This window comes from Physcomitrium patens, chromosome 25, assembly GCF_059467195.1.
Source record: "Physcomitrium patens ecotype Gransden chromosome 25, ASM5946719v1, whole genome shotgun sequence".
Lineage (NCBI taxonomy): Eukaryota > Viridiplantae > Streptophyta > Bryopsida > Funariales > Funariaceae > Physcomitrium > Physcomitrium patens.
The window spans coordinates 5,142,474-5,214,562 of record NC_143434.1 but is presented as its reverse complement, the minus strand read 5'-3'; the positions used below and the strand labels follow the sequence as shown (position 1 = coordinate 5,214,562).

Here is a 72,089-nt window from a genome sequence, read left to right as displayed (position 1 = left end):
CCATCATTTGTTAAGTTATCAAATGAGATATTTTGATTATCAGAGCCTTCAAGATGATGTAATAGAGTAAAGACTTTCAAGAACAAGATATTCTTCTTTGATTAGATGGTGAAATACAACGTATTTAATATCACAACTTGGGAAAAGACTATCAATGTTTGGTGATTTTATTAGAGGTAGGCACGACTCTTAATGGTTTTACAAATGTTTTGTTTGAAGGAAGTTACGAAAGTTTCAACAATGATTAAATTATAGGGTGGTCTTCTTGTCCTAAAATAAGACATTATCTAGGACTGAGAGGACCTATCAACTACCTTCAAAGGGAATAAAGATTAGAGTATGTGATAAATATAATTTGCCACATCTTAAACTTCCTCAAAATATAATCACATCTTCTTGTGGAACTCATCTTTAGAAATGAAGGTAATGTCATGGATAAAAAACCTACTATAATTGTTACCTAGGTAGATAGAATTAGGTAAAACTACATTAATTTCATAATACCTTCTAGACATTGTTTTGACTTTACATATGTTTGTAGTTGGTTGGTAGGTTAGAAACTTGATCAACAAATTATCTATGTGCCACATGTATTAATAGCTTGTGAAACAAGCTAACTATGTCGTGGTGTTAGGAACATAGTATTTAGAACCGTCTAGAGACAAGTTTCTAGAACCTTCTAGAAGTAAGTCTTTGGAACCTTCTAGAAGCTTCCTAGTTGATGGAAGTTACTTGAGAAGCTTCTTAGTTGGTGGAAGTTACTTGAGAAGCTTCTTAGTTGATAGAAGTTACTTGAGAAGCATCTTAGTTGGTGGAAGTTGCTTGAAAAGCTTCCTAGTTGGTGGAAGTTGCTTGAAAAGCTTCTTAGTTGGTGGAAGTTGCTTGAGAAGCTTCATAATTGGTGGAAGTTGCTTGAAAAGCTTCCTAGTTGGTGGAAGTTGCTTGAGAAGCTTCTTAATTGGTGGAAGTTGCTTGAAAAGCTTCCTAATTGGTGAAAGTTACTTGAGAAGCTTCCTAAATAGGAATATATATTAGAATCGAGGCTGAAGAGTTCTTCAGTCTCGACAACACATCTCTTGGAGCTCTAGTTCACCTCTCTGGTATTGTTCTTGTATTCATCTGATTAATCTAGTTTTTATCAGTTCTTCTTGAACTTCTTGTTAAATCTCGAGCCTATATTTCTGTGTCCATGACAATTTGTCGAGATTGAACTCACTTCTGATATTAGAGCTAATTTCTTCCTCGTTAGAGTGTGGATTACTCCTCTGCTTGAAGGAGTACTAGCGTTTTAGAGGTTGCGGATTACCCTCCTCTAAACTGATACTTCTTTTGTTACAATATTGGAATCTTATTCTTCTTGGAGAAAGTGGATTACCCCTTTTTTTGAAGCTCTTAAGGCGTTTTAGAGGTTGCGGAGTACCCTCTTCTAAACCAATATTGTCTTTTAGTAGAGTCATTTCTGTCCTTCTCTTAGAATGGCCGGAGGCCAAGACATTAGTATGACAGAAAGTTTGGAGTCCAAGTTGGATGCTATCATGAATGCCCTCGCTACGTTATCGCAAAGAACTACAGAGATTGAAGGAGTCGTGGCAAGGCTTCATAATGATGGAACATCTGAGATGGCACAATCTAGGTTGCACCAGCCTCAAACTTCTACACTTGGAGAAACAACTTTGCCTCAGGTTCGACAAGCACCGCTGTCACGTTGTAACACGAGTATACTGTGAAAATATAAAGAAAGAGGACTTTTAATAATGTTCAGTTACCTCGAATATTGGGAGCAACGACCAATTCCAATACAAATACTGAGTGGCTAGGTTCAGTCACCCCGTTACAGTCAGCCGGGACATACTGAAATGTTCCATTCGATTCCAATAACGGGAGTCAGCAAGAAGAGAAAGGACCAATTCACACGACGGGTGAGCCTGGTTCGAAGAGCCAATTGGATCCAATTTCAAGAATCCAATCCGGGTCCTCTTACCCAATATGAGACCTGAATTGGTCGGGCAACCCAATGCAGTCCAATTATGGGAACATCCGGGTCTCACTACTGGACTTTTATCCAATGTGAGACCTAAATTGGTCGAGCGACTCAATGTGGTCCCGATTACGGGGTTTCGATTCTGTTTCAGGCTGTCCTGTTCTCTGTGCCATTTCAGGGAACATTGTTTTCGGTAAAAGGATCTCTTAAAGGTAAAAACGGAGGAGAAAGCTCTAACGGCGAGAGCCAATTCCGGATCCAAGATGGAAGGAGCCAATTCCGGATCCAAGACGGAAGATTGAAGAAATTCAGAGGCTAGGATTTGAAAGAGGGGAGAATTAGGGTTAAAAAGGAGGAAGGTTAAGAAATGAGGGGGGGTTTTTTTTTCAGATCGGGTTTTTTTTGCATCGAAGAGCTAGCTTCAAGCTCTTTTCAAGGTCACTAATTTGGTTTTATTAGGGTTTGTGAGGGGAGAGCAATCGCTGCTCAAAGTCAGTGTTTATTTTGGTGTTTCGGATTTTATATAAAACATTGATGGTTTGCATTCTCAATCGGTTTGTGCAAGTCGTGTAGCATCTATGGATCAAAATTTGGTATTGTCTGGATAGTTGAGTGTGCTAAGTGTATACAAAAATTTGTATTAATCTAACAATGCCATCAAGAGATATCTGGGTTTTAGTACAAAGGGTTGTCGGAAGTTGGCAGTCTAGGGTTGAATAGGGTTTCTGTGATATCTGAAGATCTACTAGTTGGATTGACGTAATTTTTGGCTTGGTAATAGAAGATTTAGAGATCAAGCGGCTATTCAATTTTGAGCTGGAGTTAACAATTGACAAAGGAGAAATCACTTCTAGAGTTTCTACATCAAATTTCAAGGTTGCGGCCGAGTGTCATTAGTGCGGTTTTTGGGCGTTTTCTTGCAATCTGTAAGTTGGGTTGGACTGAAATTTTTTGAGCATATAGAAGGCTTATACTGATATTTGGGTGCAAAATTTCACACTAAGTGGACGGTTGGATCAAAAGTTACAGCTTGTCAAAGCTCACTGGCTAGGATTAGGGCTTGTTAAGAAAAACAAAAATAACTTAATTATAAAAGAAATAAAGCAATTGGAATATTGTATGGTTAAAATGACTATGAGGAGTGTTTTTAAATACTTAGAAATTGATATTTCAATTATATTCTTCATACATGGATAAAATCTATTAGGGTTTCTTTGTTATTTACAAAAACAACTATACCTTCCACAGCCAGATACCCAGTATATTCCCAAACAAGACAACACGTAATACGACACGGCTAGTTCTACAACATAAAGAGCCTCGAGTTAGCCTTCCGGACAAGTTTGATGCTACACATTCGAAGTTTCGAGGATTTGTCAATCAAATCAGGTTGATAACAGTTTTACAGCCCGAATGCTATCCAACGGAGGAGTCACGTGTTGGGCTTGTTGGAACCTTACTTACAGGGCAAGCTCTATCATGGTTTGCTCCTTTGTTTGGGAAACGATTATCCATACTAAACAACTTTGAAACCTTTTTGGAGGCGTTTGTGGAAGCATTTGGTGAACACGACAAGGTTCGATGGACTACAACAAAGATCCGGTCACTACGACAAGGGATGCGTTGTCGTGTTGTAACACGAGTATATCGTGAAAATATAAAGAAAGGGGACTTTTATTAATGTTCAGTTACCTCGAATATTGGGAGCAACGACCAACTCCAGTGTAAATACTGAGTGGCCAAGTTCAATCACCCCATTACAGTTAGCCGAGGCATACTGAAATGCTCCGTTCGATTCCAATAACGGAAGTCAGCAGGAAGGGAAAGGACCAATTCACACGACGGGTGAGCCTGGTTTGAAGAGCCAATTAGATCCAATTTCAAGAATCCAATCCAGGTCTTCTTACCCAATATGAGACCTGAATTAGTCGGGCAACCCAATGTAATCTAATTATGAGAAAATCCAGGTCTTACTACGGGCCTCAGCCAATCTGACGCGAAGGACCAATTTGATCCAATTACGGGAACATCCGGGTCTTACTACTAGACTCTTAGCCAATACGAGACCTGAATTGGTCGGGCGACTCAATGTTGTTCCGATTACGGGGCTTCGATTCCGTTTCAAGCTGTTCCGTCCTTTGTGCTGTTCTGGGGACGTCCTTTCAGTAAAAAGATCTCCTAAAGGTAAATACGGAGGAGAAAGCTCTGACCAGGGAGCCAATTCCGGATCCAAGACGGAAGGAAGCAATTCGAGATCTAAGACGGAAGGAGCCAATTCCGGATCCAAGACGGAAGATTGAAGAAATTCAGAGGCTAGGGTTTGAAAGAGGGGAGAATTAGGGTTAAAAAGGAGGAAGGTTAAGAAATGAGGGGGGATTTTTTTTCAGATCGGGTTTTTTTTTCATCGAAGAGCTAGCTTCAAGCTCTTTTCAAGGTCACTAATTTGGTTTCATTAGGGTTTGTGAGGGGAGAGCAATCGCTGCTCAAAGTCAGTGTTTATTTTGGTGTTTCGGATTTTATATAAAACATTGATGGTTTGCATTCTCAATCGGTTTGTGCAAGTCGTGTAGCATCTATGAATCAAAATTTGGTATTGTCTGGATAGTTGAGTGTGCTAAGTGTATACAAAAATTTGTATTAATCTAACAATGCCATCAAGAGATATCTGGGTTTTAGTACAAAGGGTTGTCGGAAGTTGGCAGTCTAGGGTTGGATAGGGTTTCTGTGATATCTGAAGATCTACTAGTTGGATTGACATAATTTTTGGCTTGGTAATAGAAGATTTAGAGATCAAGCGGCTATTCAATTTTGAGCTCGAATTAACAATTGACAAAGAAGAAATCACTTCTGGAGTTTCTACATCAAATTTCAAGGTTGCAGCCGAGTGTCATTAGTGCGGTTTTTGGACGTTTTCTTGCAATCTGTAAGTTGGGTTGGACTGAAATTTTTTGAGCATATAGAAGGCTTATACTGATATTTGGGTGCAAAATTTCACACTAAGTGGACGGTTGGATCAAAAGTTACAGCTTGTCAAAGCTCACTGGCTAGGATTAGGGCTTGTTAAGAAAAACAAAAACAACTTAATTATAAAAGAAATAAAGCAATTGGAATATTGTATGGTTAAAATGACTATGAATAGTGTTTTTAAATACTTAGAAATTGATATTTCAATTATATTCTTCATACATGGATAAAATCTATTAGGGTTTCTTTGTTATTTGCAAAAACAACTATACCTTCCACAGCTAGTTACCCAGTGTATTCCGAAGAAGACAACACGTAATACGACAGCGCTCTACATCAATCTATGCATCGAATTTCAGGCAACTAGCATGTAACATCAATTGGGATGATGAAGCATTGATGAGTCAATTCTATTGGGGTTTAAGGGACGATGTGAAGGATTTGCTGCTAACTCTTCCTGATCCACGAACGCTCAACGAAGCTATTAGCCAAGCTGTGAAGTATGATAATCACCTATTCCAACGTCACCAAGACCAACGCTCAAGACAACATGTGGTTCGCCACACCCCAACTATGTCGGCAAGTAGCAGGATGTCACATTCAGAGATAGAAGACATGCAAATTGATGTGGTACGTATCAAATCCTTTACTCTAGAAGAAAAAAAGCGGCGTATGGACGAAGGTCTATGCTTATATTGGGGTGAAGAAGGCCACAAAGTTGAAAATTGTCCCAAGAAGCAAAATCGATGCATTATCAAGACTAGGGGCGCGTTTGTTCAGGAAAACGAGGATGCCCAGCCACAATAAGAACCGTGCGGCTGGACAGTGAAATATCACAACAACAACCTGGTTCCTTTCTTTTCGCTCAACAAGTCCTTTGCTTTACAATTTCTTTATTTATTGGCCCTCAAAAACTGAGAACCTTAGCATTATTAGATTCAGGATCATCTGCTTGTTTCTTAGACGAAGAATTTGTGAAGCGTCATAAGATCCCTTTAGTACAAAAATCCAAACTTGTTCACATTGAGGTCATAGATGGGCACCTTTATTGTCTAGTAGTGTCATCCATGAATCAAAACCTATAGAAGTGACATTTAAGGGCCATAGTAGCCATATTATTTTTAATATTATTAGAATCCCATCAAATCCTATTATTTTTGGTCTTTTCTAGTTGGAAAAGCATAACCCATCCATAGATTGGAGGTTGCAGAAGATGACCTTTCCCACAAAACCATCCAAGAGCAAGCCTAGTAGAAAACCCCGAATAGAGAAATCTTTATTCATTGGAGCAAGAGCGTTTGTAAGATCATCCAAGGAAGATACACCGTTTGTCATTTATGCAGCTTCAACTACCGAGGAGAAGATCTCGACAGCAAGTATACCTGAGCAACATAAGGATTTTAAAGACGTGTTTCAAAAGAAGAATGCCGACATGCTATCGAAACACCAACCATATGATTGTGCCATAGACTTGCAGGAAGGAGCACAACCGTCTTTTGGCCCAATCTATAATATATCACAGACGGAGTTGCAAAAGAACATCGATGAGAATCTAGCGAAGAACTTCATCCCTCATTCAAAATCATCAGCTGGGGCACCTATCTTATTTGTGAAGAAGAAAGATGGCTCGTTATAGATGTGCGTGGACTATCGAGGCCTCAAGAAGATAACAAAGAAGAATCGTTACCCGTTACCCTTGATTTCTGGTCTCTTAGAACAACTTGGACGTGCAAAGATCTTTACAAAAATTGATCTAAGGGGAGCTTATAACCTCGTATGAATCAAGGAAGGAGATGAGTGGAAGACAGCATTCCGTACAAGGTATGGCCATTTTGAGTGTAATGTCATGCCCTTTGGTCTTACCAATGCTCCAGCAGTCTTCCAACATATGATGAATGATATTTTTCGGGAGCACCTTGACGATTTTGTTGTCATTTACTTGGATGATATTCTGATATTCTCCAAAAACGAAGAAGAGCATGAAAAGCACGTTCGTTTGGTCTTGGAGAAACTACGCAAGCAAGGACTACATGCCAAGTTAGAGAAGTGTTTATTTCACCAAATGGAGATGAAGTTTTTGGGATTCGTTGCGACTACGGAAGGCTTGAAGATGGACCCTAAGAAGGTAGAAGCAATCGTGTCCTGGGAGGTTCCAAAGACGGTTAGAGACGTATAATGCTTTCTTGGTTTTGCTAACTTCTATCAAATCTTCATCAAGAATTATTCTCAAGTTGCTGCTCCTTTCACTTGATTGACATGCAAGGATAAGCTGGAATGGGGACCTCTAGTGGAGAATGCGTTTCAAGACCTGAAGACGGCATTTACTACGGCTCCAATCTTGGTACATCCAGACTTTACAAAGGCTTTCTATTTAGAAACTGATACTTCGGATTTTGCTTTGGGAGCTATACTTTCACAAATGGGAGACGACAAGAAGCTCCATCCAGTTACATTTTATTCTCGAAAGTTCTCTGCTGCTGAAATCAATTATGAGATCCACGATAAGGAACTTCTTGCTATAGTGGATTTTTTCCAAGAATGGTGTCACTTTCTTGAAGGAGCTACACACCTAGTGACCGTATACACGGATCACAAGAATTTGGAGTATTTCATGTCGGCTCGAGTTTTAAATTGACGTTAAGCTTGGTGGAGTATGTTGCTATGTAGATTCGATTTTATTATCACTTATTGACGTGGAAAGCAGCAAGGACTATTTGATGCCTTATCGAGGAGATTTTATCTTGTATCAAAGGCTGCAGAAGCTGCATTTGATGAACAATATACTACGTTGTTGAAGCCAGAGCAATTTTGGCTTTGTGCTACTATTGTGCCAATTGATGCTGACTTCCTGAACCAAGTACGTGCCGTGACCATTGAAGATCCAGTAGCCATTGATATCAAGCAACATACCAATGACAACAAGTTTAAGATGGAGGGAGATCTTTTATACTTTGAGGAGCGGTTGTATATTCCAGAAGGACTAGCACGACTTCGAGTTCTTCAATCTCGCCATGATTTTCCAGCTGCGGGACATTTTGGATTCAACAAGACCTTGGAGCTTATTTCTCAAGATTTCTGGTGGCTCCAAATGTGAAAGGATGTGAAAGATTTTGTCCTCTACTGCGATATTTGTTCAAGATCCAAGAATCCTCGGCATTGCCCTTATGGACTTCTACAGCCATTGCAGATTCCACGTCGACCATGGTCTTCAGTTTCCATGGACTTCATCACGGACCTGCCATCATCGAATTCATTTGATAGCATCTTTGTCGTAGTAGATCAGCTTACAAAGATGGCGCATTTTGTCTCTTGCAAGAAGACATCGTTCAGTGAAGTCACAGCAAGGCTCTTCTCGATAATGTGTATGGATATCATGGACTACGAGATGATATTGTATCAGATCGAGGAACCCAGTTTGTATCAAAGTTTTGGAGATCTCTTTTTGAGATACTGAAGGTGGATATCAAGCTTTCTTCGGCTTTTCATCCTCAAACTGACGGCCAAACGAAACGGGTGAACCAAGTCTTGGAACAATACTTACGATGCAGTATCAACTATCAGCAAGACGATTGGACTGCATATCTGCCACTAGCTGAGTTTGCATATAACAACACCCTCCATGCGTCGACTCAATACACACCATTCTTTTCCAACTATGGGTATCATCCGAAGCTTGATTTATTGAGTCCGTCAACAAATAACAATCCAGCAGCTGAAGGCTTTGCGAAGCAACTATTAGAGCTTCAAACTACATTGAAGTTTCAATTACAATCTGCTCAAGAATCCTACAAGGCGTCTGTAGAAAGATTTCAAAATCAAGCACCTACTTTCAAAATTGGAGATAAAGCATGGCTTCTTCGACGGAATATCAAGACCAAGCTACCATATGATAAATTGGACTATCGAAGATTGGGACCATTTATCATCTAGAAGTAAATCAATCCAGTGGCATACCGTCTGGAATTACCAGCTTCTATGAAAGTACATCCAGTCTTTCATATTTCTCTGTTGGAGCCTTATCGAGAGTCATCTTTTCCTGGAAGAGTGCAATGTCTGCGACCTAGTATTGAAATCGAGAACCACGAGGAATACGAGGTTGAAAAGGTGTTGGATTCACAATGAAGGTGGGACAAGTTGCAGTATCTTGTTCATTAGTGTGGCTACGATATTAATGAGCGAACGTGGGAACCAGCTAAAAATCTTGCTAATGCGCTGCAAAAGGTACAAAAGTTTCATCAACAACATCCTCATAAACCTAAGCCGGTTCGACGATAGCTTCCTTCTGAAGCTTGCTCACCCAAGAATATAAGAAAAGAGGAGAGCACCACCAAAATTCGTAGTTGATGTAGTTATTTTCTCCAAGATAAAGTAGATTTTTTTGAGTAGCCATAGTTTGGTCTTCTGATATGGATAGCCAAGAGATAGATACTATGCTAGTCAGATTATCTCAACCAACTAGCTCACGAAGGTGACCCCGAGATGAAGAACTGCCTACACCACAACGACGACGGAGGATACCGAATAACCGATCATTGGTGATTGTATTTGAGTTCGAGCCTGCTTACGATGGTCAGCCGGAAGGCATGTTTGTAGGACAATTTCACAATGAGGACACGGAAGTTTATGCTTGGTCAGAAGTCGAAGGTATGGACCACTACTGTTGGCTTCAAGGGTCGATGAACCACTTGCCTCGTGAACAACAGTTGGAGTTCATAGTAGACGTTATGCAACAGATCTTCATTTTTTTGCATTGGTATTGATTAACAATAATATTGCTTCTCAGAGACCTCGAAGCTAAAGGAAGGGGTGATGTTAGGGACATAGTACTTAGAACCTTCTAGAGATAAGTTTCTAGAACCTTCTAGAAGTAAGTCTCTGGAACCTTCTAGAAGCTTCTTAGTTGATGGAAGTTACTTAAGAAGCTTCTTAGTTGGTGGAAGTTACTTGAGAAGCTTCCTAGTTGATGGAAGTTACTTGAGAAGCTTCCTAATTGGTAGAAGTTGCTTGAGAAGCTTCCTAGTTGGTGGAAGTTGCTTGAAAAGCTTCTTAGTTGGTGGAAGTTGCTTGAAAAGCTTCCTAATTGGTGGAAGTTGCTTGAGAAGCTTCCTAATTGATGGAAGTTACTTGAGAAGCTTCCTAATTGGTAGAAGTTGCTTGAGAAGCTTCCTAGTTGGTGGAAGTTGCTTAAGAAGCTTCTTAGTTGGTGGAAGTTGCTTGAAAAGCTTCCTAATTGGTAGAAGTTGCTTGAGAAGCTTCCTAGTTGGTGGAAGTTGCTTGAAAAGCTTCTTAGTTGGTAGAAGTTGCTTGAGAAGCTTCCTAATTGGTGGAAGTTGCTTGAGAAGCTTCCTAGTTAGTGGAAGTCGCTTAAGAAGCTTCCTAAATAGGAGTATTTATTAGAATCAAGGCTGAAGAGTTCTTCAGTCTTGACAACACATCTCTTGGAGCTCTAGTTCACTTCTCTGGTATTGTTCTTGTATTTATCTGATTAATCTAGTTCTTGTCAGTTCTTCTTGAACTTCTTGTTAGATCTCGAGCCTATATTTTTGTATCCGTGACATGTGGCCATATAGAAAACTTGCCTTGCAAGTCAAGATATGTGTCATGCAAAATCAACATGTTTTTGGAGGTCCTATAGAACGTCGCCTTATACATCTTATATAGAAAATATATAGAGAGACAAGAAAGAGGTCTTCTTTACTCTTATCAATTCCTTTCTTACTTTTAGTCTAGATTCAAGAGTCTTGAGTTTCTTTGTCTTTTGGCAATAGCCATTCTAATTTCTTTTTAATATACATACTTCTTTATTTCCATTTTATTATACTTGTTTATTTACTTTCATCAAGTTCTTATCCTTGACAATATATTGACAACTTGCCTTTCAAATTTAAGATGTTTTTTGTAAGTTGAATATATAACAGATAACTTATAGAATATTTTATATAGCTCTTTAGTTAAATTATATATATATATATATATAAGTAAGAATGAAGACTTCTTTATTCTTGTCAATGTCTTTTTTGTTCTTTTTTTTATTGAAGAATCTCTAATATCATTATATTTGGTATATCATTTCTTTTAAATTATATCATTTCTTTAAAATCATATTACAAATCATATCTTTTATAAGAAAAAAATCTCTAATTATTTTTATTTAGCAATAAAGTTATAACCTATCCTTAGCAATCTCCAACTATTCTTTATACTACCAAACTCCAAAGTTCTAATATCACATATAATTTCTTAGCACATATAATTCTAATCTACAATATTTATTTATGCTAGCTATACAACTTGGTTTTTTTGTTCATAATTCCAAGTCAATATCATGTGACAAGTATGAGCCGCTGTTTGCAACTTGATTTAATTTGTTACAACACCATGCTATTTTATAATTTCTCCCTTCCCCGCTTTGTCCGCACTACTCACTCCCGCTGCGGCCGGAGTGAGCGAGTGAGTGAATGTGATGCGACCTGACCTGACCCCGGCTCCTGACACTGAACGTTCTGGCCGAGCATTGCAGCCACCGACGCCGTCTCGTGACCGCGCATGTCCACACAACATCACCCCACTCCACTGCGAGAGACACACGAAGAAGAAGAAGAGCTCAGCTGTTGGGTCCAGCAAGCCCCCCCCCCCCCCCCCCCCCCCGCCCGCAGCTTGTCTCCGCTGGCAGGTAAGTAAGTACCCTTCCATCTCCTCCTCCTCTACCTGGCGATCCATGCTCCTTCTGGTTGCAGCAGCAGCAGCATCAGCAGGCTCCTAGCTCCCTCCCTCCCATCTGTGCGGGTGCATGCACCCCAGACGTGCATCCGATCATCCCTCCCTCGTGATTCCGTCTTAACTCAAAGTTGACGACGTCTATGATCCCCGCTGCTGAGCATCAGAGACAGGTTCGCCATCGCTGCAACGAAGTGGGTTGAATCTCCTCGAAGAGTCTTTCCAGTCCTTCGGAAGAGTTCCCACCCCTCTTGTTCCTATTGAGGGATATGTTACGATGTGACACAGCAAACCCAACTTGAGCTCTCTCTCAGGGACTCACGCCGTGCTCGAGCAATTCGCAATTGGGGACAAGCAGCGTGGAGGTTTCAGACAAGAGGCGCCGTCACACGTCGACGACGACAGAAAACGTAAACGAAGATAAATAATTCGTTGAACGGACGTCCTATTGTCCACGTCCAAAAGAATGGGGGATTTGGTTCTGGGTAAACAAGTTCCATCAGAACACATTTGAACTCTTTTTGACACAAAAATACATATAATTGGAAAAAATTGTAAACTAATTTTATATAAAATTAGCTTTAATTTTTTTTACTTCATATGTTAATAACAATAAATCAAAGTGTATATATATATATATATATATATATATATTTGATTTTGTGAAATTCAAAATGTGTTAATTGGTGAGATTTATACAACTTGTGTACCGTTTATTAATCTGCTTAATGTAAATAATTAGTAAAATTGAAGAAACATGTGAAAATTCTTCATATGTTAAATAATTTTGGAAATTTCAAAATAAATCAGTCCCATTTATTTTTTTAAAATATGAAAAATTCATGTAATTGAAAATATATATATATATATATATATATATATATAATGTTAAATTATTAGTTATATGTGATGTAAAAACAATAAAATATGTAGAAATTTAATTATTTGGATTAATGTGTCATTTGAATTCAATTTTAAAAAATATTAATGTTTTCAAACTAAAATGGAATATTCTATGAATCTTCATAAACATGTACCTTTTATAGATTTAGATTTATAGTTAAATGTTACTATAATAATAACACATAAATTATAATTATTTTAATAAAAGATCTAAAAAAATTCAAATTTAAGAATTCTGAATATAAATAATTTTGTTATATAATATAAACTTAATTGTTAAAATAAAAATAATCTTCAAAGTATCAAGAAATAAAACTAAATAAATAATAACGAATTATCCCATAGGTGTCAAGATATGAAATTAAGTATATGGTATGTTACTAAAAAAAATTAATAAAATTAAATATATTTTATTACTTAATAAATAATAAATGAATCTATAGAGATAAAAAATTAGTTGTTAATTTTTATGTAATTGCAGCTTTAATGATTTGTTAGAATATGACATGTTGAGAAATATTTAGTACATTCAAATTTACTTGTTTATACAAGTTTTACAAAGTATTAAGGTTAGTTTTATATAAAAATAGTGTTTTAAAATAATTATATATATATGCATATATTAAATAAATTTTTATCTTTATACTTTATATTAAAGATAAAAATTTATATAATTATAAACTAAAAAAAATTAAATAGTAAAGACTTGCTGTAGCAACTAAAACCTTAGAGAGCTTTCAAAAAAGATCAAATATACAAAAGATGTGTTAACAAGCGTATCTTTAGGCTATCTTTGGCCTATCTTATTTTCTAATATGTTGGTTAATGTTAAAATTCATGCAGAAGTTTTCCAAGTATCACAAGACTTGCAAAAAAAAGTGTATAAAGGTATAAGATATTTCCTTAACTACTTCATAGTTTTACATCTCTTCTAAGAGAAGTTTTAATAAACTATGGTACCCTTAAAGATTCTTATTAATCTAACTTGGATCTACGAAGTGATAATAATAATATATATATATATATATATATATATATATATGTATGTGTGTGTGTGTGTATAGATACCTAATTTTATTTACACGCATATTACAGATGTTTGTTATAATGTATCTAAGTAGCATTATAAAAGTGAATTCAATTTTCAAGATATTATATATATAATATGTATTCAAAACTATTAAAAAATTTGGACATAAAAAAAAATAGAGAAATGTACAAGAATGTTTTATTTATAATAAAATGTAAATGCCTAACTCATTTTTAAATACTTGTGATGTAAAAATATAATTGCATGTAATAAACTTTGTATTCTAGTACTCTTTTTATTATTGTATTACATATAAAATAAAAAAAACATATGTTTATTTGTAATTTCATATGAATATTTTTTTAAAATCAAAAAATATGTAAAAATATATAATATAAATTAGTAATTATAATTTAAAATATAAACATTTAAGAAAACATTTATATAATTTATTTTATGTAATAAATTAATTTTTTGTGCTCAATGTTATCTACACATATTTGTAGATTACTTTTTATATATAAAGCTCAATGATAATAACCATAATATTTTATTTTATCTTTTATTTTATTTTTTGTGATAAAAATTAATGATTATTATCTTCTAAAATTTTATCAACCAATTCAAACTTTATTAATTTATATGGTGTGTAATAACTATTGAAAATCATCATCAACTAAATTACATTGTGCTTCTATAATCAACCATTATGAATTTGTGTTATTGTAAAAAAAAGTTAGGAATCCTTAAACTACCAAAATCTTTTTTTCACATTTTATCTCCAAAACAAAGCAATGATCCTTCAAGTTTAGTTTACTTTTAACTAAAATAAAAGATGTTTGTTTGTATAAACATCATCCATCCGAATATTCATACATTGATCCATGTATCCATCTAGATTGTAGTGCTCTTTATTGCAATGAGTTGCATTAATATGTTATTTTGAAAGGAAGAGCCCCAATGCTACTACATAATAGTTTGATTTCAATTTCTTATGGTGGTATTATAGTAAAGTCAAAAAATCAAAAAATCAATTTTTATCTGATGAATTTTCATTTATAGTCAGTATAATTTCCAAATCTAACTTTCATATGTAAGGACTATTCTAAATCAAAAAATTATTTTAAATTTAATCACTATGTCCTGTAAATTTGAAGTCAAATACAACTTGTGTAAGATGTCTTTTTGTGAATTATGCATTTATCAGCTTTTCATTTTGTACAAAGTTTTTGAATCAGCAGGCGTGGATGCTATTATTTTTCATATATATATATGCATTAATCACTTAAATGTTACATGATATTGCCAGCAAGTCATTTCATTTGAAATCTAATCATGAAAAAAATCAATTAATTGATGTTTTATGTTTTATGTTTTTTCTCTTCTTTTCTTTCTTCAATATGTTTTTTAAAAATCAAATTTGTTGTAAAACATGGTCATATAGTACTTAAAAAATAAATCGGATAACATTAACAGTATGTTTTTCAAAAATAGATAATTAAAACCTACTTAGTTTTTATTTTTAGATATATATGTACTTTAAATGGATTATTAAACATTTCCAATCATTGAAAAGCCATCCAATCACAAAAAAGGTAAATTTTTCACATACATTTTACAAAACTAAAAGACCACAAATAAAATCCTAAGATTTTGGTGAGCCGAAGACAAGACATGTAAATTGGTATTTGAAGAAAAAAGAATTGAATTGACAAGTTATTTTCTTATAATAAAACTTATACAAATATAAAGGTCAATTATGTATACTAAATGTTTACTTTAAATGGAATATTGTAATAAGTATTTTACATCAATAGAAATGTGATTCTTCTTTTGAATTATTACAACCCATCTATAATCAAAACTAATTTACATTAATTTTTCCATCAAAGGCACAAGTTTTCGCCAAAATGAAACAAGATGAGCCTGTGCTCCATTCTAAGACAACAAATAAAATAGTCGATGAAATGCAGTAGCCTTTCTCTACATACAGGGCTCACTCCTTTTTAACGATTTCAATACTTTTTCGCTTCACAATGACTTTTTCTTTTTTGGGGGGTTGGTTGCTTTATTAGGATTCGTCTTCTTCGTCTTCATCGTCGTCGTCGTCGGCTTCGCGACCTCCGAGCGATAAGCCTGAAGCTGTTTTTAGCAGACGAGAAATTAGAGCGCAGTCGAATTGCGAGTGTGTTTGTACGAAGACTGGGCGTTGTGACTGCGATTGAGCGGCACGGAATGGAATGGGACGGAACGGAGTGAGATGCGCAGAAGCATTAAGCCAGCAAAAGCCAGATCCGAAGCCTAAAACGGAGCAAAAGGGGTGTGATGAAAGACGGCACACCGTGGCCCCTCGGTTGCAACGCAGGGTTCGCAAAATTGGAGTCTGCTGCATCCCAAGGGCGACGCGCAGTCACGGATTTTGCAAATGGGATCAGGCGAAGTGCAAAGGCGGCACACAAAAAGGAAGAATCCAGCATGGACAACGGAAATATTTGGTGGCGTCTCAGGAATGGAAGGGGGGGAGGCAGAGTTATGGCCAGCTTCGCGATTTCTGCTGAAGGACAAAATCTAATCGCCATTCCTGCTGATACCCAAACCTCAGAAACAGCTCAGAAAAAGGGGGTTGCGGCTAGTGGGCTGGTTTGGTTGAAGGTTTTTGGAGATTCCCCAGGGTGGAATTTAGAAGCTGCGGAGATGGATGAGAAGCAGAGAGGGGGCGTGCTTCGACGGGATGGGACAAACAATCTGGTGGTCATGCCGATTTTTGGAAACGGGATGCAGGGTGAACTTAATTAATGGCCGCGTGTTGCGCCTCGTTTCCATCCGCCGATCTTAGCAGTGGACCAACCAACGCGTGCGTCCCTCTGTCTCGTTGACGACCAAACGTAGTGTCCCCAAGCGCCACATTGCCCTCCTCTGCAACTGGATATCCATCAAGAGGATCTGGCAACTTGGACGGGAATTGGATCGGTGTCTGCTTGTTTATCGCGTCCCCTCCGGACCCCCCCTACTTCCGCGGCACAGGATTGCAGTCAACTTTGAGCAGTTTTCATTCAAGGTGGGGCTGTGCGCGGTCGTCCGGATTCGACTCATTTCTGTTACGCTCCGAAAGGTGCAAATCAACCACGGATCAGGAGAATTGTTCGATTCCGTAGTCAAGCGTCTAATGAACATGGAGTGATTGTGATGCGAAGTGGGAACCAGCTCGAAAGTTAATGAATCGAGAAGTGCAGGAGGCTAGGCGCGTCTAGCTGCTGGAGATCGGAACTCACTCGGCCTCCAAGGTAACTGATCACATGATTCCGCTGCGTTAGAGTGCCAGTAGTAATGCGTTGTGTGTCTACGTGTAAATGTCCACATGCTCTCGTCTCGTAATTGCTCACCTTGTCTGTAATGGAAGGGAGCTGTGACCAGCCGTCTTCCATTTAAGTGGGTGAGACGAGAAGCGTGTCTGTGCGAGAGAGAACTGTACTGTGTTCGTCCTGGCAAGAACATTATGAGCAGAGACTCCGTGCAGGAAAAGCAGGGGTGGAATCAATCCAGCACCCTGAGCCTGGACTTAATTTGCATAAGTGTCAATATGGGTCAAAGTAGCTCAATAACAGTGTACCATGTTTTGTTTTTTGTTGTTTGTTGTTTTTGTTTTTTTGTTTTTTTGTTTTTTTTTTTGTCCTTTATTTTATTTTTTGTGTTTAGTTTGATGTCTGTCTCAAATCGAGCAGGCATTGTGCACTCGAGAAGCCATTTCCCTCGCAACTCCTTTGAGTAATTGCGCAGCGCTTGTCGTACAGCGCACACACTCATGTACGAAGAAAACTGTCATCATTTAGTCCTGCCGTCCCATCACCTCTTCGAAGCAGATGATTCTATTCCTGCCTCTGACTAGTCAGCATTTCACCTCTTTTTTTTCAGTTGCCAGCCCCCCACAGGTCCGCAGCAACATTTTCTCACCTTTAGATTGTTCCCCATCACTATAGTTACTGTCGCGGAAACATTGTAACCTTTGTCAGTGAAACTTCAATACTTGCGCCTCAGGCCTTGGCGGACGCGTCGACGTCGGTACCAGACACGCCTGGCATGCTAACGTCGACAGCCTGATCGCTGTTGCCATTACCTCGTTCCTTAGATTGCACTGATCGCACTCCTTGTAAGGTCGGAACTACTGCTTTGACAGGCGCCCTCCATCTCCCTCGCGCCCTTCGATTGCCCTGTGTCGAGCAGTGTTCCACAACTGCAGGTGCACTGATTGCGGTGCTTGATTCGATCTGCATTGCCCTTTCCTGGGGATTATGTTACCAACGGTGGGTGGAAGGTTTTTACGCAGTCCAGATTCCAGCCAGTCATCGTTTGAGATCAAGTCTTTGCAAAGTACTTGGGCTACACTCTTTTAGCTGCACTTGTTTTGAGCCACTGGAATTGCTCCAGTCTGTAACACTTCACCTCGCTTTCACTTTCTCAATCACATGGATATTTAGTTGCATTGCGCAACTGCGCGAATGCCTGCTCTTAAAATTAAAGGAAACCTTTGATATCAAGAGTGCAAAGTGTGGTTCTAGGTTCTGTAAGGCATACGCATCCTTCCGAGTGAAGTGCAGCGTCTTTGATCGACCCCAGAAGTTAGGGAAGGAACCTTGTGCAGCTGGTCCTCTTTTGGGCATGTACGCCATGGACAAGCTCCGGGCTGCAATGAGCTATCCTCACGATCTTGGACGCACCACGGATCTCACGAAAGAAGGTTTAGCTCTACAGGAAGGGAGTACTCAGCACTCTCTGCAACAATTGTCTCATGATCCCAGCTTCGCCGAACGCGCAGCCAAGTACTCCACATTCGGCGCCTCGAACTTTCCCCAAGCGCCCATATACTCATCAGTATTCGTCACTGGAGAATTGCGCAGCGTGTTGGAGAAGGAGAGCAAGATCTCTCGAAGCGCCAACATTTCAACCGCACTTGGCGCCCTGAGCAACGGAGATGCTCAGCCTCTACCCGAGGCAAACTTCAGGGACGCTGGTGATGGTGGCGCCAATGTTGCCCTGTCCTCGGAGGAAACGAAACTGAAATTCCACCGAAATCAGCTCAATTCTGGAGTCGGAGGCATTGAGGGAGCCAAAGCGTCCACCAACCAGTCAAACGAGGGAATAATCTTCCAAGAGAATTCTGTCTGCTCACAGCAAGCTCCCACATTAGCAACGGCTCACCGAAAGCGCAAAGGCAACTCATCAGCGGAGGGGAAAGACAAGTCCTCAGAGGGTAGTAAGCTTATGGAAGCATCCACCGACAACTCCGCACCACTAAAACGACACAAGTCCGATGGTGAGGATGTGAGGGCCGTAAAGGCAGAGCAAGCTAGTGCAAGTGAGAATTCTGGAGACTCGATTAGCCCTCGGTCGACGTTGAAAGGCGCCACATCCAAGCGTCCCCAAGACTTCCCCAAGCAAGACTACATCCATGTGCGCGCCCGGCGAGGCCAAGCCACTGACAGCCACAGCCTCGCCGAAAGGGTTTTGTTTCGCACGCCCTTCAAATGTTCACGCATATTTCCTTTCTATTGCCGCTTTCTGTTGCTGTGGATTTCGGAGTTTCTTCACCCACTTTTTGTAATTGCCATCTGCAACAGGTTCGCCGGGAAAAGATAAGCGAGCGCATGAAATTTTTGCAGGATCTTGTTCCTGGATGCAGCAAGGTACAAAACAGCTTTAGATAGATTCGCTCCGATCTACAGCAGTGTACCCAAAATCCCTTACCCTCCAAAGTGTACTTCAATGGATTTTGTTCTCTAGTTCTTCTTTTGACTTCATTCGTGTGATGGTTTCGATCAATAGGTGACAGGGAAGGCCGTCATGTTGGACGAGATTATCAACTACGTGCAATCCCTCCAGCGCCAGGTCGAGTTTTTGTCCATGAAGCTGGCTACTGTAAACGTTCCTCGCCTCGATTACAGCTACGACCTCCTCAGCAAAGAAATGCCGATGCAGTCACGGTCTCCTGAGACTACTTTGTTAGGCCCCGACCCGCTTGCGGCACCATTCGGAGATCACTCGCAATGCTCCCCAATGCAGAGCATTTCCACTCCCAGTTGCCATTTTGAGGCTCTGTACTTGCGACGGTCAATGAGTGTTCCAACAATGATGTCGAGGTTTGATTCCGCTGGTCATTTCAGTGATCTTTTCTCCCAGGTATGAAGAAGAAACATCCACCTTGTTGGTTTCAATGGGGAACTAATTGTGAATCTTGGTGAGGGATTCAGTAGATTGTATTCTTCCATTTTATGAGCAACAAGAATTTGAATGCGTATTTGGTTGGTGCATTGTTGTGACAGGGTGGGAGTAGGTTATGTGACGGGGATTTACAAAGTGTGGTGAAGATGGGATTTACTCAAGGAAGACATGGTGAACTGGATTCGAGATCGCAATTCAGCAATGGTAATCTCCTCTTTCATCACAACCTCGATCATGTTGCAACTTCTTCCATTTGAGTTGTGAGTACACTTGAAGCAGTGAGAACACTCTTAGCATTACATGTATAAAACAAGGCGAGGGAATATCGGGAAATCGCTCTGGATTTGCAGTTGCATGTGGGTGAAATCAATTGTTCGAGGTCTAACATAGTAATCGCGTTAACTATTGCAGGTTAAATTTGTTCTCGGCAGGCAAATTGAAGGTGGAGCTGTAGTTAATTACTGAGGTTGGGAATTCTGTTGTGACATTCATCAAGTGACAAGACGTGGTGAATGCCAATGAATTATGAACTCTAAAATTTTCTTTCTGCACCGATTGTATAATACTCTCGAAAGCCCCAAGAGGAAATTTTTCTAACATCGATGACTACATTTACCACGGGGACTACGTTGTTCTCGAAAGAATGAGTTGCTGCGACGTTCCCTGCACGGCTCGGAGTGCGAGGATCAATACAGTGGAAAGATGTCAAAACTACATGGAATCTCTAAGTTGTGGAGTATATCATCGCCTGCTTATTCAATGTAGCGACGACACTAACCAGTAGAGGAAAATTAACATCAATCGTAGGAACTAGCTATTCTTTGACTCACTGCATGTTAAAAGATGAGTCATTTAGACCTTTGTAGGAGCAGCATATAATTTTTGGACCCTGATTATGCTGTTACCGCGCTTATATTTTACATTCCACATAAGTTGAGAGTGCCGCGCAGACTGCTCAGATAATAACGTGTGGCAGGCCCTCTTCTTATACTATTATGCATCCATACTTCATTCAATAAGACTTCTTTCGATGAGTTAGCTTCCTAGCATTCCAAATTACCTCTTGAAACTACTAGATGAAGCTTTTCATTGTTGCTCGCCTGGAGATATCTTCATGGAAGAAATGCTTGTCTATTTGCATTGTATTAGTGGGACATTTTTACTGCAAATTTTAGTTATCTTAAACTTGCTTACTTTGGTAGTACAATGTGTCAGCGTAGAAACACATCCAACTAACAATGTAAGTCTCTTGCTTGTAAACTTACGTTGTCAAACTGTCATTGCCTAGGAATTCATGGTTGACAGATGGATGGCTTCTTACTGACCTAAGTCTCCTAATCCGCTGTTTGTGTGGTAGGCAAATCTATCAGAACCTAAAGCATACACGTGCACCGAATGCAAATTGAGTTCCCATAAAGCAACGTCCGTTCCACCAGCATAACCAGAATTCAAGAATTAACAGTGACAGTTATCAGAATGGCACTTGAACACAAAGCTGCAATGCGCTTCTTAATCAGCAGATATCAAATCAATAAAAGCACATTCTGAAAGTAAAAACTTCCAGTATCCTATCCATGCTAACACATCACCATGATCCAATTCGAAGTTAATGCTTCGGAAAAGACATAAGCATATTGCGCGTTAACCCAAATAACTTAACCCTTCCCATTCCTTCTGAGCAGGATTCTACTGCGATAGGTCAGTTGCCAGAACCGCTAGTGGAGAACTTGTAGCCACCATAAAAAATAAATAAATAATAAAAAAAAAAACAACAACAACAACAGCTCCCCATCCTGCTAGTGAGGCAAACACAAACTGTAAGTCGCTACACATCGTTGATGATTACAGCAGTTGCAATGTATGTTCACAATAAGTGAAAGCAGATCCTGGATCTTCGTAGACTTACGTTTTAAAATGAATGAATGCTTTAAATTCAAGCATAGTGGGGTGGGTTCAAGAACACAATTGCATGTACTCACTCCATAGAGCATTGGAGCTCTAGATTCGAAGAGTTGAAGCGGATCATGAACGCTATTTTGCAAAACTGGCGAACACTTTCCTGTACAAAAACACCACGTGATAGTCACTGAGATATGCTTGAGCGATGAATTTCATATGCAACAGAAAAAAGAAAAAAAGAAAAGATATCCTTTTCGGAATCAGAGAGAAGCAATACAGTTCACAATGAACAGTTTTTATATTTCTAACATTTAATTTTCTTTTTAATGTTGATGGTGTGAAAGGGCATATCTACTTTAGTTTCAAAAAGAAAAAGATTAGGATCATGAATTGCAAAGTTACGCTTAGAAACTTACGTGCTCTTCCTTCCATTTGGACGGGCTCGATGGGTTGCTTCACATTGGCACGTCACCCGTTCTATGAGCATCAACTATTCAAAAACATGAGATGCGACGAGTCATGCGGAGCAAATGAAGGGATGTGGAGCTTTATAACACCCCTTGACATAGAGCGAATAATCACGACTAATTAGAGACATAATTAATGCGGTTGTACAGGTGTTAGAAAACACCATCGTGCCACCCTTCATACAGAAATCATAACTCCCAAACTATTAAGAACTCAATTTTGGCATGAGACGAGACCAGGTAACTGCATACTGATCATTGAATTCTCGTAGAATTTAGTGGATTAAGAAATTCGAACTTCACTTGCAAAGTTACCTGTCTGAGTCAGCTGGGTTGGGGCATTGCGAAGCAGACGGCTAGATGCACCCAGCTTTTGCAACACGCCATTGTTATTTAATCTGATTATTCTTAAGGTACTTGTTGATTACCACTTGAAGCCGTCCAAAGCTTAACACATCAACATGAGATGCATACCAACTGCTGGATGCTAAGCTTGACAGTTACTAGAAACATAAATACAAGTCCAAAGAAACGAAAAATAAACAAATAAATAAAATCTAATGGCACTGACATACATGACTACACTACGTGAAAAAAGTGTGATCATGCAGATCTCTGGGAAATGAGAAGCTTATTTAGACACTCTTGTAGAGGACTGGGGTTGGGGCACTCCGAACCAGACGGCTGGAGGCGACCTTGAAGATGAATTTCTCTACAAGAATATGCAACATCATACCAATGCCCTAATGTGAAGAAAAACACCCCGCACGTCAAAAAACGGAGAGAAGTCTAGACCTCGCAAGAGAAACTCTGCTCACTGAGAAGGAGCACTAAATCAGGATCAAGCATCTTCATATCACAACCACACCTAGTTCCTTGCTAACAAAACCATCGACAACTTCATGTGGGTCCGAGCTGAGCAACGGCAACATCCAACATGTCTGCATCAACTCTCGACCCAAACGCGAGCTCACTGTAGCTTCAGAACCCCAGAAAAGCATACTCTTTGATCATCCAAAAAGTGGGCGAAAGCAATAAAAAAAACAAAACCACCCATATACCAAAAACTCCACAGCTAGCCAGTAGCAGAGGTAGCAACTGATCTTGTCATGCACAAAACATGGACTCAGCTAACTTACACAAGCTTAACATGGCGAAAATGCACCCAATATTGTAACGTGGTAGCAATTTAGTTGGCAAAAGGCAATCAACCGCAACATGCACCAAGAGGTCGCCTTTCCCAACTCTTCCACCCACTGTTTTTAATATCAAAAATGTGGGTGACTTCTTATCATTCCTATAGTTTGCCATTTTTCTTTCTTGTGGATCAATGAATGAGGAGTCTCTTATTTAATTGCATACATTTGGAATTAAGTGGCTTTGTCTTTGGAGTTGTTGTTGGCACCCAACTACTTCTGAGCACTTGACATGGTGGGTTTAAATCTCATGATTTGAAATGGCTCTTAATACTTTGGATATATATATATATATATATATATATATAAGAGTGAAAGCTTTTTAAAGTTGATTTAACTTCATCCACTTCCTAGAATTAATATTATCATTTATTTTCTTTTTTTGTTAATTTTCTTTTTTCTTTTTTCTTTTCTTTTTATTAATTCTTTCAACAACTTAAAATATTGTTACTTTTTGTCTTATCTGTAGTTGCTTCCATGAGATTTTAGGTAATATTATACTAATTGATCTTAGATAAAATATAATCCTACTTAAGTGCTTCATTCCAACTTAAAATAAAATTTAAAAGCCATTTAGTTATCATTTTTTATAGATTATAATACTAAATTAAAGAACTTAGAAATGCTACTAGATATTTATGTCAATTTTTTTCTATTATATTATTGACCACCCACAAATTTTTCTATATTTTCAATATGGCATTTCAATTATCTAATTTATGACCTTTTTTTTTAGATCATTCTATATTAATTTTCCATCTTCTAATAAGTTATATATATATATATATATATATATATATTTAAATCTTGCTTTGTGAGTTGTCTCAAACCATTTTTTTAAAAAATAAAAATATTGTGTTGAATCCAAATTGTGAAAATATAAATTTTCAAAAAAAAATGCCATATTGTACCAAATCTGTTAAACTTGGGTAGTATCTTGCATGTAAATATATCTTGTTCCTATGTAAAAGGTCCATAGAGTCTTGGGCTTAGTATTGGTTTATATAATGGTGGTATAGTCTAGTCCTAAATTTGTTTTGTTTGGAAATCTTTCGAAGACCTATATTTAGTTGATTCTGTGTATTTGAGGCATTAACAAAGTAACAAGTAGGAAATGTGCTTGAAATGGTTTTTGCTCTCTAAACATTTATTGCAATTCTTTGGTGCCAAATTAGGCACATGAGCATTGCTTCTTTTCCACCTCTTGATTTAAACTCTGCATCCTTCTAATTAAACAAGAAGTCTTGTAATAAAACATTGTTCTATTTTAAATCCTTCAAATTCCACTTAATTTTTCAGACTAAAGAAAATTTTAAAAAAATAATCATTGCAAAATAAAAATAAATAAATAAAAAGATCTAAAGTCCTAAATTATTGCAACAAATCAAAGCAAAGTTTAACTATAGATTTTTTATTTTTTTATTCTTTTTAAGTGGTTCTTTTAGAGAGCTAAGCTTTACTTGAGATTTTGAGACCACCTCAAAAATATTTACATAGCCTTCAATTGATTAGGTTGTATATAGATCACCAACATGAGTTATCCTTGCTAAAACTTTTGTAAGCAATGAATCATAATGAAGTACATCAGAAAATTTTCTAATTTATTTATTTATTTTTTAATTTTATAGAGTTGGAAGAGAGTATGTCAGTCATTTTCATTGTTACCTTTATGAAAGCTTTGGAATTTAAAATTCAATTGAATCAGTATGATACTTTGAAAATTTCTTTTTTATTATTAATTCTTTTTTAATACCTTACTATGCTTATCAAAGAGACTTCTAATTATCACATATGGTGTCAGTTTTTTTTAGCTTTTTAATAGTTTGTCTCCATTTTAGGACCAAATTAATGACTTCTTTTTAAATAGTTTGTCATACATATCCTACTCTAGAGGTGTTGGATGTCTTAAGCCATAAAATTATTCTTTCTTACTTATGAAACATTTTTCTTTTGTTGCAATTCTATAATTCAATTATCAATCATTTAATCAGAAACTTAAAGTAAATCACCTCTATGAATATATATTTATTGTAACTCTTGTTTTATGATCATTCTTTTTCCATATATAACACTTATTTTTTCTATTTTTTTATAATGCATTCTTTTATTATATGGTTTTTGAATTTCGAATTTTATAAAAGAATATTTTATCTTTTATAAAATTCTTTAAGATTAAGACAAGAAATATAAGACGTCATGTTGACTTTTGTAGAATATCTAAGATATCACATTTTTATTCAGAATCCCTTTTATGTCATAAATAAATTTTACATCTATTTAGCAATTTTTTTTACAAATAGCATAAATTTAATTTAGATTAATTTTATTTTTATATAAGAAATTTATCACCTTGTTTATATCCCACAACAATTTTAAGTATTTTTTCTGGTATTTATATTCAAGTTAGACACTTTGAAAACATGTCTTAGTTGTTTCAAGGATAAGTTCTTTTTTAGTAATTTATTTTGTCTCTTTGAAAAAGAAGAATTTCAATCTGGATTGTATTTTAATTTAGATTAGCCATTGGAAGCTAGCTAATATAATTTTTATAATTGTCTATTACATAGTGTCTTACACACTGATTATGAATACTATTTATTCTTTTAGTTTAACCAATACTATCATAATTTCAAGCCATAGTAAATATAACCTTTATTTTTAAATATTTTATATATATATATATATATATATATATATATGCAGCCAAAATATTGTATAAAATTTTAGATCCTGAAGACTTATTATTTTTTTAGGATAATTCATAAAGAATGACTTGTTTTTAACAAGAAGTAGTATTGTAGTTATCTTTGTTGTAGTTTGAGTTATTATTGGAATAAATCTTGATGTTTTGTTGATACTTTAATTACAACTATAATTGCATCATAACCTCCATAGTTTGATAATCTTATCTAAACTTCTAAAAATAATACATCTAAATGGTACTTTTGATATTACAACAATCATGACTTAGGTTGGTAGGTATGGTAATTTACTTAGTGTACCACATATCTTTAGATTGATTTCAAAGTTTTAATTCATACTTAGTTAATAGTATAATTATACCAAATCATTTATAATTTTCTTAACTCATCTATAGCTTGAAATAGATATATTATAACACTCAAATGCCATCTTTTTTTATACTTTCTTTTTGGAATGCAGATTCTTGTTTAATTGGAGGAAGAAATTATATTATATTATATTATTTATTTATTTATTGTTTTTTTTGTTTCTTTTTCTAATAATAATTTTATTCTCTATTTCATATATCATATTTATAATAATAAATATAATAAAAAGAATATAGTGACTTATTACTCAAGCTGAAATAATCATTTTAAAACAAACTTTTAAATAAGTTGGTGGCCTAAACTATTATATTATTTTGATGATATTTGTTTCTTCGAATTTCTATAAAAAATTTAGAAGAAATTTTACAATATTTAATTTTTTTAGAAATACCTCAAAATAAAAATCAATTTATTATCTTATATATTAGAAACAGATTTTAAATCTTTCAAAAATAATAAATCAATAAAACGTTGCAACTTAAATTTCTTTTTTGTTTAAGTAGTCTATAATTTTTATTTACAATTTTAATGTAAGGTGAACTTTATTATCATAGAATAAAAAGAATGAAAAGTATTTCATGTTAATATATTTACCATTTATAATTTTAATTAATAATTTTTAATCCATATGCTAACTTTGACTTTTTAAATTTATAGTATTTTTAAAAGTGTAACATCATTTTTTGAAATTCTAAAGAAACATGATAAAATCTTTGATAAATTTTAAAAGAATAAAAACTTATTGATATACTAAAGATAAAAAATATAATTTTTTCTTACGAATTTCATTAGTATTAATATAGATAATATATCTAGCTTTCAATGGTATTATTTCTACCAAGATTGATTATTTTCATAATTATAGAAAAGAAGACATGTTTTTGTGTTAACTGATAATAATCTAAACCTTTTTTATTCTAAGATTTTGATATATTAAAAACATCTTATGTATTTCTATAGAAAAAATTAATTATGTTTTTATGGTTGCAAACATATTTTTTGTTATTATTATTTTGGATCTTATATTAACTGACAGTTGATTTTTTTTGACAGAGACACATCTTATTTCAAATAATGACTATAATCAATATTTGTGTAAAAGACAATTATTATCGACTGAAAAATAATCCACATCTTGAAATTTGTAAATCCATTAATTTTTTTTAAAATGCATAAAATTAATTATTATCAAAATAAAAATAAAAAAATGCATATACATATATATATATATATATATATACACACACACAATATAATCAATCTTTTATTGATTATAAGATATTCATTTTTCTTTTGATGTAAAATACATATATGAGTGTAATATATTAATCAAACCTTTTTGTATTTTTGATATGTTTGATATCAAAAATTTAAGCAATTGATAAAATGTTCAAGCTTTAGGACAATTTGAAGTTTGTGGTAACATAAAATATCTAAGATTTATATAGTGTAAATGAACAACTCATTCATATAAAACATCATAATAATATTATTTTTAATTATAAAAATTTAATTACAAAGTAATATCATGAATTTTGTATAATTGATTTAAAAAGTATAGATAATAAAAATTTGAAATGCAATAAACTATAGTTGTGTTTAATTTTTAAATTAAATTATTATAATAAATTTAGGCATCATTCTTTATAAAAGACTAGGTATTAATGAGATATAATATGTATAGATGCACCTAGATCTTGGTTTATTTTAGAAGAAAGTTGTGCATGCCTGTAAATTCTTGGTATATGATTGTAAACAAATTTATACCTCTTGAAATGAACTTAAAATTAGAGTTAAAGAAAATAAAACTACTATTATTTTAATTTTTATAAATACTTATCTTGCATTATACTAATTTTTTATGATATTTTAATTCAAATATCTTGACATAATCTTATAATACCTTCCATAATTTAAGTTATAGTAACTCTATCAAATATTAAATAAATTATTCTCTATGATTTATTTCTATTTTTATTTTAAAACAAATCTACATGTAATATTATATTTTTTATATGAACTATTTAAAATTTTAAGTCTTATTATGTTTAAAATAGAATAAAAATAGAATGTAAATAGCTCAATATACTCAATTATACTCAAATATGTATTGTGAGACATCCTATGATTAAAAGTTGATACACAATTTCAATTGCTATAAGAAAATATATCTAATAATTTATCTATAAATATTTATCACTAAACACAAAAAAAATCATATTATCACACAATATTTAAGTTACATAACCAAAATTAGTATTATACCAATTTATCATTTTTTTACAAAAAATAATAATCAAATAATAAAAAAATTCTTTCAATAATAAAACTCTATACCTTTTATTTAATGTAAGGGGATGTTAATGATTATAAAATAAGGCTAGAGGTTGTAATTTTAAAGCTTGTAATTGGTTGGAATTAAGAGATCTTTTTTTTGTTGAGTTTATGCTTAAGAAAATTAACCAAGAGGTCATAAGAAGAAAAATTGAAGTGAATTATATTTTGTCCATGGCATAAACAATAGCATAAATAGCATAAACAATGTTGTCATTCAGAATTTATATTAAGTCCACCTCAAAATAAATTATGCAATCATGGTAGAAATGGCTAGTTATATCCATAATTTTTCTTTTATAATTTTATAAAAATAAATCATTTGACACAATTATTAAAATCAAGATATGAGCTGCTATGAGTATAAAACAATAGTGACTATAAATAATTCGGTAAATGTCATGACCCTTCTCACTACAAACTATTTCTAAAATCAAGGCTTTGCAATAAATAAGTATATATATATATATATATATATATATAAAATACTAATCAAGAAATTTTCACAAAGCTTTTGACCACGGCCTTTCAAAGTGGACTTCAGAATGAAAAGACCTTCAAAGCTTGTTTCATGTACATTCCACAAAAGTAGTCTATACCATGAGCAAATTTGTGAAAACAGAACATTTATTCACACACCAGAACAAGTGACGTTACATATTGAAAAAATGAATGTATACACCAGGTTAGAATGCATCTTTCGTGACATAGAAACCACAAAAGAACCGACAAATTGAGAACCAAAAAGCAGCGTCAATGGAAAGCGGTGAAGCAAAGCCTAACGAGACGTGGAATGGAAAAATTCAGGCTCCTCCCCTACAACAAAAAAACGTGGTTGTTTGTTTGCGTGTTTGCTGGGCTGGACTTTGTTTTGCAATGGCAGTGCTGGTGGTGTTGCCCCTTTTGCAGCTGCAGTGTGGCGGAGATGGTGCGATGTTCGGACAGTGAGGATTGAAGGTTGCCGTGCACGGGTCTCTCTCTCTCTGCTTTGATTGATTCATTCCTCTTCCCGGTAACACTTCCACTCTGCCCTTCCCATTCTACGTTTCGAGTTTTGGGGTTTTGGGTTTCGGTATTTGGGTTGTGTTGTCTGCCACATCTTTTGCGTGGATTTCATCACCTTGTCCGTGAGTTTGGAGAGTTGGGTTATTTAGCATTTTCCCGTTTTGGTACTACCTGGCGATTTGCCGCAGCCGTGGTATTGTAGTTGAAGACCTGTGATAGGAACTATGTGAATTGTTTGCTTTGTGTTGTCGATTTAGGGTTTTGTGGGTCGTATTGTGTGTTTTGTTGGGGTTGCTGTAGCGCGGGTTCAGAGTTGAAAGGGGGCTGGTGGGTAAAAGACAGGGTTGTTTGGTGTGCATTTTGGTGTAGTTTTGTTGCTGTTGTTCTAGTCGAAGATATGGGGCATCGGAATGATAAGAAGAAGAGGAAGGAAAGGAGTCGTCATGGACGGAAACGACGAGACTCTGAGTCGGAAGAGAGTGGCTCTGGGAGTGATGAGTCGGATAGAAGTGATTCACCTAAGTTCACGGAAGAGGAGCTTCGTGAATATTTGGCTAAGAAAGCTCAGAAGAAGGCTCTGAAAGTTGCGAAAAGGTTGAAGACTTCGAGCGTCTCAGGGTATTCGAACGATAGCAACCCGTTTGGAGATTCTAACCTTACGGAAAGGTTTGTATGGAGGAAGAAGATAGAGCGGGACTTGACGCAAGGTTTGACGCCTTCTGAGATGAGTTTGAAATCGGAGAAGAAGAGACAGAGGGACAGGATGGCAGAGATTGAGAAGGTGAAGAAGCGAAGAGAGGAACGAGCTATTGAGAAAGCGCAGCATGAGGAGGAGATGGCATTGCTTGCACGAGAGAGGGCAAGAGCTGAGTATCAGGATTGGCAGAAAAAGGAGGAGGAATTCCATTTTGAACAGAGTAAAGTGCGGTCCGATATTCGTCTACGGGAGGGCCGAGCTAAACCTATTGACATACTGTCCAAAAACCTGAATCTCTCTGAGGATTTTGATGTCGACGTTAGTGAGCCGTATAAGATTTACAGGGGTTTGACAGTGAAGGAGATGGAAGAGCTGCGTCAAGATATCAAGATGCACCTGGAGTTGGACCGGGCTACCAATACTCACATTGAATTCTGGGAGTCCATGATGGTTGTTTGCGACTGGGAAATTGCACAAACTCGGAAACGAGATGCGCTTGACAGGGCCAGGCTTCGTGGAGAAGAACCTCCGCATGAACTTCTTGCAGAAGACTTAGGTCTTCACGGAGTGGATGACGAAGTAGATGATATGTTGAAGGGCCTGAGTGTCAAAGAACTGAACGATTTACAAGAGAAAACGGAGTCCAAGATGCAGACAGGTACTGCGCAGGTGGTCGAGTACTGGGAAGCAGTTCTCAAGCGCCTTCATATTTACAAGGCCAAGGCTCGCTTGAGAGAAATACATCAAGAACTACTGCGAAAGCACTTAAAGCGTATTAAATACGTTGATGAGACTCGACTTCCCAGTCTCGACCGTGATGAAATCGAGATTGAGGAGGAAAAACCTACCAGTGACTGGGAACCAGAGGTGCTTGCACCCTCATCAGAACCAGTGCATGATCCGCAGACGGAAGACGAAGAAGACGCTGGAAACTATTCTCCAGAGCCTGTGAACGAAGTTGATGGAGCTGAGATATTGGACCCTGAAGCAGACAAAGCTGAATTGGAGAGGAAAAGGGCCGAGGTTTTGGACGAGCAGCAACGTAGGTTACAGGAGGCAGCTGCTAGGCCCGCTGCTGCTGAAGAGGATCCTCTTGAGCTTACACCTCTCGAGCGTGCTTCTGTGATGAAATCCATGGGAGGCATGGAGGACGGTGACACCATGCTTGGTCCAGGTTCCGAAGTTAGCCTTGAGTCTCAAGTTTACTGGTGGCATGATAAATACAGGCCTCGCAAGCCTAAGTATTTCAATAGGGTGCACACAGGGTATGAGTGGAACAAGTACAATCAGACTCACTACGACCACGACAACCCTCCCCCAAAGATTGTGCAAGGGTATAAGTTCAACATTTTTTATCCCGATCTCGTGGACAAAACCAAGGCACCGACCTACTTCATCGAGAGAGATGGCAGCAATGGGGAAACTTGTCTTATTCGCTTTCATGCTGGCCCTCCTTACGAGGACATTGCCTTCCGGATTGTTAATAAAGAGTGGGAATACTCTCACAAGAAGGGATTTAAGTGCACGTTTGAGCGGGGAATCCTGCACGTGTATTTCAACTTCAAGAGATACAGGTACCGGCGGTAGAGGGATGTTGAAATAGAGGACAGCGTTTTTCTTCAGTCTGTTGCATGAACCAAACAGCTCTTCCCATGGCAGATGCTGAGATGAACTTACAGCCGGTGGTGAGTAAGGTAGACATCAGATTATAGGGAGTTAAACTTTTAGTAACTGGGGCTTAAATACATCGACAAGATTCTTGGTTAGGTTAAATAGTTCTGTAAGACTGTTGGACGTGTACGAAGTTTTCACCAAATTCTGACTTCATTCCATGATCTTGATTTATTCCTCTTCTAATATTGTTGTTTCGTGAATACTTGTTCTTGTCAAACTGGGTTTTATGTCACCATGTATTTTTAACAATCAATGGTTGATCGTCTATGCCTTCAACTGTCTTGGGTTTCTACAACTTCCTCACCCTTTATCGTTACAGATATTATACTCTCTTCCAGGTGATAGTTAATCCGTGTAGTAGTATATTATGGTAGAGCACTTCCCTCCCTCCTGGAAATAAGTGGTATGTTGTGGAGTTGCATTTGTTATGTACACTGGCCTTGCTAGTTGTGTTGTAAAGTCGTAATTTGGAACACAAATTACATCCAATGTCGTGGTCAGGTTATCATTGGAAGGATGCTAGTTCATGATTGACCACCTTTGGATTGCAAGGTATCATTCTTTTGATGCATGTGATAATTCTGGAGCGTCCCCTTGTAAAGCATACTCTTGTTCTCCTTTACTTTGGTTAGGCTGGGTGGAGGAACCGCATATTCGTGAAGGGCTCTTCTTCGTTCCTTCTGGCCCAGTGGGTGAGTATCCTAATTCAGTAGATTGTATCATGTAAAGACGTGTGCACAAATTTAATCCTCGCTACTTGTTCGATTCCCCCTAGCTAAAATGTTGGGCGACGTTTGAGTCTTGGAACTGAGGCAACTTGGTTGTATTCTCTTCATTGGTTGACGGCTTTTTGAAAGATGTCTTCCCTGTTGGTGGCGGGAGGTTGAACTTTGTTCTGGACAAGATAGGCTGCAAACAATAATATCTAGTTTCAGTTTTCAATGAGCAACTGGCCATCCGTTGCTACCGTGTGGCCCCACCGAAGCCTGGTGGCCATCAACCTTTGGAGGAGCTTCATAGATTTGAATTCCAATGCTCTGGCTGAATTCTCAAGCAGTTCGTCCATACTTGCCTCTCGCGTTGTGACTAAGCTGCTCTCTAGGGTCTTCTCCGCCGATACCTTCTGATGGCAGGATTCTCTGAGTTGGGACGTTACATGCTCCAGCCGTGCGGATGACTCGAGCAAACTGCCATGCAGCAATGATGTTTGATATTCCATGTCATCTTTCTCCATGCGTGCGCGCGTCTGCTCCTGTGTCAGCTGCTGGGCAATGACAGCTCGGTCTCTTTCTGCTGTCTCGAGCATCTTGAGGCGCTCCCTCGATTCCAATTCCGTGTTTGCAAGTTTTTCTTCTATTTCATGTTGCGTTTGAATCTGCTTCCGCAACTCTTCTCTTAGTGACACAATGATGTGATCGTTGTGTTGTTCATCACTGTTTTTTATTATACTGTTTGTCTCTGTTTTGCAGACTGCACAATGATGGTGCTCTTTCTCCACAATGCGGTGACAATGAGGCGTTTCACACATGCTAGTCGTGAAGCTCTTCGTTCGTCGGAGCTTCTCACGAAGACCGTTCACCTTTGTTTGCTTGTGATTGAACTCCATCTTGGCCGCATGGAGAGCGGATACCAACAGTGCTTTCTCAAATTTCCACAATTTTCCTTCCTGGGTAAGTTTTGCCACCTTTTCCTGCAACTCATTCGCCTCGTTCTGCCATGAATCCATACATTGCTTGGGACCTGAAACTGCACAGGATGCATTGGACTTAGAAACTTTCTGTTGAGAAGCTTAGTCTAAGGAAGGAATTGGCATGTATTCTTCACAGTATTGCCTCACTCCTTATATCGAAGTGTTTCAAATCTGTCGCAGAAGAAAGGAACTCCACTATTGTCTGGGTTTGACGACCCCACTTGGAAGCGTGGTTGGACTTATTCTTTTCAGTCGTTAATCAGTATTAGGTTTACCTGCCTGTATCGGTTGCCAAAGAGAGGGGTTCCATACTTTGGCTTTTGGATGGTGACTTCTCAAATTTGATCCTCTGAGACTTTGAATTATGTTGTGCTTTCTTTAGGTCTTCTTCAAGGGTCTTCACCCTGTCATCTCTGAGCAGCAATTCGTCCTTGCAGTACAAGAGAACGGATTTCATTTTCTGCAAGTCCCTAGCGAGAATTTGAATTATTTCCTGTTGCGAGTCCAAATCAACTCTGGATTTCTCTAAGGCGCTCATAAGTAACATCAAATCCTCAGTGTGCTTCCGCTCGGTGTCATCAACTTCCTGCTGCTTGTACACCTGGCTCTTGGTCAAGAGCTCTACATGGTCCTCGAGGTTCAGTCCATTGTGTAGGTCGTTGCGATGTTTGTTCACCTTGAAAATAAGAGCATACCTGTGCTTCAATTCCTGAAGGTTTTCTTTCTTATGAAGCAACTTTTTCTCGAGCCTCTTCTCTACAGACGACGAATTTGTCGATCCCATGGGGTTGCTAGTCTTACCGGGCTGGTCTTCATTGCCATTGGGTAATGCTGTGAGAGGGTACGAAGTGGACCTTTTGACCCTTATTTTTCCCTGCGTTTCTTTGACTGGGTTTCTCATTGTCATTCGTTGATCATCAGTCGATTAGGTGTAAGAAGTCTTCGCTAAGTCTTGCTGTCGTCGTGAATTCAGCTCACCGAAGCAAATATTGCATCATTTTCATTTTCAAATATGGGTACCGTTGGAAGCGCTGCTTTTGAACGGAATTGCTGTACACGCTCAGACATAAAATTGATGTTCTTTACATGTGTTTTATGCAGAAGTGACTAATGCAGTTCGCAGTTCAAACTCAAGTCCCTCTTTCAGAAAGCCGCATTCTTTGAGCAACAGGAAGAAACTGGGCAGGTACTTTTCAATGCAATATATTAGTAGCATACAGTAAGAACCCATTTGTTTTTTGTCTATACAACTTTAACTGTGTATTGCAGCCCGTTTGCACCAATCCATCTGTGAAACGAGTTGCAATTCAGAAAGACACTGGCACACTCAAACCCTGTCAGAAACTTCTTGCTTATCACACCTCAACACATTATTATAATGGAAACGAATGCAGCTCTCCAGATAAGTGTCCTGCAACTAAATCTGCATCATGAATTGATTTTGAATGCGAGACACCTCACGATATTCTGCAGCCTGAGACTGTTGACGTAAGCTTCTTCATGCGGAGAGTCCGTTAGTTTCGGAGGATTCCATGCATGTGAATCTGGTGAAATTCTCCTTTTATGCGACATACCAGCTCTTGTGGTGGCAGTTGACACTAACGACCTACTATTGTGGGTGAGCTACTGACTCAAACGTAGCTCTGTTCACTTTGCAGGATCAAGTTTGTCTCCTTTTCATTGTTGAATGATCTGTTTTTAATTTTTAGTTTTTAGAGTATTTCTTGCGGATCTCCGTTGGAGGTTAGAAGAGGATTGTATCGACTTTGCAGACTTCGCCATCAAAAAACGGTCAATGTATTCAGAAAAACAGGGGATCTGCTTGAGTGGTGAGGCTTTACATATTTAATCCACAAAACGCTCCAACAAAACTCAAATGAGCAGTAATACCTCAGTACTTTGGAGTTGCCATAGTTTTAAGGAACAGTGTTTTGATTGTTAGCCTTGTCAGTCATAAATCATGTCTACGAATTCACCTAACCTACAGAATTCTCACGTTTTTGTATATATGTTTTATTTTATTTTTTTTCTCCTCTTGTAAATTGGATTGTACAATCAAATTTCCAATAATTTGAGTGGAGGTGAACCTAGTATAGAATAGTTTACACCTTGTATGTATTCTACATTAAAAACAACTTCAATTTATACCCTGTTCTCTTATTTTTATGAGCCAACTCTTTCATTTAATTCACTGAAGAACTAATTATATGAGAATAATGATGTCTTTAACTACATAAACTCATATCAAAGTTTTTACGTTCCCAAAGTTGGTTAATTTTGTTGTGTACTTGTAAAATGTTGGCTTCATTTCATTGACTGATTTACTTATTTACTCAATTATTGCTTTTGAGGGCATAGACCAGTATGACAAAGATTTTATTCTCTTAGAAAAGAAAAAAAAAAGAAAAAAAAGAAAAAAAAGAAACTTAATTGTTTATGAAACCAAAAATTAGAATTCAGACTGAATTTTAGGGCAAATGATGCACAGAAAATTTGATGCATGATATATAAATTTTCACTTTTCACATCCCTTACAAAAGCTACATTCATTTGAGCTTCAATGAAAACACATGAATTTGACATATTCATAAAAAGATGTGTTTGTTTGTGTATTTTCAATGAATTGTATGAGGTTTTGCAAGCAGTGATTTATGTTTTATAACCCTCTAGTTACAAAGATTCCCAGAATAGCTATGGCTGAGAAACTAGGGTTTTGAATTGCTTGCACTTATGAGTACATAGTGAGTTTATTTTCATGAGTGGTAGATTGATGCTCAAATCTATTGATCAGATTCTGAAAAACGCTTATGGTTTTTTTGTTTTGTTTTGTTTTGTCTTTTTCTTATGAAGAAATGAATAAAAGGATTGAAGTTTTTTACCTTGTGTAGGATTGTTACTACCATTATGTGTTGAAAAAATCACTTCTGGTGAAAAAAAACTTAATTGAAAGGAAAGAGAGCTAATTTATTCATGCAACATTCACACTTAAATATGTACGTATGCAAGCACGCATGTATATTATGTTTATAGCATAATTTTTTATAATGTAAGGCCTTCGTAAAAATTTAAGCTCAAACCAGCTAAGACATTTATAAAAAGTATTCAAATTATTGGTTTTTTATTTTAAAATTTTATTGGATTAATTGAATTAAAATGATCAATATCAATTTTACTTTTAAAATATAGTAGTATTTTTCATATATGTAAATCAAATAATTTTACAACCAAATTAAAATTAATTATACTATTTAATTGCAATGATTGATTTGATAAAGAAAAGTGCTAATAAGATTGAAAAATAAATTTTGTTTTGTTATTATGCATATTATGCATATAATCTTTAGTTATATATTCATATTTATTTTTTCCAAACTTAGTGAAATCTTGTTAAAAAAATTACAAGAATGTTGTACATATAAGTAGATTCTTATATATATAGTGTATTTGAAAATAAGTTCTTGATGTTTATTAATCAACAATACTTATTTACTTAGGATTTTAAGATATGTAGTGATAAACGAGAAGAAATTAAGCATGCATATCAATTTGATCTACAAACCAAGACATAACGAAGTAATTTTTAGAACATTAAAACATTCAAAATCCAAATATTTTTATGTGATGAACAGAACCAAAATATTATCCAAAATTTAAATTATTCTTGTGACTTACCTTATAGATACATATCCATGTTTGTGGTGACTAAGAACATAAAAATTTGATTTGCATCTACTTTGACCTTGTGTAGCAACACCTACAGTACTACATGTTGTGCTGCATGGTACAGACTACATTCACAAAGCAAGCATTCCAATTAAATTTGACGTAAAAGATAAACCAAACGTGAAATGCATTTAACCAATTTGAAACCCTCAACCAGTCAATTATTTAAGATTATCTGACGCCTCTGATTAGAGATGTGGGGTGAACTAGGGAGCACTCCATGCTAAGCAACCACAACCAGCTTGTGCAGGGCATTCCATATAATCAAGTAGGAACAGGTTTTATTCCGTGCACTACCACCTGTACTGGGTTCAAGTAAACATAGCAAAGCCGATTTGCCTAGATTGTGATTATGGTACATGTCAAAAGGTCTTCAGGAGTAAGAAGTCATTCTCTAACCTCAATTCTTCTCTAAGTAAGCTAATATATAATACCGCTTATCATCTCGATGGCAGACTAACGATGTCGAATATTAAATAAGCTGAACACCGAGGCACATATACGTCTATCAAGGTTGCAACGCTACCATGTGAACCTGATTACAAATCAAGCCTTCGTCAATGGTGTGCTTTGTTGGCCATTTGGAGCCGTTTCCGTTGGAAGTAGGATATTGCCAATGCCGTCGCCACCCGAAAGAAAACACAGTACAGGAAAAGAACTAGCATATCAATCGGGACGCGACTGTGGTCCAGGGTTCGGTTGACCTTGAGAGTGGTCCAGAGGAAGGCATTGCGAGCGTCGTCTAAGCGCTTGCAGTCGCATTGTGGACAGGCAGTTGGGTCATTCAGGCATGCCAAGTTGCGACCTGAATCCAAGCAGGCTGGTTTGTTGGTGTCACAGAAAAAAGCGATGCTGGTGAGGGCATTGAGCGCCCACTGGAGCGGGTTTGTCCAGAATATCCAGATAACAGTCTTTAGGATCATCATTTTTGGAACCACAGAGCCTGCCGTTGCAGTCCAAAAACCAATGACTATGGGAACGAGAGTGGCAGCGACCTGCACATGCACGAAAGCTAATTAACTGATAATTAAATGAGTGGCATTTTTTTCATGTACGTTTAGAGTACTTGAGCAAACCTAGTTCTTTAAAATATGAGTGATCGTAGATGACATTTTTTTTGTGGTCACATACATCTAACAGATTCGACAACGAACATGAAATCAACTCCATCATGCAAAATGGAATCACTATACATGCTAACAAAAATTTGATCACCCCTAGTACCAGCTCCTGATGCCCAATTATTATGGAACAAGTTAGTGTACAATAAAGGCTGTGAATAGACGCAAAGTGAGAAAGATGAAGATTCATTCACATAAAAACATTGAGATATAAAAACATACCTGCGGTATTGGACTAATAACACATATAAATATCCCCAAGAACGTGATGGCCAGGCAGAATTCAAAGAGCACGAAGTAAAATCGAAAGAAGTGAGCGGCTGAATCTACTGCGATTTGAGCCATGAGGCAAAATACGAAACAGACAATCATAGTTGACACTGCCAAATATGGTACCTGCCAATCATGCACAAAGATCATCATCAAGAAGCGTCAATAAAACTATACGCTTCACTATAAATTGAATTCAGATAGACTCTGAATTTGCTTAGTCAGGATTAGTAAGAGACAAGCAGCACGAAAGAGACCGTAGAGGATAATTAGACGCACAACAGTGCAACAGACACAAGCTGCCCAGTTTCATGAAATGCACATTACCTCCCCCAAAGTCCATCCCGCATTATACATTAGAACATTGAACTGATTTGTCAACTGTTCTCTTTCCACCGTGACTGTCATCCTCAATATCTGAGGTATGACGTTCTGTGCATTGCTGATGCCCAACAATATACACAAAATAAAGAGACTTTGACTCTTCACGTTCATGTTGACTGTTGTATGAGGATTGATGTTAAAATAAATTGTACCCAAAATAAGGGCCAATGCCAGAGCGCCCGTCATTCTCCCAAAGTTATAGCTCGTGTTGCGCCAGTACATTCGCTGTATCTTCAGCATGATTTCCCAGGCCATCACCAAATAAGGGGCACGATAACCAGATTCCAGCAATTCAGGCCCGTTGTCACCTTTGGATCGGCGAAGGATTTGCAGCTGAATATGATTACGAAGGGCTAATTCACTTACTCGATATTCGAAAGCATAATCCCTTGGAGTCTTGTGATCGGCAGCTCGATCACCGATTACATCAATGGCATAAGTAATAGGGCTCTTATTTAGTGAGCATCGTGGAGTGCCTGGAATGGCCTCAAAGTATTTCTGCAAAAATTCAGGCAAAGGTTAGAAGTATAGACTCATAAAACATAATCACCGAGTTCGGCATAGCATTTTCAGCGAAGGGGCAGATAACTTACAAGAAGCGACTCTCCATTTGCTCCGGGTGAGCCAAAATATACAGTTTCGCCACCTCTTTTCAAAAGTTGGATGCTGTTGAAGACTGATAACTGCCACGGATTCAGCAGTTGTATGCTTACAATCACTAGCCTTCCAGTGTCCGCAATTGTCTGCAAGCATTTACCCAGATACTTCATAAAATACACGACACTTTTATTTATGAATCCAACAGAGTTAAATTTACCGTGCACAACTACAAGTTATTTGAAATTCAGAAACAAGTACACCATATGGCGTAACAAACAGCTTAGGTTTGTGCCTGTTGAATTGAATACCCTTGCAAAGTTCGGAATCTGAAGAAACTGATCCATTTGTGACCGATATAAAATGAACATTGTACCAATTATTAAAAACGAAAATTCTGCAGTTTCCAAAACAATGCTTGAAACGATTCTATTTCAAAGTAACCCTACGTCGAGATGCGAATGAAGAAAAACAGAGAGGGGAACCTTGAGGCACTCAATAATATGACGTGAAGCATGGCTGTCAAGTCCACTTGTAGGTCCATCTAGAAATAGAACACTTGGATTTCCAGCGAGTTCAATAGCAATTGCGAGTCTCACAGCCTGCTCTTTGGAAACCTCCTCGTTGCCCGCTAACGTAAGTATCATGTTCGAAATGTGGTCGATCTTCATTAGTTTCATCACCTGCATCCAGAACCTCCATACATCAAGCTACTTTCCTATTACAGACAAAAGGCACTGGTTATCAAACTTTCCTGGACCACAATACCCTGACCAGTTCATAAAACGACGATTCCATAAAACTGTAGATTACCGAATAGTGGAAAACACGCGGTAAAGAAACTTTTGAAGATAAGCCTGTGCCAATGGATGTCTTACAATTCGAAATCGGATGATGAGCGCAAGTCTGTTGCGAATTTCAGATAACTAAGGGCATTGACAACTACGAAACAACCTCGCACCTGCTACGTTAAAAAGAAAAAAAAAAAAAAAAAAAAAAAAAAAGAAGCAGAAGAAGAAGAAGAAGAAAAAGAAAAAGAACAAGAAGCTTGCGCTTCACAACTTTTTGGATACTTACATCTTGAAAGTATCAAAATATATGGAATATTCTCCATGTGTTCCCCAGGAAAAACACTTAGTGTAAAATCATTTTCTGTGGGTATCAATCGGGTATGATGCCTACCTCGTCGGTTAACAATTTCCGTTCTTTAGCTTGTACTTTTTTGCTCAGTCGCATGGCGGCACTGAACTCTATTCCTTCTCGGACAGTCATATATGGAGCATATGCCATGATATCTTCTACATAACCCTCCACATGCGCAAAAGTCTTCCGAACTCTTGTATACCCATTCACCAAAATTTGACCTCCAAGGCGTGCAGGAGATATCTTTCGGCCTGAACCACATCCAATTTATCACATCCAACCTGGAAACAAAAAAAGGACGAATTGTGCACGAACACATAGCAATCAACATGTCTTATACGATCTTATACATGTATCAACTTAAATTAAAGCTTCTGGTAACTACAAATTCCAAAACCCAAATGCTCAGTGCTTTAACATACAATATAATACAAAAGGTTCTAGAGCTGTTTTGATCGTGGGCCCTTAGATATTTTCGACGTACCTGCCAGGCAATTTAATAACGTTGTTTTACCAGCACCAGATCCTCCTGCTAGTGCAACCATCTCTCCAGGCTTTCCCCAACCGGAAACGTAGTTGAGGACGGTTTGAGTTCGACCAATGGCAGGAATCATGATTTCATAACTTAACTCGTGCCAGGATAATGTGATGGGAATAGACTCAAGACAAAGCTTAGACTCTCCTTGTCCCCACTCCTCGTCTCTAGTTTTGACTTGATGTTGTTCCCTCCAAGAGAGTCTCTTCTAAACAATCACAAATGTTCAATGAAATGTCGATAAGCTACTTAGTCAATAAGTCCATCATTCGAGTCAATAAAAACATTTGAGAAGAGAAAGGAACCAAGATGTCCTTCGAGAAGAACCATGTTTGAACAGAATTTACATATGGTCTATAAGCAGACTTAAAAAACAGAATCAAAGAGTTTAGGGTCCACCTCCATGTATGGTGAAAGGGCTTGCGAAAGATGCCGCTTTTTAGCCATGGCGAAATAAGCTCCGATATTCCATAGCACAATCCACCCTAGTAGTACAGCAACAGCAACAGCTATCCAACTATTGCTTGTGTAGAATTGTCCCCGAGCTAAATAGGCATGACCTACTGTATCTGTTGGTCTACCAATGCATTGGGGAATATTTGCAAGATTCGGTACTTCATTACACAACAAGCTATAACTTTTTGAGTTATATTCATTGAGGACTAAGGCCAAGGTGGCCCATTGTAGCGGGTCGATGTAGTATGCCCAGAGCCAGTATTTAGGAACTAAGAAACGAGGAACCAAGAATCCAGCAAAAACAATGAATAATGCTACGAGGATACCTGAAACATCATGAATGATAGTGTTAGTTTAGAATAGCAAGATTCGATCCATAGCACTCATATTAGAAAGTTATCAAGAGACAAGGTCCTAGCTACCATGTGAAACCAGCTGCTTTGAAGTGTCAGCAAACCTGAAATATCTGATATGTTACACCATAACCATGAAAAACTTCAAGAGAAATACATACTTTAAAGCCGTACATACCAATAATGGCGTTTGCAGCATCACGATCAGGAGCAAAATATGCCATAAAACGAACCAAGGAAGCTCCGTTGATAGCAGTCAAACTTAAAATCACATAGTACACCCAAAAGTGCCAACCTCCGTCTTTGACAGACAGATCAGTCATGAAGTATACTACGAGTGTCCACAAGGTTGCCTGAAATAAAACAAAGTTTACGATTGAAGTCTTTGCAAGGTGATGGTTGATGACAAACTGAGAACTTACTAGAACTGAGAATTGTTACCATAATACTGAGATAACTCTAACCCATCCATCAACTTACATAGAGAAAATATTGCTAACAGCACAATGTGATTATCATGCCTCAAAAAAGTGCCCGAGTAATGACACAGTTGAGAGCATGCGAAAAAAGGGTATGAAAAATATTGGCCTTGCAAAAATTGTTTTCATGTCACATCTACATATACATATATTTGCAACAATCCTATCAAGACTTGGAACAATCAAAGAAATTTGAAGAAACAGGGTCAAAAGGAATGAGAAAATGAAAATTTTCAAGAGCTTAAACCTCTAGCATAGAAATAGGCAGAGCCCCAAGTATTTTTGAAAAAAGGAAAGACTGGGGGCGAAAGAAACGCGCTCCTTGTTGTTTGTAGTAAATTGCCCGCTCTTCCATCAGTGCTGGAAGCTGTCCTAAGTTAATGAGAGTGATATTCAATAAGGAGATGAAAAAAACACTTCTCTTCAAATTCATCACGAGTTGGTTAGGATCATCTTGTACTCGGAAAAAAACGACTCCAGTGTATATACTCATGATCAGAACCTGCCACCACATAAAATCACGTCTGCGCAAGTTAACGTTGTTCTGGTGAAACAAGAGAAACTTATGAAATAGAAGGGCACTATCACACACTATCCTGGTATTTTTTGTTCTCCTGGACTTCTTTTTGTCACCAAGTAATGTGTATGAGCAACTACACATCAAGCTACAACGGCACAACTCTCATTCTAGTTATGAAAAGGAAAAGTTTCAGAATAAACCAGACTAAATAATTAGATAAATAAAATCACTGGACACCGAGCTATGCAAGAACATGACGTAATATTCAGAAAAATTCAAAGTGTCTCCCTTTACCGTACAAATCACCACACACTTTTTGTGCTTCAAGCGCTTATCCATTTTCTTTACAATTTTTCAAATTTCAATTCTAGCTACTCACACTTTAAGTAGTTTCGGATGCGATTATCGAAAAGAGAGGAACCTCCTGAACATGATATGAAGACAACAGTACCTGTCCCACCCGTAGTCGAAGCCCGATTCTGTTACGCATTAATACTTTCATCTCCCTTTTAAGAAGAAGATTGACTTCTGGTACAAAATTTAAGAGGTACTCATTCTGAAATTGATAGGGACAATTCTTTGCCTCCTACAATATCCAAACAACGTTGCATTACGTAATAGCGTAAGTTGTGTAAGAAAAAGTCACTTAACAACAGACATCTAGCAGCTGGGATGCCTATACAGGATAACCCTTACATGAGGCTCATTACAGAGTGAGAATTTTCAATGAACCTGAAAACGAATGTGTAGCTTAGCTAGGTTTACACCGAATAAACCAAAGTGACATATAACCGTACAGGTTTGTGTCCTCGAGAAGAATTCAATAAGGGAAATAGCATGAAGAAAGTTTTTGAACAAAATTAAAAATAAAAAGAACATGAAATAAATTTTAAAAAGAAAAATTACGAAGAAAATGTAGTACCTTCGCAAGATCCAAAGGTCTCTCGAGCTGCAACCGAACTGGCTCTGCAACCTCATCAATAGCCTCAGCGAGACCCCCTTCTAAAGAGCTGTTAGCTCTACGATCGTTAGACTTGAAGTACTTGAGCAATCCCCCCGCGCCCCCAACGGCAACAACTTCATCTCCAGGAGCCACACTGGACGTGTGATCCATTGTAATCTCTGCAAGACTTCCCCCTTTCTCAATTACTCCTGCCACCAGAGTAGAGATGGCTGTCGTTGAGCCACTGGTATTGTTTGACCGCCTTTCAGTAAATCCAAGTCCCAAAGGCTTGTGACCCTACACGTTCATGTTATGTTGTAGATCAAACATTAATGACGAGTTCCAACAAAATTGAAATTCCCAACCATATCTACTTACTGGTAAAAACCCTTCTTCTCTTCTGAAATCCAATTAAATAATCAGAAAAGAACATAAAACTCATGGCTTGGTGTAGAAAAATTAATTTGAATCCTAGCAAAAAATTTACTCTCTGAGAAAGTCAATGCAAGTCCTCACTAATCGCTGGTCTAACTAGCATATTGAAGGTTGTTCACTTGGCTCTACTGTATACAGTTTTTGTATCTTACAGATTTCTGAACTGACCACAGAACAATGACGTCACGTATGATACTAAAAATTTGGGCCTGTCAGAAGCTGAGAGAACTACGGAGACGACATAACACGTGAACAAGATGAAGAGAAAACATAAGAAATTGTGATTATCTGATACCTGTACCCAATGCTCCTGAACCGAATCACCACTGTGAACAACTCGTCGAATGTCCCTGAATGTTGGAGATAAGAGGAAGCTGGCCACAAAGTCTTCACGGTTCAAGCGTGTAAATCCAGGCTGTAGATAACGAACACCCTCTGGAGTAGTGACATCCGATAAAAATTCGCTCGTACTAAGATGCTTAGGCTTGAGATACCTAACGCATGAGAGCGATATCTTGATTAGATTATAAGAAGGCACACCAACGAATAATGTAACATAAGCTAAACGACCAGGCTCGAATGTAAGCTGTACATGTTCGAATGTCAGCTTACCCAAGACTCTCAAAGTAAGGTAGAGCGTCCTGACGCGGTCCTTGGAACATGACTTGACCGCCATCCAGAAGAATAATTCGATCGAAAAGGTCAAAAATCTCCTGGGATGGTTGTAGAGTAGACGCTAATACAGAACATTGACGTACTCTTGTAAAGATGCGAACACTTGAAACCAAGTCGAAGGTCATACCTTCCGAAACTATTCAAAATGAAGCCAACAGTAGAAACGAATCAGAATCATCAGCAAATTTCACCAGTGCACTAAAAAAGTAAAAGCGCGCGAAGGAAAAAAAATTCCATTAACATGATAAGCTGAAGTTAGTTAGGAAGCTCTGTTCAGATACAACCTCCACCAGCGTTCAACTGATCAAAAACATAGACAGGATAAATCCCAGCAATCATCTCAGCAGTTGTCAGATGATGTTGTTCTGACGCCGTCAGAGAGGGCATCATTGGACTTCCAACAGGTCGATCAGCAACTCGTTTTAAACTTAAGATGCTTAAATTCATCTCCAGCTTAGGGTCTTGTCCGTGCTTGAGAGCTTCACCCATAATCACTTTGAGTTCCTCACTGTAATGTTTAGTCTTGAAGGAGGCAGTGCAATCCCGTGCAAACTCAAGGGTCTCTCGAACAGTAAGAGAAGGTAGGTGAACATCCACCGAAGGAACAACAGCAGCAAGGCGGCGACATTGTGTATTATGAACATCAATCCCATTGTAGGTTACTGTGCCTTTAAGCGAGCCACCTGGATTCGTTGAGCGACCTCCAATAATATTAAGGAAGGTGCGCTTTCCTGACCCTGGAGGCCCTGATCCATATCGCGCACACACATCAACGTGAAACTTGAATGAGATTTACAAAGATCTTGAGCCAATTTCGAGAGGTCGGCACATTTTACAGGTCATCTGAAGAGAGCGAAACTGGATGAGGTTTAGGGTTTTGATGAACCAGATTCCTTCTAGCAGGCACAGAGTCTCATTTTCCTACTTCAAGCAAGCGTGGAAGTTTCTGAGAATAGTGGCAATCGTGACTTGACAGAGGCTCCGCCATTTCAAGAAGGCGGTGCACACTCAAGCTTCACATACTGCACCTACCAACTGCAACACCCGCTATTCGAACATGACAGCAGTACTTTCTTCGTGTAGACCATAGTAACATCATCATTATCAAGAGCTCATAAATTAAAAGGTGATGCTAGGGAAAGAGCCAGGAAGTTGCACACATACCTACGACAAGTGTAAGGGTACCGGGCATAAGATATCCAGTCACATCCTTAAGCAACGTCATATTCTCTACAGGAAGTCTAGTAAAGGGACCTCCAAGCAAGCTTTTGATCTGAAAATATAAATAAACAAAAGTTAACGCAATAAATGAATGAATTTGAAATTGCTCGAGGAACAAATTTAAAAAGGACAGAGACTTTGGCCATGTTAAGTTACACAGGAAACTGTAGGATGGGCTACCTTGGTAAACATCGTTTCATAGCCCTTCTCAATCTTAACTTTCTCCGAGTACGTCAAGCCTTGAAACTTCACAACCTACACAGAAAAAGGATAGACCCAGGGTTACAGTTGCCAGTAGAAGTCATTAAAAATAGAGCAGCCTTCTCGCCTGCAACTCAAAAAGGACAGCAAAGAGTTAGGTAGCAACCTGACGAGGTAGTGGAGGTAAATGTGGATGAATCGATAAAAGATACTTCAATAATCCTTCTTTTAACAACAAGTCTATGCCCTTTAATTCCAGCTCTCTCTCTGTGGATTCCTCTTGATTTTGAAGGCCAGCGAGCACACTTGAGATGCTCAGAGCCTCTTCCACAAGTCCATGTCTCACCAGGGTCTGATGATATAAGCTCACTAAATGTATAAGAGATGCCTGAGGAGCATCTGCCAAATTCGCATAGAAATCTCGGGACAGATTCTGAGAATTTCCTTCTCCATCACTCGCGCGGGATTCATGCTGCAGACCAGCTCCAAGGAAATTGCTCCCAGGTGGAGTTTCAAACCCAGGAGTTGCTAGACCTAATCTCTCATGACCTCCATACGTGCCATCATCAGATGGCTCTGAAAATTGAAAACGATCTCCATCACGTTCATCGCCTTTCATACCAAACAAAAAATGCATTGTATTCAAATTGATGAAACACTTCAGATGCAATATTGCGGATCACCACAGGCAAAACAAAAAAACAAAAAAAACAAAAAAACAAAAAAAACAAAAAACAAAAACAAAGGAAAAAGAAAAAAGCGGATGCCGCACGATCGACTTTCCTTACATTCAAACTTAGTGCAATTTAACCCATTCCAGCGTTACCAAGTTCTTTTTTCAAGAACTTGAACACTACTTACTACCTAATTAACCTTTGACGTAATTAATTGGAGACATACAGCCCCAGAAATGCTGAATATATGAATAACGGAGTAACTGTGAAAATTATTGTGAGGATTGTGAGTGAGACATAGGTAGATTAGAATTCTTTGAACTTCACTGAAAGTATATGGATGTTGAAATTCTACCTGTGCTGTACCGGACTGCTCCTTGGGTTGATTCTTCAGTTTCTCCGTAACTGTCATGAGAAGGTCTGGCTGACTGCTGTCTTTCGAATCTGAGGGAAGGTGTTTGACCAAGTCCTCGGTAACTAGCTCTCGCTGATGCAATGCTTGAAGATCTCTTCAGGGTTAATAGACTCCTGGCACGATCTTGCCATTCACCCAAGCCCTCCTCCAGCAGGTCCCGAGGATCGAATGACACGCCACCAATGTCAATACCTTGATAATCTGTCATCCTTGTGGATGCCAATGGTTGAATTCGAGCTGAACTGTGAGATTTTTGCCTCCGGATAGTAGGACCTGAATTATCATAAACGGTTGATTGCCCTCTTTCACCGTTTGAAGGTGCTCTACCAAGATTGGCACTAGTCCTTGTCTGCTTCACATCCACAGCACTTACAGAGTCCAAGCTTGGTCGCGAGACTCGTGAATCAACATCACCTGTACCTTTTGGCGTGCTATCAGAGCTTTCAAGATCAGCCATGCTGTTTGTTCGTGCCTCCACTTTCAATGAGTCAGACTTGTAGTAATCTTACATCAAGAATTAATATGTAGTTAAGTCAATGCAGCGTGACGACGTATCCTAAGGACGACCTTAGCCAAATGATATGCAAAGTCATCGAAGTAAAAGGTGGAGAGGCTGAAAAGCGTAAATGAGAGAGAAGGGACTAATTAGAAAAATTGATTTGCACTAACATTACTCGCAAAATGTTTTCACAAATTGAATCCTTCAAATAATTACAAGAACGAACTCATAACTGCCCACCTCATAAGGTCCACATATTGAGGTGTATGCTTCCCCTCACATGCAAGTGCTAATTTTTGGTTTGAGAAACATACCTGTGAAATTGGAGTCCTCGTCTCGGCACGCACAAGTATTGAAACTAATCTAAAGTGGTATCACATAAATTTGATTGAACTCATCTTGTTTGCTTTTGAAACATTATCAGCACTGTCCCCCAATGATGGATAGCAGATTATTTAAAAAGTCAATCTCCAATACATGGACAGCTTTCGTCAAATCCTAAGATTGGAATCCTGAGAGAAAATAGAGTTAGGAATTGAAAACCAAAAAACAAAAGTCCTATCTTAGAACTTAGCTAACCCTTAACCACGCGTACCAACTTATCAGTAAACGAATCGAGCCACAAGCTTTAAAAAAAACAATTATGACAATTTTATCTATGTTATTCTGCCTCAAATAAGGTCTTGACGACCAATCCAGCAATACGAAGGGGCTGTGGCTGCACTATGATCCACTCCTTAGCAGAAAGTAGGCGCGATGAGAGCGTAAGCCTCATTCAAAGACGTAACATGGAATTTCGTAGTTCACTGCGCTCATGGTCTCTTCAACCACAAAACAATAAGAGCACAACTTCATTCTAGCGGCGCTCTCGGTTATCAATTAACAATACGAGACCATAGCACCACACTTCATTCCGGTGCACTCCATCACAAATCCGAACTTCCGAGAGCCGCGAATTAGAAACTGAAGAAGCTCGCTAATGCGATATAGCTTTTTAATTAAAAAAAATCAACCAAAAAAAAAAAAAAAAAAAAAAAAAAGCCCCTAAGCTCAATCTCTCACACACCCGACCTGTCTGCAACAGAATGCGGCAATGACCCTGACACTACCGCCCTGCTAGTCGTGAAACATGCTCCTCGCAAGTTCACTGTACAATCATTTCACATCCACCGCTGCGAATAGTTCATCAACCTCCCTGCATTCACCTTTGGACCTCCCCGCATCACGCATTTATACAGCTTTCTCTGTAGCCTCTCCGTGACGATCCGCGTGCAGCAACAAAAAGCATCAAAAGCAAGCCACTGTGGATCCATGATTTGCCGAAACTCGCGACAACCTGGCGGGCGTGACAAAACGCACAGCGAAAGGATACCACCGAAGTAACGCGATCTCTGCGCTTCCGTCAGAGATGTTCTCATCCAATGGCTGGCACGAGCGCAGGCGTGAGGACGGGAGCCAGCGACATCGAGGCCAACGGCCTCCCTCGTAGAATCGTGTCGCATAAACCTCCTTTTTCAATCGACTGGCTCCGGCATCGTGGGCCGTCGGATCACAGCTGCCGCTCACATGCAATGTCCACCGCCGATCAGATTCTGGGAACTGAGGGAGGGAACGTAGGGGAACCAGGGGGCGGGCAGTTTGGAAGGTGGTGGGCTGGGAACTCAGAACCCATATACAAATGTCTTATAATGCTGCAAAACAAGTTTGTAACTTAGATCTTTTTCCAACTTCCAATGCATAATACGAATTTGATCTTACATTTAGCAAGAATTTCATTGAAAATATTTTTTCTAATATTAATATTATCTCTAATATTGCAATATTAGAACTTATATTTCTAAAAAAATTGAAAAGTCATAAGATTAAACAAAATTTTACAAGATTAAATAATTAGTAAACTGGTTAATTATCTAACATATCATCTTAATTTTATATAGTTTTATTTATTCTTAGAACGAAATTTTATTATGTGTAAGGTATATCTTGCTTTAAAATATGCCTTTTATATACTTATATGAGATTGATTTAATAATATAATTATTTGTGGTAAAAAAAGTACAATAGGATTTGATTGAGTTACTTTAGATATATAATTATTAGTTATATATATGTATTTATATATATATATATATATATATATATATATCCATAACTCAAAACTAAGGTTTTTTTATGCATTACTAAAGTTTGAAGACTATTATTTTAAGGTTGAATTATTTTTTGTCATAAAACTAAAACCCCAATATTTTATTTCAATAAAATATGTTACAACGTTTAAATTTTTTTCTAAATTTTTGTGTTTAAGTTTTTTTTCCCTTTTTTGGGTAATTATGTTGTGTGTTGATGCAATATAATTTTTTAAAAAACGTTTTAAAAAAACATTTAAATTTTATTTTATGCAATATATATTTTACAATGTATTTTATAAAAAATTCTAATACTACCCAACAAATTTATGAGTTGCAAGAATTCTTCCTGGAAACAAAAGTATCATGTCCATTGAGTACTGTTGTGTATGACAACAAAATTAAATTGTTTGAAGCAAGATTGATGGTTGAAAAGTGGAATTGAGAAGCAGCCCATGAACAAATTTCAGCACTCATGATGTCAATGTGGATCAGTTTGGGGGCCCAATGAGGAATGGCTTCTGAGTTCCCAACCTCCCGCCCTCCAAACTGGTGCCGCCCCCCTGGTTCCCGTACGTTCCCTCCCTCCGTTCCCAGAATTCTAATCGGCGGTGGAAATTGCATCTGAGCGGCAGCTGCGATCTGACGGCCCACGATGGCGGAGCCAGTCGATTGAATAAGGAGGTTTCTGCGACACTTAGTGACGAGGAACGGCCTCGGACAGGACCGACACCCCCCCCCCCTCCCCCTTTTGGACTTGCTATTCAAATACTTCTTTGCTTCTATCGGAGACGCCGTTCGCACGGGTCCTGGTCTATCCCGTGTGAAACGGTCCCCCCCTCCTTCATTCAGCCTCTGGAGCCGTCAGAGCTTCAGGGTCTAAGCTGGGTCCTTCATCCCCCCTGGGACCACCTCTCCCGTTGCATGACTTGGTTCCTCCTTTTCTATTACTGAGTTCGTGCACGAGAAAACCAAATATCACCACTCTTGAAATTGTTTATTAATTGTAATAGTGTGCGTGAAAGAGGGAGGAATAAGAATACCTGACTTTTAAAAACCCAAGCCCCAACGTATTCTTTTTTGTTTGGCATCTTTGAGAAATTGATGTGGCATTTTCTCCTTCAGTGGAATTGCTATTTTTTTTCTATGCAATGAAGTGGATGAGGTATCGCAATTGGTCTTTACTGGAATCACCGTCGGTCTAGAAATGTGAAAAGGTCAACTCTCTACAAACTCAGTCATATCGATGTTTGTGTTTTGGATCAGAAAGTTCACAGAATAAAATAGAATAACCTAGAGCCCAATGCTTGAGTGGACAGTTTTATACTTTGTTTTAGGTACTTCTGTAGAAAAATCTCATGAAGAAAATATATTCCAATCTGTATAGCTGTGTACATAACTTGTACTTTTTGTAATTTATTTAACCAATAGATACATTTATTATTTCAACTTACACAACTATCTTCTAATGTTTAAGCATCCATGCCTATAGATATATATATATATATATACACACATATATATACACACACACAAAAGTGGAAACCTGTGCTGTTGCCCACAGAAAAGGTGGCCAAAAGGCAAATAATTGTTGATTTATTTATAAGTTAGGAGCTTCTCAGATCCACTTCTAGAGATCTCTCGGTGCTACTCTTGCCAATCTGCAATAATATCATGCATATTTTGATTTCTAATTGATCAAAAGCTAAGTTAATATTTCACTTTTTGCTTCATTTTTAATAAAAACAATAAGATATACTGTCAATCAAAGATGTTTTTTTTGTCTCTTCTAGTTTATTTTGTTGATTTGTTTTTCTTAAGTTCTTTTTTATAAGAAATCTACATATACAAGTAAGTGTCTATATTTTTGTTATTTTTTTTAATATTTTTATTGCCATATTTAGTTTGTTATAAGATGTTTGCAATTTTATTATTTTTTATACTTAATATTTAAATTTTAAGATAAATATAATAATTATAATCCACCATAATATTAATATTAAGTATTTATATCAAAGACATAAATATTAATATTAGTATTTATTTAGATAATTTTTTTATAAATAAAAATGAATAAATTTGATAACATTTTGTGAATTTTTTTTCAAAATTTTTTTAAATGCAGATTTGACTTTGAATTGTTTGTAGGTAATTAATAGGTTAATAACTTAGCCAATAAGTTTGCCACATATTGCAAATATTAATAATTTTTTTTTTCAAGTTAGCCACATATTGCACATGTTGACTATTCATCATATAAGTTTGCCATATGCCACACATGTTAGAAACTTACTTTCTAAATTAGATTGTATTTTGCAAATTTGACACATATTAAATAATACATATCTATAGAATATTGTAATATAATTTTTTTATTTAGAAATTATATATAGAAGCAATAATAAAGTCTTCTTCACTCTTATTAATTTTTTTACTTTTAATCTAATATCATGGACATATGTATTTACTCCAATAATTACTTATATTATTAAGTAGAAGTAGATTAATTTCATAATATCTTCCAAAGAAGCTTCCTAAAAACTTCATAGATGCAGTTTTGACTTTACATGTATATGTAGTTGATTGATCGCTTAGAAACTTACTCAACAAATAAGCCACATAATATACTTGTTAATAACTTATGGAACAAATTAACTATGTGGCACACATATAGATAACTTACTTTACAAGTTAAATCATGTATCTAGTAAAGTCAAGACATGTTAGAGGCCCTATAGAATATTGACATGTAGCTCATAGTTAGAGAGTATAAGTAAAAACAAGAGTGAAGCCTTTTTCATTCTTATCAATGCTTTTTTAATCCTTAGTCTTGTTTCATGACTTTTTAGTCTTCTTATCTTTAATGATAGCTATTTTAGTTTAAAATATTATCATCTTTGAGTGATTTTTTTATTTTTTTGGAGTGACACAAGAATATATTGAGATTTTCTTTTTTTGAGATTCTTAAACTTGATAGTTTGATAACAGTATTAATTCATTTTTCTTCTCTTATTTTAGAAATAAGTGTATTATTTCATTTCTATTCTTGTATTTTAAAGATTAAAGATTACCAACCTTTAAGAAAACTATTTAATTTTCTAATATTGATTTTTTCTTTAAAGAGAGTGGATTATCCTTCTTTGTAGAAATTTTCATTTGATGTTAGAAATTGAGGATTATCTTCCTCTAATTAGACTTGCAGATTTTTTTAAAATTATTTAAAATGGAATAAAAAATCATAGATGCTATACTTGGGAGAAGTGATAATAGATTTGCAACTATTGCATATCTTAACAAATTTATCATTATTCTTAGGATAAAATTTTTATACATCACCAATGTCAAGCACAAAAACACTAATCTTATGTCTATGGAAGAAGTTCAAAGTCTATATCAAGAAGTTGTATAGTTAAAGGAAACAAGTAAATTGATATTACAATCAAATATAAGAAGTTTTGTTTTTATAAGTACAATAAGAATAAGAATTAGTATACTTAAGAAGTTTGATAGAACAAGTTCAAAATTTTGAAGATTTTTATAATAAGTCAGGTTCTATCTAAGATTGCATCTCTTCCCATACTCTGATGGATTTATTAAAATTGGACTTATACGTGCATTTTTATTTGGAAGTACTCTCTCTTAGTTTACATCTTTAATAGAAAAATATTTAAAATTCTTTTATGATTTGAATTCATGCTCAGAAGTGTTTACATGTTAATGACAAGAATTATATGAAAGTAAATAAATAAGTGAAACTTTCTCAAAGAAATATGAAAAAATAGAAATAAATAAGTATGTATATTAAAAAAAAACTAGAATAACTATTATCCAAAGATAAAAAAATTATAGACTCTTGAAACTAGACTAGAAGCAAGAAAAGAGTTGAAAAGAGTGAAGAAGACTTCACTCTTACCTTTATATATATTATCTATCTAAGAGCTATGTGGTGACTTTCTATAAGACCTTTAAAACATATTGACTTTGCATAACATATATGTTGACTTGTAAAACAAGTTTTTTATATGGGTATTACATAGTTAACTTGTTTTGCAAGCTATCAATACATATGAAACGTAGTTGACTTATTGACCATGTTTTTAACCATCAATCAATTACAAATACATATAAAGTCACAGTAGTATCTATGAAATTTCTAGGAAGCTTTCTTAAAAGATATTATAAAATTAATTTATTTTTATCTAATTATATCTATTAATATTACTTAGATAATAATTATGATATATATATATATATATATATATATGTGTGTCTATAATATTATTACCACATCTAAAAAAAGTGATTGAGAAAAAATAGAAAAGACCAAGTTCTTATTTTTACAATAAAAATCATGGTCAGCCATCATATATGGTGCTAAATTTCAAAACCTTATTTACAACATGGATTAGAATGATAAAGTCCTTATCAATCAATTTTGATATGGATTGAGGGATAATATTAAAGATTTTTTTATTGATAATGTCAAAAATAAAATTTTTAGAATAATTTATTATTGAAGTCATTGCATGTAATAATTAATTATTTGAACGGTGTCAAGAACAACGACTTGGTTGAAGAATAATAAGTCAAGTAATGATGGCAATTTCCAAGTTTTTAAAAACTTATTTATCAACGCTTGAACCAAGATGAATTGATACAATACAATTCAAAGTCTTAAATTGTAAAATCATAGATGGTCATTTCATGTCTTTTGAAGCTTTTGTCAATGAAATTTCTTCTTTAGATATAGCAATTAAAGATCATAATAGCATAGTAATATTTAATGTGATTACATTTCCTTCCAATCTCATTATTTTAGGATTATTGTAATTAAAAAAAATATAATCCTCAAATAAATTAGATTTCTTATAACTTTAATTTTTTTGGTAGTTTAATTCAAAATTCTATTAGTCAAGTAAAAATATATAAGCCTAATATATCTAAACTCATATTAGTAGATGTGAGAGCTTTTATCGATGCAAAAAAAAATATTGTCATTTTTTATATTTGCTACGCCTATTTTTGATAATAGAAAGATATTAAGTGATATTCCTAACTATTATTAAGATTTTAAAGTTTTTTTTTTTTTTTTTTTTTTTTTTTAAATGCTCATATTCTTCCAAATCATCTATCTTATGATTATTCAACTGATTTATAAGAAGAAATTCAATCTTTATTCAGATTGATCTATAGCTCATCGCAAATTGATTTGGCTGTATTAAAAGAGTATATTGACAAGAATTTGGCTTAAAACTTCATATACTATTTAAAATCTCTAATAAGAATTCTTAACTTATTTATGAAGAAAAAAGATAGATCTTTGATGATGTACATAGATTATTGAAGACTTAATGAGATCACCATCAAAAATAGGTATTTCCTATCTTTGATTTTAGTATTTTTTGATCAATTCAATCAAACAAAGATCTATAAAAAAATAGATCTATAAAGAGTATATAACCTTGTCTACATCAAAAAAAGAAATAAATAGAAGATTACTTTTTGAACTAGGTATGGATATTTCAAATATAATGTCATGTCCTTTAGACTTACAAATGCACCAATTGCATTTCAACATCTCATGAATGACATTTTTTGGATGTTTTTTGATGATTTTATCGTTTGTTATTTAAACAACATTCTAATCTATTTTAATAACATATTTTTTTTCTATTACAAAAACTTAAAGCTGCAAGATTATATGCCAAGATAAAAAAGAGTGTATTCTACACTATTCAAGTTGACTTCTTAAGATATATTATTCTAAACAAAGATCTAATGATGGATTTGAAGAAGGTCCAAATTATCATAGATTGGAAGATTTCAAGAACAATAAGTGATATACAATGTTTTTTGGAATTTGCCAATTATTATAAGATTTTTATCAAGCTTTTTTTAAAAAATTACAACTCTTCTTACACGTTTGAGATGTAAAGACAAACTTGAAGAAAAATGAAGTTGAAAGATCTTTTGAAGCCTTAAAGATAACATATATTTCTACACCAATTTTATATTTCATCAAATTTTTTAAGGTTTTTTTTAATAAAACAAACACATTAGACTTTGCTATAGATGTTATTTTGATACAAATGAAAGCAAATGACAAGTTCCATTTGATAGCTTTTTATTCCAATAATTTTTAAGCATCCATGATTAACTATGAAATCTACAACAAAGAGTTTTTTGCAATCTTGGATTCATTTCAAAAATGACATCTTTATCTAGAAAGTACCTCAAGTCTACTCACTAAGTATACAAATCACAAGATTCTTGAGTACTTTATGTCAACATATATTTTGAATTGTCACCAAGTTTGTTAGAGCATATTTTTATCAAGATTACTTATTGATTCAAAAAATAATAAGATTTGTCAAACTTCCTTTTTATACATTCTTATCTTCTTCTAAAAGAAAGAGAAATAGCTTTTGATCAACAATAAATACTTTTCTTGAAGTCAAAATATTTTCATCTTCAAACAATAAAATCAATATTGACTATTGATTTAACCTTTGTTAAGTACTAGATAATAATTAAGAATTTGAGGTCGAAGAAATCTTACATTCAAGGTAGCCTTCTTGTATTATGCATGTTTTTATTTGAGAATGCACCACATGTCTAGCTGTTGAAGATACAATGATTCAAAAAACAATTTTAATTTTGATATATTTTAAAAAGAATGGTGTATTATAGATGAATTTTAACCAATCTAATTTGAAGTAGTATTGAAATAATATTTTGAGTGTGGTGTATAATTTTTGGATTCTATCAATTATTCAATATTATAATATTCTATCATCATTAGATTTACTATGACAATATTATTACTAATTTAATGATATTATTAATACTTACTAGTAGCTATAAAAGTATCATTCTTAATCACAATTCTTGGCACTGACATATTCCAAATTATCACATTCTAGGACCTTCTAGAATCTTCTACAAATTTCTAAAATCTTTTAGATACTTATAGAATCTTTCCCAATCTTTTAGATAGTTCCATAGACTTCTAGAAGCTTGTTTAGACTTCTAAAAACCTCCATAGAAAGTATCATAGACTTCTGTAATCTTCATTATAGTATAAATATGAATCTTTGGAATTAATTTTGTTGTCAATTTTATTCTTTGTCTTTAATCTTAATATATTTCTTAATTAGATTATTATATCCTTAATAATTCCTTGAACAACTATGAGATCTATTCTCCATTCTCTTTAAGACAACATCACCTTTGCTCTTTTTCATTTTCAAAAATATTATGGTCAAATTGCTTCTAGACTTAATTGTAATAAAACTACTATTTTTATGCTAGTAAAAAATATCACTTTTAATAGAAAGAATCTTAAATTAGGTAGATCAAAGAAGCTCATTGTAGGAGATGAAAGAACAATCATTTGCCAAATCAACACTAAGAAGGTTAAAAATGTTGTTAAGATTCCTAAAAATCTTAACAATATTATCAATAATCTTATGTCAATCCAAACCATTTGAAATATTTTCAAGAAATAGAATATAAAAGCTGTAGTGAAGAAGAAAAAACTACTATTATTTATCGACCATCCAAAATAATGCTTGGATTTTATTTTACACTACAAAGAATGGACTATTGAAGATTGAAAGACGGTTATTTGGTCAAATGAAACCAAAAAAAAAAAAAAAAATCAATTAGATGGTAGAAAGTAGGTGTGAAAACAAAAAGATCAGTTCTTACTTGATAAGTAGATCTAAGAAATAGTTAAGTATAGGGGTGAAAATATAATGGTATGAAATTGTATGGAATAGAATGGGATTGGAAAGATAGTAGAAGTAGAAGAGAGGATGGATGCCAAGCAATTTGTTGGAATTTTTGAAAAAAACCTATCTCTTAATATTAAAGAATCTAGCATTTCTAAAGAAGAGATGATTTTTTAGCAAGATAACAATTCCAAGCATAATTCAAAAATAAAATGAAAGTAATTTGATCATAATGGAATTAGAGTAATGGATTGGCCTACTTAGTCCCTAAATCTTAATCCCATTGAATATCTTTGGAAGCACGTCAAATACAAGCTCAACATCTGGAAGATAAAACCAAAGAAAATTTGAAAATTATAAGAAAGAATAATTGTAGAATAAAATAATATTAAAGGAGTTTTGTACCAAAAATTAATAGAAAGTATACTTGAGAAGTTGGAAGCAGTTATTAAGGCCAAAAGAGATCTTACAAAGTACTAATATGTAATTGGATACCACACTCAAAAAAATGTTTCAGTACTATGTGAAATTAGATTTGTCATAGCTCTACAATTACCCAATGGATTTTTTTCAACTTAGGCTCATTTGGTAGCTGTAAAAGAATGCTTTATTTGATATACAAACTACGTATTATAATTCACTACAATTCATCTATAAAATACCATTCTTTCTTAAATATATAAATATATCAATATTATTTTTAATCACTATAAGTAAAAATATGAGAATAATTCTATCAAGTCTAATAGAATCTTAAATAGCCTTAAGTAGACCTTAATAATCTTAATCAAACTTTGACCAATTAAAAATAAATTTAAAAGAAGTTATAAAAGAAATACAAAGATGTTCCAAATTAATTCTAAAAAATAAATAAAAAGAAATCTTTAAAAAATATAAAAATAAAACTTTAAAGAAATTATAATAATTTTAAAGAAATATTAGAATAAAAAATTTAAAGAAATAATAAAAAACCTAAAAGAAATTTAAAAAATATAAATCTTAATATGATCTGAATAGAAACCCTAATTTAATCTTAACCAAATCTTAGGTCAAATATTAGGTCAAATCCTAATAGAAATCTTAATTGAACTTTAACCAAATTCTAAATCAAATCTTAATTGAAATCTTAATGAAATCCTAAAATCTAGATAAATCTTAGACTAGTTCTAAACCAAATATTAAGCAAATCCTAAACCAAATTTAAAATCAATCCTAATGAAATCCTACATTTTAAACAAACTTTTAACAAACATTATAACAAATGGAACTTCAATAACTAATAATTAAATGGTTATTATCAACTCAAATTTTTCTCACTCTATAATTTTTTAGTTAGAAAAAAGCATAAAAAAGGTGATTTCAATTGCACTTACTAATTGAAAAAAAAGCAAGATAATTCAATCAAGTATTAGGAGGTGTCTTACTCCAATATAAATATTGAACTTCCAATGCTAATATTTCTTTCTTGAATTATTAAATTACTTTTAAATTTGGCCTAAAATGTTGAAAATCAAGTCTAATATCTATACAAAAAACTTCACTTCAATCCAATTAATTAATTACTAGAAAACTTAAAAATACTCACTTATCTTCAAACTCTAGTTTTAGAGACATCAACCCATAAAAACCTTCATATACTTTGATATAGTTGTTTGATTAACTTCAATATTTTTAAAAACATTAATAACTACAATACCAACACATTATTCAAAATTCACTTGTACATACTCCAAAACACTCAAAAAATCTTCAAACTTACAAACATATTTTTATTTCTCAAAAATCTAAACCAATCAAGAATAATACTAACTTAGAAAATCCCTCAAAAACTCAATATTGACTTGATTGACATAAAACTATTGCCTAAAAATCTCTCTTTAAGTTTTTTCTTAAATTATATTTTTTAATCTACCAAAGATCTCCAAAGTCACTGGAGGTGCATGGTTTTATGCCTCAAGGTCTGATTTTGACCCAAGTTGACAACTGATCCTCTCTAGATATCAATTCTTAGCTTCTTGAGGAAAAATTTACTAAAAAGTATTCTTAATTCTCTCCTACACATTCTTATATTATTTTTTATTTCATTTACTTTAATTTGGCTCATTTATGCCTCTACAAAGTAAATAGAAGTCTCTTCTATAAAAAGGTTCATTAAGACTAAATCTTTTATTACCTTTCTATCATTTTTCTTTATTTTTCTAGTACATCTTTTTGCTAGGTTCTTACATAATAACATCCATATTTTTATTTTTCACTATATAATCATATTACCATACATCAATGCCAAAATAGATTGGAATATTTTATTCATTGGCATGGATATGATATTAATAAATGTACATGGAAGCCAACAAAGAATCTTGGAAATGCAATAAAGACAATTGAAGCTCTTCATTGACAACATCTATCAAAATAAAGATGAATAATATAAAATCTTTGCTATAAAAAAATCAAGATACAAAGAAAGAATTCTACCTTCTATTCTTATTTGTAGCTTTATTGTATTTGTGGCACTAAAACGATGGAGAATCAACAACTAGCAAATTCAACTGAAGAATTATTGTTTATTGTATCATTGGATAAGACATTGAGATTATAACAACCTTCAAGACAACGTAATCAATATGAAGATCCTCAAGAACTATATATTTTTCTTTGAATAGATGGCAAAATACAAGGTGTTTGATATCACAACATTGGAAGAAATTTTGAATGTTGGGTAATTTTATTAAAAATAGGAATAAATTTTGATGATATTTAAGATGTTTTATTTGAAGGGAGTTATGAAGGCTTCAACAATGATTAAATAACAAGGTGGTCTTCCTGCATTGATATGAGATACTACCAATGGCTAAGATGACATATCAACTATCTTTGAAGAGAACAAAGATCAAGGTATATGATAAACACAATTTTTCACATCTTGAATTTCTTCAATATATAATAACCACTGCTTATGGAACTTGTTTCTTGAAAGAAGAATAATATCAAGGACATACATATTTATTCCAATAATTATTTATATGATTAAATAGAAATAAATAGAAATAAATAGAAATAAATAAATTTCATAATATCTTCTAAAAAAGCTTTTTAAAATCTTTATAGATGCTATTTTGACTTTACATGTATTTATAATTGATTGATTGGCTAGAAACTTGGTTAACAATTTAGCCATGTAACACATATGTTAATTCTTTGTAGAATGAACTAACTATGTAGCGCTGTCGTAATGTGTGAAGTCTTGCTTGAGAATGCTCCTGGCACCTAGCTGTAGAAGGAAGAATAGAAATTGCAATAACAAAATCCTAAATAGAATACTAACAATGCTCTAATTAGACTATAATAATGGTACTCAAACGTAATCAAATTCAAAACAACTCAAAGAAATTTCAAACAAACAATAAAATTCTTAAAGAAATATTAGAATGATCACAAATTTTAGTCAAATATATGTCAATTCAACCTTAATTTAATTCTAGTTAAAACCCTATTGAATTTCACTCAACTTTAGACCAAACCTAATTAAATCTTAAACCCTAATAATTCCTAAACCCTAAATCAAATCCTAAACAAATCTTAAATTAAACCCTATTCCAAACCCTAAATCCTAAACCAAATCCTAAATCAAACTCTAAACCAAACCCTAATCCAATCCTAAACCCTAAATCAAATCTTAAATCAAATCTTAACCAAACCCTAATCTAAACCCTAAATCAAACCCTAATCAAACCCTAAACCCAAATCCAAACCATAATCCAACCCTAAACTCTAATCCAAATCCTAAACCCTAAACCAAACCTTAAATCAAATCCTAACCAAATCCTAGTCCAAACTCTAATCCAAACCCTAAATCAAACCCTAACCAAATCCTAAATCCTAATCCAAACCCTAATCCAAATCCTAATCCAACCCTAAACTCTAATTCAAACCCTAAACCCTAAACCAAACCTTAAATCAAACCTTAACCAAATCCTAATCCAAATCCTAAATCAAACCCTAATCAAATCCTAAACCCTAATCCAAACCTTAATTCATACCCTAGCCAAATCCTAATCCAAACCCTAAACCGAACCCTAGCCAAACCCTAATCCAATTCCTAGTAATTCCTATGACAGATTTAAACCTCAATATCTAATGAATAAACCGTTGATCTCAATTCAAAATTTGCACACTTCTTAAAAATCAAGTTCAAAACAAGCAAATTTTTTTTGAAAAGGATCGGAGTTACCAAATTGACGAAAACCTCAAAAATGTGTTCGGGTGTTAGCCAGCCTCTTTCTCCAATCTTGTTGCCAACCTTCCAAAGCCAATTTCTCTTCTTTGCGCCATTCGATTGGTTTCAAATTTTTCATGGACATAGGAAAAAAAGTCTTATATCCTCTCACACAAGCTTTACTCCAATCCAACTAGTAGATTGCATGAAATCTTAAAAACCCTCACTAGACCTAAAATTCTACTTTCTAAGACCTTGACTCATTTAAACCTCAATATCTCTCAGTTCAACCGTTAGATCAAGCTCAAATTTACAACATGTATTCAATACAACTATAACCATAAATTCAAAAAACTTTACCTATAGATCTACAAAAAAACTCTCGAAATCACTCAAAACATAAACCCTATTTTATTTCATAAAATCCAAGTCATCCGAAAAAAAACTCAACTTTGCAAAGCTCTTAAAAATTCATATCAACTCCAAATCACCCAAAATTAATTCCCATAGAAACCTTATCCAACCTTCTCTCAAACCCCACTCTCCGATCTGCCAAAGAGTCCCGGAGTCATCGTCGAGACTCAGTTTTGTGCCTTAGGGTCTGATTTCGATCCTGGTTCATAACCGGCCTTCTCTGGGTATCAATATCTAGTTTTTCTAAGTAATTTTTTCTGGAATTTACTCTTAACTTTCTTCTAAAGATTCCTATATCATTTATTTTTCCAATCTACTTTGATTTGCCTTACTTATGGTACTACAAAGTAAGTTGAAGTCACCTTTCTAAAAGGCAGCATTGATATCTTTTAATTTTTCTACCCCTTTGGCTATTAACTATATTTCTAAGATAATTTTTTCTAACACTTTGAACTAAGATCTCTTAAATTATAATAATCTCCACATTCTTTCACCTATTAATTGTGTTACATCACGATAGTGCACATATAAAAAACTTGCCTTGAAAGTTAAGATACATATCTTACAAAGTTAACATGTTTTAGAGGTCCTATAGGACATCACTATATAGCTCTTAGTTAAGAATATATATAGAAGTAAGAATGAAGCCTTCTTCACTCTTGTCAATGCCTTTCTAGTCCTTAGTCTTATTTCAAGATTTTTTTAGTCTTCTTTTTTTTAGCAATAGCTATTTTAATTCAAAATATTGTCATCTTTGAATAAATTTTTAGTCTTTTTGAGTGATATAAGACTATATTGAGATTTATTTTTTAAAGATTAAAGTATTTGACACACGGATTTAAATGATAAAGTACTTATGATTTAATTTTCATATAGATTAAAAGATAATATCAAAGATTTATTATTGACAATGCTAAGAATAGATTCATTAGAGCAATTTATTACTCAAGTCATTATATGTGACAATCAATTCTTTGTAAGATGATAAAAATAAAGTTTTGATTGAAGAAATACAAATCAAGCCATAATGATTAAAACAAGACTAGACTATCTCAAAAATCCAAGATCCTTCTAATCTACAATAAAATAAAGCTTCATCACAAAATAGGATAAAAAAGACTAGAATAAAAGTGAATACAACTAAACAGAATAGGACATGAAAGGTAAAACTAAGTAAACAAAAATACAATAGAATAGATGTGAACAAAATAAATTTGAATAGAAAGATGCATAATCAAATTTTATTTAGAAAAAAGGTCCGAGGCCAAAAGGCCTTGGTCAGTCCTATTTATGTCTTATCCTACTATCTTGGACTTTCTAGAATGTTCTTAGGTGATGGATCCCACTTAAATAATCACCTTAAACTTTACTTTTAGAAAGTTCTATGATAGATCCCACCTAGATAACTGTCTTAAGTTCTTTTTAGAACGTTCTATAGTGGACTCTATCTAAATAACGACCCTAAAGTCTTTCTAGAATGTTCCACGGTGGATCCTATCTAGTCCACTAATCTAACTCTAATTCTAAAAACTTCTATGGTTTAACTATCTATACAATTATCTAATCTATACCTTGTTATAGTTAATTCTCTTCCATTAATATACAATGTCCTTGTTTTGCTCCTGATGGTATCTCCGAATTGTTTCTTGGCAATGAGTGAGGTTTTGTGCACGTTCCAACATTACATCATGAATGAGATAATATTTCTAAAGAACTTTGTATTGAAGTTGTGGATGTCCATTACCATGAAAAAAGTAGTGATGCTCCAAAATATTGTCCACTTGATATTCTTGTTAGCCATCAAGTACAATTGGTGGTAGTGGTGGTTGATATTGATCTGAAAAGTGCTTTGGCTCGATATGAATTCGTTCAATTATAAAACATAAAAGACTAGATAAAATTGAATATGTGAGAAAAGTTCAAGGCGATATACAACATGAAAAATCATTGCAAAAATGTGAAAAGATATAAGCCATTGAGGTGCCAGTTTATGGATTTGGGTTGATATAGCAAGTGACAAGTTGGCATTAGAGAGTAGCATCTAATTATCATCTAAAAATATCTTGTGTTATTAATGGTTATCCATATATTGCTTCTGTTAATTTTGTGCAATAAGGAAGTGGTGCCGTGCTTCTAATAAGGTCGTTGTAAGAAGTTATATAAATTCCTTCATTGTCAGGTTGTTGGTATCAATAGAATGATAGAGAATTGCTAGCATAATTGGATTTTAACTAATATTAAGAAAAAATAGTCAATGATCGATACTTGCTTAAATAGTATCATTGTAAGCAAACTCTAAGGACATCAAATATTTATCCCAATCATTATGATGAACCACCACAAATGCCCACAACATATCCTCTAAGCTCCGCTTTACACATTCTATTTGTCTATCTCTTTGGAGATGGAAGGCTATAGACTTAGCAAGTCGTATACCTAGTAGCTTGAACAAGTCTTGCCAAAAACTTCTCGTGAAGCGTAGATCTCCATCTCAAACAATGACATGAGATAATCCATGCTGAAAAAAGATGGTATCAAAGAAGACTTGTATAAGTATTGGGCATCAATATCTAACTACATTATAGCCAAATGAAGTTGCCTTAAGAGTCGATCTACAAAGACAAAAACCACGGTATGATTATGAGGCCTCTACGACAAACATGTAATGAGATCCATAGTCACCTATTTTCAACATGCTGTAGGTAGTAGAATTGGTTACAATAGTCTAGAAGACGTTGCGTTGTATGCTTTGTTACGTTGACATGAATTGTGGAGCATTCAAAGGCTCGATCATTACAATCCAAACCTATCTAAAATCATGTCCTTGAGATCTATTATAAGGTCTTTTGTCATGCCAGATATCTACATATTAAGATGTCATGTCCTTCCTAAAGTATGCACATCTAGAGTTTAGCATTATTGGATACATAAATTCGCTTCTTGAAATAGAACAAGCCATGACTAAGAGTATAGTCCTGATATTATATATTGCCTACCTTCACTCGATTGCTAATCATCGTAAAATAAACATTCTAATATATAGCTTCCTTCCATTCTGCGTCTTTGATGAGATCTAAAATGACACTACTAATCGTAGTGACTTCTGCCTTGTTTTCCAATTCATCCTTCAAGTTTGGTCTTTACATTAAGCTGTTTGGCATAGTATGTTGTTGCCTTTGCTTGTACTTAAGTTGTATATGAAAAAACTACAATTGTTCTTTCTAACAATGATGTCACGATTTCATATTTTTCAAGTACAAATCATATAGTAAGAGTCAATCGTCAGTCCAAACAACGACTAGCTTTCCCAATAAATAGTGTTGCCACACCTTTGTCACATGTAAAATCACTAATTACTCTCAATCATGTGTAGAATAATTTTGCTCTGTCCATCTGAGCTTACATGATTCATATGCCACAAGTTGAAGGCCCTTATCAAAATCTTATTGAAGGACTATTTCAATAACAAAGTCAGAACCATCAATATTAAGCATACAGAGAAGATTAAGATTATACAATTGTCATATTGAAGCAATAATGAGTGCCTCCTTCAATTTATCAAAGGCATTTTGCTGCTCTAATTTTCATTCAAATGGGGCACCCTTTTCCAATATATTTATCAATGAGGTAGTAATGTGAGCAAATCGCTAAACAAAATTGCAATAATATCTAGCAAGGCCTAAAAACAAGAAAACTTTAGAAGCATCCTTAGGGGTTGGCCAATCCTCCACTACTTTCACCTTATCTTGCTCCATATGCATGCCTTCAGAGGATACCACATGCCTCAAAAAGGTGACTTTTGACTTCCATGGTTGCTTGCAATAGAAGTAATTAACTTGTAATTGGTGTAACACATCTTGAAGTTATTTCTCATATTCTTTAGAGATTTTACTATATACAGAGATATCATCAATGAAGATGACTACATATTTTTTTCAAAAGATTTTGAAACAATCTATTCATGTGATCTATGAAAGAAGCTGGAGCATTGGTGAGGCCAAAGGATAAAACTAGCCATTCAAAATAGCACATACAAAATACCGTCTTTTTCATATCCTCTTTTGCAATAGGTGTTTGCCAATAGCCACCCCAAAGATTCAATTTACTAAAGATGGTCACACCTTGAAGTTGGCCAAGAAGATCATCTATACGTTAAAGTGGATATGCATTTTTAACAATCTACTTATTGAGACCTTGATAGTTGATGCATAGGTGAAGTCCACCATCTTTTTTAGATGTAAAAAGTATACATGCTCTCCATGGTAATGTGCTTTTTCAAATGATGTCTTTCTCCAAGAGTTTGTCTAATGTCTTTTATAGCTCTTCAAGTTCTTTTGGTGTTAAGTGATAAATTAATCAACTTGCTAGTTTGGATCTAGGCATTAATTCTATTTGAAAGGAAACACCTTGATCAAGAGGTACGCCACTAAGCAAGATGGTTTAAAAGACATTTTGATATTTTTATATAAGTTGTTTTGCTCGTTCTATTCTTTTGGCTGTCTTTCCCACCACTGATATAAGATTTGGAACTACCATGTATACTAATTGCTCATGTTGTATTTTCTTTTTCATAAAGGTTGTTCTTATAAGTAAATCATTGGTTGCAGATTATCTTTCTTCTTCATTTGATGTAGAGGTGCAAAGAGTCACTTTGCGTCCTCCATCTTTAAAAGAGATTATCTTTGCTATCCAATCAATTTGCTTATTTATCATCTCTAACTGTAGCATACAAAAGATAATATCATATCTTAGCTTTGTCACTTTGAATCTTTCTCTTAAGAAGTAGGTGACTATTAATCTCAAGGTTTCTTTTTCTCACATCTTACTCAATATGTTCTCTCGATCATCTGTAAGGTATATACTTCCTCTCTTGATTTTCTTTGTTTTAATTCCAAGTCGGTTAACAATTTCAATTGAGTTACAATTTTTTGTAGAGCTACAATCTACAAGTACTTGATATGGTTGTCCTCTTAGTAGTTCTATTAGATATACTAGTTGACTCTTTTTATAGTTGTCTAAGGCCATAATATTTGTCTCTGAGAAATAGTAGCTATTCCTAGTACTAGCCTTTGGTACCTTTAATGGAAAGCCTTATTTTCTTGCTATGACTCATTATCAATTTGGTGAGTTTTGAGATTGTGAACTTGCCTTGTCTTGCTCGTGCTTGAATTTTGACATTTTGGATAATCTTTGATCTAATAGCGTAACTCTCAACAATAAAAATACAATCCCTTTTGCACCAATATTTGTCATCTTTGTAATGTCAATGATCCTTATAATGCATCAATCTCTATTGATATTGATTGTTATGCCATAGTATTAGATAACAACATAGGACTTTGTACTATAGGTTATGTTCGATGATTTCTAAAATATATAGCATCAATCTTCTCTCAAATCCAAATTACTTCTTCAAATATTTGTAGATCCCTTAGCTCCACCTCTCAATGGACCCTAGGTTTGAAACCTTGTAGGAATCAATCTATCATCTTCGCCTCCAAAATATTGTCAATTTGGAGAGATAGAGATTTGAATTGGAAGACATAAACTTGCATTGACCTAGCTTGTGTAAGATTTTTCAATTGATTGCATGCTATCTTATCCACATTGATAGGCCAAAATTAATTCTTAAACTTAGTCTTAAACTCCTTCTAGTCACAAAATCCACCTTGAGCTCCATAACTTTGAACTTGATGTCGCCACCAAATGGTTGCCACATCTTTCAAATAGCTAGCTGCATATATAATTCTTTCAATGGTAGTCATCCTAAATAGGTTGAGGTATTGTTGCATGTTGAAGAGCCATTGACATACATCTTCTTGTCTTGAAGTCCCAAAATATGTACTAAGTTTACTCAATTTAAACCTTATAAATGTCACATTTCTTGTCCTTGAGGCTTCTATTTGTCCTTACAAGATAGCTATCTAGTCTAAGAGATGTTGTATTTGAGTCTTTATTTGGGATTGCTTTGCCATATTTTCTATACTGTAATTTCTCTCTTGAATTCTACTATTGTAAGGTCTTTTCATTTTCCAATTGACTTTTTAAGAATACCTCGTGGTAGCCTCAATACAATACCCAGTGTGACCACAACCACTGACCTTAGACTAAATGATGACTATTCACATGCTACCAAAAGTAAACCATCTAACACTCATTCTAATACCAATGAAAAAAATTAGACTATCTCAAAAATCTAAGATCCTTTTAATCTTTAACAACATTAAGCTTGATCACAAAATATGACAAAATGGGCCAAAAAAAAACTGAACTGAATTAAACAAAATAGGTCATGAAAGGCAAAACTAAGCAAACAAAAATAGTTCAGAGCATAACTGAACAAAATGATGCAAAACCAAACTTACTAAGAAGTAGGGTCCAAATCCATACCTAATCAAATATTCCAAAAGGCCTTCGCCAGTCCTATTTATATCTTATTATACAACCTTAGATTTTCTAGAATGTTCCTAGATGGTGGGTCTCACTTAGATAACTGCCTTAAACTCCTTTTCCAGAAGGTTCTATGATGGGCTCCATCTAAATAACCACGCTAAATTCTTTTGTGAATGTTCCACGATAGATCCTTCTTGATCCACTAATCTAACCTCAAATTCTAGAAACTTCCATGGTTCTAACTATCTATATAATTATCTTATCTATACCTTGTTATAATGATGCCTTCTAAGTTTTTAGAAGCTTACTTATCTAGGATAGGATCTATACAAATTGATATAATATATTTTAAACATCTTATTAAGTAAGAAAAGATTTATTGTTGTCAAAAAGTTATGTATTTATATTGTGGTAAATCTCAACATATTATTCAATATTACTTAAAAAAATAATACAATCACAAAATAAAGAGTATGGTTGCCAAAGAAGATGAGGTATCAAAAAACAAGTTTTTCTAGCTACAGTAAGAACTATGTAGGTAGAATCTTGTATAACATTTAATAAAGGTCTTATTCTTTCTTTAGATCCTTTACCTTGTTTTATAACAGAAGTTTGTTTAGGATCAAAAAATCAAAAAGTTTTAGCTTTATTACTACAGCACAAGATATAAAAGTGAAAAAGAAAAAGAAAATTTTTATTTATTTTTTTATAGTTATTCTTTATAAATCAATATAATAGATGTGATTATTTATTTTTTAAAATCATTTTAAAAAACTCAAAAATTATATAATTAGTTTAATTTAAATATATATGGTATTTTATTCAAAGTTTTTGTACTCTTTTTAAACATATTTTAATACATTATATTATTTATGATTTTTTAATGCTACATCTCCAATTAATATTATTATACCTCACATGATCTCTATACAACTTAAATTGACTAAAAAACATACTTCTACTCTTAAATGCCTTTGGCAATCTAATATATAATTTTAATATTGTTCCAAAAATAGAATAAATAAATAAATAAAATATATATTTTTGGAAGCTAAATTGTATAAAAATAAATAAATATTTTTTTTAAGATAAAAAATATATAAATGTATATTTTGAAAAGTAGCTTGCAAGTTGTTTTTTCATAAAATATTCATTGTCTCTCTCTCAACCACCACCATTTCTTAAAGCAAAGAAAGAAAGAAAGAAAAAAAAAACCTTCCAAAAAGAAAGGGACATATTATTAGCTAGTTGTCTACAAAGAGGTATAGTGATGTGTAGCAATATCAATTGGAGATGTTGTGTCAACAATTTTCTATCATTTTTACATTTTAAAGTACAAATACAAAAATGAGTTATGTGTCCAATTCCAATATCAATTGGGGATGTTGTGTCAACAATTCTCTATCATTTTTACATTTTAAAGTACAAATACAAAAATGAGTTGTGACCAATTCCAAGTACGTCCCCCCTTGAGCAAGCATGAACGAAATATCAATGGAAGGGCTGATGAGTCTCGTTCCATCAGCGTCTCATGAGCTACTTCCAAGCCCCATCTGGGACGGTAGTTGTCAATTGCACCCATGAACCAGCACCCTCCTCTTAAATGCTATTTCTGTTTTGTTCGTTGTCAAAATAGGCTTGACTTTCGCGACCAGTTTCCTTTTTCTAAGATACCATTTTCTACTATATGTATACACGTATATACACACACACGACAGCGAGATTTTGTTGAAATCGAAAAAAAAATCAGAAATGAATAGAAAAGCAAAGAACTTCCTCGACGGAGCACGAAGTTGCAAGGGATGGCTGGTATCCGCTCGCCGCACAGTCCACGCTGAACACGAAAGTGGGTCACATTCAGGTCGTTCACATTCAGGACTAGTTGCTGATTGTAACATCGTTTTTCTGCTGATTACCATCTGCGAGGTCACCTGAACCTCTGCTGGTTATGGCAGGAAAGCTTCGATCTGTTCCTTAGACTGTATGCGTATTATCTCGCTTGGTAGACTCCTGCGCTGCGGTAATGTTTCTACTATTCTGCTTGTTGCCACCTTCTATGCTTTCTGGTACCACAGCTACAGGCGTGTTTTGTTCAACATCATTGCTGGCTGGAGCTTTTGAAGTTTTGATGGTGCTGAGTTCTCTTGGAGAATTTGTTTCCTCAATCTTATCCTCAATTGAGCTCCTGCCCACGTGAGACGGCACCTGTGCGGAGCTTTATTTCTCCCGCTCGACACTGATACTTTCCATCGTCCGATTGTAACGATTATCGATGACAGTACCCATATTGGCCCGGTAGTAACTGCATGCACTAGGAGCACGAGAGCAGGAGCTTGGACTACGGCACTCTTCCCTAACGTTGTTAAATTCTTGAGCGTTATCCTTGTTTTTACTGTCGATGCAGTATTAAAGTAAAGCCCTCCTCGGCAGGTGTGATACTTCACTGTTCCGTACTTCTTCTTTGTTTGAGATTTGGAGTGTGTCGGTATTAGGCCCAGAAAGTCATCGATCGTCTACTAGGAAGATCTCCCCTTGGTTCTAGCAAAGGTTGACAGTCTTTCATTTTTAAGATTGTCTCCAGACGGATATGGCAAACGAACTGGTAAGTTGTTGTAATTAGTAAAGATGTTTTTATTCTCTTCATCTACTAGACCGGTTTCATAACGTCGAGCTCCTGGGGGGACAAGCTGCGTCGAATTCTAGCAAATAGTGAAGTATC

General features: G+C 35.3%; 4 protein-coding genes and 2 long non-coding RNA genes across 12 annotated transcripts; 4 read left to right on the top strand and 2 right to left on the bottom strand.

The window, feature by feature from the left end:
- The first annotated feature begins 15,730 nt into the window (after positions 1 to 15,730).
- Positions 15,731 to 20,870, top strand: LOC112278299 (uncharacterized). Its single transcript, XM_024511560.3, has 6 exons — positions 15,731 to 16,879; positions 18,152 to 19,094; positions 19,211 to 19,276; positions 19,416 to 19,769; positions 19,913 to 20,015; positions 20,223 to 20,870. The coding sequence occupies exons 2-6, from the start codon at positions 18,252 to 18,254 to the stop codon at positions 20,225 to 20,227; spliced, it is 1,371 nt and encodes a 456-aa protein (XP_024367328.1). The 5' UTR covers positions 15,731 to 16,879; positions 18,152 to 18,251; the 3' UTR covers positions 20,228 to 20,870.
- Positions 20,871 to 21,290: 420 nt separating this feature from the next.
- On the bottom strand, positions 21,291 to 22,630 carry LOC112278491 (uncharacterized). The gene is made up of 3 exons (XR_002968702.3): positions 22,493 to 22,630; positions 22,127 to 22,200; positions 21,291 to 21,870 (listed from the first exon to the last, which is right to left on the bottom strand). It is a non-coding gene; the product is annotated as an uncharacterized LOC112278491 (long non-coding RNA).
- LOC141045041 (uncharacterized) lies at positions 22,451 to 23,477 on the top strand. Its single transcript, XR_012216952.2, has 2 exons — positions 22,451 to 22,590; positions 22,776 to 23,477. It is a non-coding gene; the product is annotated as an uncharacterized LOC141045041 (long non-coding RNA).
- A 5,953-nt stretch (positions 23,478 to 29,430) lies between these two features.
- LOC112278362 (splicing factor Cactin) lies at positions 29,431 to 32,337 on the top strand. The gene is made up of 2 exons (XM_024511711.3): positions 29,431 to 29,790; positions 30,153 to 32,337. The coding sequence occupies exon 2, from the start codon at positions 30,181 to 30,183 to the stop codon at positions 32,065 to 32,067; it is 1,887 nt and encodes a 628-aa protein (XP_024367479.1). The 5' UTR covers positions 29,431 to 29,790; positions 30,153 to 30,180; the 3' UTR covers positions 32,068 to 32,337.
- Positions 32,338 to 32,963: 626 nt separating this feature from the next.
- On the top strand, positions 32,964 to 36,000 carry LOC141045037 (uncharacterized). 3 transcript variants are annotated; one of them, XM_073531991.2, is made up of 3 exons: positions 32,964 to 33,824; positions 34,946 to 35,030; positions 35,318 to 36,000. In XM_073531991.2, the coding sequence occupies exons 1-3, from the start codon at positions 33,632 to 33,634 to the stop codon at positions 35,334 to 35,336; spliced, it is 297 nt and encodes a 98-aa protein (XP_073388092.1). In that variant the 5' UTR covers positions 32,964 to 33,631; the 3' UTR covers positions 35,337 to 36,000. The 3 variants fall into 3 exon arrangements, 2 of the variants coding, with proteins under 2 accessions (XP_073388092.1, XP_073388091.1); XM_073531990.2 differs by having other exon boundaries at positions 32,967 to 33,436; positions 33,624 to 33,824; positions 34,946 to 36,000; XR_016500838.1 differs by lacking the exon at positions 32,964 to 33,824 and adding an exon at positions 34,545 to 34,685 and having other exon boundaries at positions 34,946 to 36,000.
- A 1,828-nt stretch (positions 36,001 to 37,828) lies between these two features.
- LOC112278459 (ABC transporter G family member 31) lies at positions 37,829 to 49,810 on the bottom strand. Of its 5 annotated transcripts, XM_090247850.1 has the most exons (21): positions 49,694 to 49,810; positions 48,803 to 49,000; positions 47,930 to 48,493; positions 47,067 to 47,512; positions 46,880 to 46,954; positions 46,643 to 46,751; positions 45,763 to 46,224; positions 45,416 to 45,614; positions 45,099 to 45,297; positions 44,348 to 44,665; positions 43,877 to 44,011; positions 43,153 to 43,407; positions 42,605 to 42,779; positions 42,017 to 42,399; positions 41,567 to 41,825; positions 41,122 to 41,333; positions 40,425 to 40,622; positions 39,936 to 40,085; positions 39,286 to 39,840; positions 38,911 to 39,084; positions 37,829 to 38,562 (listed from the first exon to the last, which is right to left on the bottom strand). In XM_090247850.1, the coding sequence occupies exons 3-21, from the start codon at positions 48,444 to 48,446 to the stop codon at positions 38,125 to 38,127; spliced, it is 5,259 nt and encodes a 1,752-aa protein (XP_090103976.1). In that variant the 5' UTR covers positions 48,447 to 48,493; positions 48,803 to 49,000; positions 49,694 to 49,810; the 3' UTR covers positions 37,829 to 38,124. The 5 variants fall into 5 exon arrangements, with proteins under 5 accessions (XP_090103976.1, XP_024367765.1, XP_073387984.1 ...); XM_024511997.3 differs by lacking the exon at positions 49,694 to 49,810 and having other exon boundaries at positions 48,803 to 49,591; XM_073531883.2 differs by lacking the exon at positions 49,694 to 49,810 and having other exon boundaries at positions 47,067 to 47,476.
- Between the last annotated feature and the right edge of the window lie 22,279 nt (positions 49,811 to 72,089).

Excerpts from the sequence above, each read along its gene's own strand:
- LOC112278459 (XM_090247850.1), bottom strand. The coding sequence starts at position 48,446 with ATGGCTGATCTTGAAAGCTCTGATAGCACGCCAAAAGGTACAGGTGAT. Across the intron at positions 45,615-45,762 it reads TCAGTTGAACGCTGGTGGAG|TTTCGGAAGGTATGACCTTC; the intron begins GTTGTATCTGAA and ends CATTTTGAATAG. Across the intron at positions 44,666-45,098 it reads TTCAGGAGCATTGGGTACAG|GGTCACAAGCCTTTGGGACT; the intron begins GTATCAGATAAT and ends ATGAACGTGTAG.
- LOC112278362 (XM_024511711.3), top strand. The coding sequence starts at position 30,181 with ATGGGGCATCGGAATGATAAGAAGAAGAGGAAGGAAAGGAGTCGTCAT.
- LOC141045037 (XM_073531990.2), top strand. The coding sequence starts at position 33,632 with ATGATGGTGCTCTTTCTCCACAATGCGGTGACAATGAGGCGTTTCACA. Across the intron at positions 33,825-34,945 it reads TCCACAATTTTCCTTCCTGG|AAGTGACTAATGCAGTTCGC; the intron begins GTAAGTTTTGCC and ends TGTTTTATGCAG.
- LOC112278299 (XM_024511560.3), top strand. The coding sequence starts at position 18,252 with ATGTACGCCATGGACAAGCTCCGGGCTGCAATGAGCTATCCTCACGAT. Across the intron at positions 19,095-19,210 it reads GCCACAGCCTCGCCGAAAGG|GTTCGCCGGGAAAAGATAAG; the intron begins GTTTTGTTTCGC and ends CATCTGCAACAG. Across the intron at positions 19,770-19,912 it reads TCAGTGATCTTTTCTCCCAG|GGTGGGAGTAGGTTATGTGA; the intron begins GTATGAAGAAGA and ends TTGTTGTGACAG.